At 44.3% G+C, this 71,934-nt stretch overlaps 2 protein-coding genes across 2 annotated transcripts; both read right to left on the reverse strand.

Annotated features, from left to right (window-relative positions):
* Positions 1-19,710: 19,710 nt before the first annotated feature.
* On the reverse strand, positions 19,711-21,748 carry LOC309891418 (uncharacterized protein; the record flags this gene model as incomplete). The annotated part of the gene is made up of 2 exons (XM_082785789.1): positions 19,711-20,335; positions 21,735-21,748. The coding sequence occupies 2 exons, from the start codon at positions 21,746-21,748 to the stop codon at positions 19,711-19,713; spliced, it is 639 nt and encodes a 212-aa protein (XP_082641915.1).
* Positions 21,749-21,778: 30 nt separating this feature from the next.
* LOC309891419 (ubiquitin carboxyl-terminal hydrolase 42-like) lies at positions 21,779-28,860 on the reverse strand (the record flags this gene model as incomplete). The annotated part of the gene is made up of 12 exons (XM_082785790.1): positions 21,779-22,495; positions 23,176-23,317; positions 23,781-23,881; positions 24,076-24,216; positions 24,583-24,694; positions 25,613-25,695; positions 26,227-26,297; positions 26,454-26,521; positions 26,726-26,828; positions 26,988-27,098; positions 27,687-27,887; positions 28,632-28,860. 12 exons carry the CDS (start codon positions 28,858-28,860, stop codon positions 21,779-21,781), a joined length of 2,079 nt encoding a protein of 692 aa, XP_082641916.1.
* Positions 28,861-71,934: the final 43,074 nt, after the last annotated feature.

Genomic DNA, 71,934 nt, shown 5'->3' on the forward strand with positions numbered 1-71,934 from the left:
GGTGTCTGAAGTAGCTAGTACCTCTACGTCTTCCTCCATTTTCAAGTTCTAGTAATAAAAGGTAGGTGAGGAATTTCACTACTTATTTTAGAAGGAATTTACAGCCTGTACAAAAACTTCTGTGGGAACTCAAGCACTTTCAAAGCAGTTGATAATAAACACGTCTAGCTAAGACCCGTTCTCTTCCCCCAATGACTGAGACCAAATCATCAGAATGAGAACAGCGTGGTCCTGTTTTGGGCACCTTCCCTTAATGTAAACTCTCAGAAGTCAATGAAGTTCTGCACCTACTTTTACTACAGTTTATTTAGGAATACAACTAGAATTTGATTCCAAAGTTACTTTAGCAGAAATTGGAACTCAGCTTTCCAGCTTGGAAAGCTTTGGCCTATATGAAGAAAGAAACTGATTTACTTATTTATTTTTTAATCAAAGTGTTTCAATTCTCTACTAAATTGCATTATTAGCAGTTTACCCAACATAGTATGGAATGGCAGACTGTCAGAAGAAATCTCTTCAGTAAAAACATCCTCTTGTCATTTCAAGCACTGCATATTCTTGACTGAACCACTTTGTAGCCACCAGAATTATTGTATTAATTTATTATTTGCATGTGTGAGAAGGGGGTGAAAGTCACTTGCTTGACTCAGAAAAAAACTTAAGCAGATGCTTTCACAGTATTTTTTTCTCTAAGCAAATTTTAAGTGATTTGTTAGGGTGCCTGAGTAATAACAGCATGCATTTAAGAAAGCACAGCATTTTGATGCTGAAAGCATTCATAAATTACAAGACACTGAAGAAATAGTAAGGAAGGTATTGACAAATACCTCTTCTGGGAGATCTGAGTGACGTACATCAGACGGAGCAAGCAGCAAAACTGGCGAAAATGCTGGAATGTTACGTAGTAGAGTTAGAAAAGTAAGTTTCAAGGCAGGTCCAGCGTTGTCCCACCATAAATGGATATCTGGGACATAAATTGTGCTTGGTGCTGTCTTCTGAGCATTTCGGATCAGCTAGTGAAAAGGAAAGCTTGCGTAAGAAAACTAAAACACGTACAAGAACCTCTTAATACATAGCTACATAGCCATCTGACTGCCCCATGAAATGAAACTACGTGAACAGAGTGGCAAGCATCCTTTCACATAAGGAATTTCTCTGTGCACCCTTTCAGATTATCAGTATTCGGAGAACTCTAGTCAGAAGATGGGAAGGATATATTCAGGCAGTGGCTAGACACCATAGCTATATGGCCACAGCCACAATCATCGCATAACAAAGAAAGGAAATGTCCCTCTTAAGGGACACATCAGTATTCAGTCGTGTAACATGTCTGTCCTTACTTGTATGGCTCTCAAACGTTTCCACTAAAGGTAAAAATATTTTAAGGTAGTGATGCCAAACAAGACAATGGATTTCCTGCCTAAAAGTAAAAACACCAAATCTGTTCATTTTTTCTAGTTAAAACCACATCACCGTGCAAATGAAGTGTTTTCTGAATGTTAATGCTTTTATTGCACATACTGCAACAGCACAAGTTGTGTATGTCCGTGCGAAAACAAAATAAACAGAAGCCCCAAACCTTGGTTGCCTTACTAATATAATTTAGAAGAAGGCTACAAAAAGTAGCCGACATGCAGTCTGATACAGAGCCATCTACTGGGAGCACACGGTCTTAGGAGGCAATGAGAACTACTTTCTGGATCCCAGTGACATGAACAGCATTTCTTTCCACAAAGAGATGTTCATTAGCAACACCGCCCAGCTTCCTGAGCTGCTAGCAACAGCCTCACTGTAAAATTGGGTATGGAAAATGTGGACATGTACAACATCCAGATTGTTTGTGGTGCTGTCTAAAAGAAAAGGGGATTTTCAGACAGAAGCAAACATCCCAGCACATTAAAACAAGGCCACCTCCATTACCAATGAATTTTGCTCACCTTACTTGCAACTCCATTGATCCTTTACATACAGTCAGTGAATCCGATGAGAAGAAAAAGAAAAAAAGGTACCTGTCCGCAGATTTCTTCTGGCGATGCAACGTTTGTAAGCAGAACAGAAAGGTCCAGGGTGTGAACGGGAAACTTCTCCAAAGCGTGCAACACCACGGGTGCCACATAAGAAACCTGGCCGTACCCTTCTTTTCCTACTATTAGCAGACGGGGCTGGCATGATGTTGGTTCGCAGAAAGCACTCCTAGAACAAGAGTTAAGAAAACAAGCTTATAAATGAGGTGCTGAATAGACACACAGATGTTCCAAGTAATTTTCCTATAGACTTTCTTTTCCCTCCCCAAATAATCCAAATGGCAGCGGTACATTAAATACATGTAAGATTTCCAGTTAAGTTATTCACTCATTCCAATTGTTTCACCTTCTTCCCTTGTGTTTCCTATTCTTTACTAAACCAAGACTGCAAATTAATATCCCTGCAATCTTGCTTTACTTTATTATAAATTTATTATTTATTATATATTTATTATTTACTTTATTATAAATTTATTTTTATTTAAAAATAAATTGGTGAGGACCATTTGTTTCCCCACTACAATCAGGCTGTACCTCTGCTGGCTTAAATCAAAGATGCTAGAGACTTAGCCTTGCTCTAGAGGACAGAAAATCTTCTGGACAGCACAGCAATAGAAACTGAGAAAAATAACTGATCCAGCTGTGACAACATGATCTAACTTTCCAACTGTGGGCTTGCATGACTTCCATACTAAAATATCACAAGATTAACACAACTTGGTGGCTTAACAAATAAAGACACCATTCAATTTTTTCTCAAGGTGTTTTAACAAGCCCTTTCTCAGTTTTCTTTCTGCTACATAATTCACTACTGGTTTAACAATCCTGGAAAACAGAAGGGCAAAAGGTGGCAACACAAACCCATAAAGCTGGGGTATTTTTAGCTAAAAGGACAGACAGCACATTTATGTGGTCTTGAGTCTTTCAAAGAATGCCATGGATTAAGTCAACGTGTTCTGGTAGTCTATGGATCACTTTGGCTTACGAAGAGAAGCCTGGGCTTTTCAATTTGGTCATTCAGAGGAACTTCATTACAACTTTAGTCCCTCCACCCTTTCTTCTTGTGAATACCAAGCACCCCTTCAACACACAAACTTGATGTTGCCCCTTCGTCTACCACCCCTCGCACTTTTAACAGCTGGAACTGTTTACAAAGACTCAGCAGTCCACAATAAAACCTATGTGTTGTATTCCAGACTTGCCCAAAAAAAAGACATGCACATGCAAATAATAAAATTCTACCACCATTATGTCTGAAAGGTATAAGTTGATTGCACAAACCACAAGTTTTTTCTTTAGCAGAATTATAAAGAAGTGGATGCTGTGGTTATACCTTGCTGTCGGTCCTCCTTTAGTGCAAGCTGTGCATGCGGGAAGATCTTCTGCACAACTTGTAAAATATTCTCTACTGATCTTTTAAAAAGTGGCTTGAAAATGGGTGATAGTGCTTGTACGGGTGAAGCCTTGATCCCGTTTGAAGCTGGAACAACCTTCTTCATAGCCATGAAAAAGTCCTTTGCTTTTATTTTAATAGAATTAACGTCTAGTAGCAACTTCTCCCTACTTGCATAAATCTGAGGATAGCATCGGCGTAGAGAGCACAGCGCAGCTTCAGTACAGAGGGATTTGATATCTGCACCACAGTCTCCTAACAAACAAAAATCAAACGTTACATCAGTCAAGGCCCAGGTTTACAACATGCAACATTTAAAGAATTTGTAATGCCAAAACCAAACAGCTTAACAGGGAATTCAAAGTGCTACCGCTCTGCAAGGATGTTTCATGTTGCTCACTGCCTGATATCCTGCACTTATGCAGCTGAAGCAGACTCCTCATCAAAAACTATACTCTTGAGGAAGATGCCCCAGAACCATTTAATGTTCTCAGACAACAAGAGGAACAACAACAAAGAGTAAATAGATGAAAGGATCTCACACAGATTGCTATGAAGGCGTGCCAGCTGCCTCGTTGACTAGTTGTGCAATAAGGCACAAGAGCATGGGTACTGCCTGGTACAAGCTAAGGTTCTTTACAACTTGGTCACAAGCAAGAATCCGTTTCTGTTTCAGTCTTACCAATGCATTTCTCAGCTAGTTCATCAAGCAACATGTCCGGTGGCTGAGGGGTCCAGTCACGAGTATGAATCTTGACAATTTCTTTTCTAGCCTGGAAGCAAAATCATTGCATTTTAGCTTGTCCCAAGTTTTCCTTAAAAATACCAACAAGAAACAAACAAACCAAAAGGCAAACAAACAAACAACAAAAAACAAAACAGTCCTCCCTCAAAACCCCTCATCTACTAATACACTTTTCTTACTTGCTCAACTTTCAAGTATTTTACAGTTATTTAATATACACTCTGCATTGTCAACCAGGAAATTGAATATTTCTTATTTGTTATACTGAACTTTTTCTAGGAACCTACAGTGAAAGAAAAGGCATTTATAGCTTCAATAACAAGTTTCCAAACTACGAGACCTAAGGATCCAGAGGAAAATACTGTAATGAAAGATTTATCCAGAAACATTTCTTTGCTGTCCAAAAAACTTCTCTAAAACTTAGCAAGCTTTCATTGGGACAGTCTCATTACTTCATCACATTTGCTTTCCAGTCAGTAAATTCACAGAAAGCACTTCTGGCACAATGCTTCCAATTGCTACAATTACTATAAAGAAGAAAAGAATTATGACTCAAGCTACTACCACTGATCCGGGGCACAATCAAATGCAAACACGTCCCCTATTCATTCATAAGCGAAGGATTGAGACCAAAAACACAACTTCATGATGAAAACACCCAAGTGGACTAAATAATTAAGCAAACAGGTACAACTTTGGGAATGAAAGGTTTGATTATAGAACTAACTACTTGGTGGTATCATCCTGACCATATATATCCAGTACCAGATTTGCCCTCCATGGAACAACGCAGTGTCTCCACGTATCACTCTTTTGTTCAAGTTGTCATTTTTTTTTTTTTCCTATAAAGTTGGACGTTGCCATGGTAGCACTAACGTTGAATTTAAGTTCTCACCTCTTAATTTGGCAAGTTGAAGAGGAAGTGTCTGCCAAAGCGTCCTGGTCTTCGTAAAGCAGGATCTATAGAATCCAGTCTGTTAGTAGCTCCGATTACCACGATCTCCCCTCTGTTATCTATGCTGTCCAGAAGGGTCAGAAGAGTTGAAACAATGGAACTAATAGAAAAATATAAGTTTTACTTACTGGTTCAGTAAATTTTGATACATTCCACATGACTTTCTTGATGCCGGAATAACCTTCTTCCTAGTGGTCATTCAAAACTGGGAAAAAAATAGTCTACCAAGTCGGGGTTTTTTTGATTTGATAATAAATCTGCAGACTGTTAAGTCATCAAGCACTTCAAGACTGTTTGAAATAATCTCTACGTTAATATAAAAGGAGTACCGCACACTTCTGCTCAGGAAGAAAATCACGGAAAATGTCAACTTTGATTTTAGATGTTGAATTTGTTGCAGTGAGATCTTCCTCATCGCACGATTCTATTTGGATTTAAACCATATTATCTATGGAGAGACCAAGATTAGGACAAGAACAGCACAGAGTTCAGCATGAAGCCAATCAGGAGCTCAAGTTTGTATTCTTTGTATTCAACTTTATCCTTCTCTTGCTGGAAGGACCTGCTTTTTGACTCTCCTTCTCTTCACTAGGAGCATGTTCCCTCTTGCATTCGTAATGCTCTTTCTCAGTGGTTTTAGTCTTGTCCTTTGTATCTTGGCATCTCTCTGTAACAACTGAGGAGGAAAGGTTTTTAGAGCTACATTCAGTGTCAGACTCGAGACAGGAAGTATGCCGCAATTTCTCACCAGGCTCACAAGACTCTTTGCCAGACAAAACGCTTTCTTTTGAAATGAGGTCACGTTCTTTTGATCTTCTTGCTTTCTCCTTGTCTCCACCGTGATCACATTGGTACTGGGCGAGGTATTCATCGTTCCCAGGAGATTTCGGAGGGTCCACGACACTGCACAAAATAAAATCACATTTCTCACTTCTGCTGAAGGACGTGAATATTAAGAGTAAAACCTTCCAACGTCAAACAAACAAACAAAAACCTCCGGACTACAGGAACCCTCGCAAAGATATGCCATTTAGAAACCTCTCCGGTGATTAGGACACCTTCTTCAGCTCCCAGAGAAAGTGCTTTTTCCCCTCTTGCTTCTGAAGCCATTGCACTAAAAAAGCAAACGCATCTGTCTCCCTCCACATGCTGCTCTGAATAAGAGCCAGAATATTCAAAGCCACTCTATTTGTTCTCCCCACATAGCCGAAAAAACACCAGTTGAAAGAGTTTTCTACCTCTCTCCACGAATTTACACTCACATATCCTATGACTGCAAAAATAGAAGGCGGGGCTCAGGAGGAACAGCCAGTGCTGGAAATGAAAAAAAGCAGCCTGTTTCTTCAGAGTCTTAAGCCTATGCTACTAGGAACAAAACAAAACAAAACAAAACAAGAGGAGAGGAGAACAACAGCGGGAAATTTACCTATTCTCCAGGTGTTCAATTGCAAAGTCTCCTGTGGAGGATCAACAGTTGTGAATTCAGTGTGCTTAGGAGAAATCAGATCTACATCTGAACCACAACTATTTCAGTAGTATCACGAACTTCTGTTACTCTGAAGAAGCAGTCAGCACCGTTTCTATGTTAGGAAAGAGCTGAACAGAGTCTGTTACTCACATCAAGTAGTCAGGCAGGTTTCTTTAGGAAGGCTGGGTTTCACTAGAACATTACTAGCCTGTAAGCCTCATGGCATCACCTTCCATCTTGACTGCTGAACCTCCTTGCTCCCTACTATCTTCTTTGCCAAGATACAGCTGTCCACATTTACTTTTCCTACTTGGCTGGACTGAACTTAAGAAGATCTTGCATCTAAGAAAGGGAACGAAAGCTGCTGCCCAGCAGCGTCTGGCTCAGGGAGGAGTGAGAAAGCTCTGTGCAGCCCCCAAGGTCCGTGCAGCAGGAGGCAGGAGGTGCTCCAGGCTCACAGCAGCAGTTCCCCTGCGGCCTGTGCAGGGAGAGGCCCCTGGTGGAGCAGGCTGTCCCCCTGCAGCCCATGGGTCCCCCGTGGAGCAGATCTCCACGCTGCAGCCCCCCTGCGGGTGGAGGAGCCCCCGGTGGAGCAGGTGGCTGTGGCCTGGAGGAGGCCGCGGCCTATGGAGAGCCCCCGCAGGAGCAGGCCCCGGGCTGGACTGGAACAGGCTGTGCTGAGCCTGCTTTGCCCGTGACGCTCCTTGTGGAGTGATCTCCCTGTCCTTCTGGCAGCCCTTGAGCCCTTGCCAGCCTCTTTTCTCCCCTTGGCGTTGGAGGAGGGGCAGGGAGAGAGCGCTTGTGCTGGAGCTCAGCTGCCCAGCTGAGGAAAACCACCACGGCTCTGTCTTGCCGCTGCTGCAGCACACTGGTAGCAGCCAGCACCGTCTGTTCTTCGAGCCTCAGCAAGCCCACAGCATCTTCCCAGAAGGGATCCCTTTCCTTCACGCCTGACAGGCGCCGCCTCCAGAGGCTGAGGGCTTGTGCCCTGTTTGCAAGCTCTTTCTCAGTGCCCCCTTCCCCAGAGAAGGATCCCAGCTGCTTGGCTTCCCTGCCCTCTGCTGCCAGGCTCCCGCAGCTGCTATCCCAGCAGCGCAGCAGCCAGCTGACAATGTGCTCGCCTGGAGGACAGCTGCAATCTTGTCCCATGGCTCGCAGCTCACCCAGGGATGGGGATCACCTGCTTCCTGCTGCTTTTCTATCTAATCTCCTTTCCAACAGCCTCCTGTGCCCTGGGATGGCCCTACCTTGGGGTAGGCTGCCTCGCCTTCCTCTTGCTCCTTCCCCTTCTTGGGAGGACTTTCTGCCCTTCCGAAACGAGATGACTTCTGCATGCATTCCTTCCCCTTGTGTGTATTGGTGCCTGAGACAGCAACGGGGTCGTCCCCGGAGCCAGCTGTAGGGCCTGTGCCAGGCTTGGAGGGGCTGCAGGGAACATGCCAGGGGCTGGAGTGGCTGGATGTGAAGTACTATCAGTAAAGAATTTCTTCCTAACATATATTAGAAATCTAACTTTTCAGTGTAAAGCTATTAGTCCATGTCCTGTCACTCCAGGCCCTGAGAAAGACCCCCTCCCCAGCTTTCCTATAGGTTGCCTTTAAGTACAGGAATGCTCTCAGCCTGGCACACAGTAAAAGTGATGGCAGATCCTTCACAATATTATTTGAATTTCACGTAAATAGAACAGACTATCAACTTACTTAGGAGAAGTAATACAATTTCAGAACTATTCAAAACCAAAGGCATTCCAAACTAAGTTTAAGTTCAGAGGAAATCCAAAGAAAAAACTAATTTTGAAACTAATAATCAGAGACCATAATCTTCTTCAAATGATAGATTTTCCTCCTGTACTGGGTAATATTGGTCTGTCTTTAATGCTCATCCAAACATGGCTTTGACACCGAGTATCTTGCTTTGCCTCTGCATTAAGTCTTCTTCTCATGTGAGGTAAATGTCCTGCTCTTATGGGATGGGCCTAGGAGACATACGCGCTGTGTCTCATGATGCTTGGATATCATCTTAATTCTGGGTGAAGATGAAAGGTCTCACTGCTTCCTGAACAGGGAAGTGGATGTCTGCAGTTAAGAACCCTCTGTCTAATCTAGAAACATGAAGGAAGGAGTTTGCTGGATTGCAAGTGACAGTGAAGAAAGCCACAGATGACATATCAAACTGATTAAAATGTTATTTAGCTCAGGGCATGGCTAATGAAGTGGAGCTGGAATAGTTTGACGACTGTAATTACACTCACTATCACTGTGACTTGTTTATAGGATGGTAATGCCTAAAGGTCCCACTGGAGCCTGAAACAAGGTTGTGCTGGGTGCTGCACGTGCATATCTCAGTAGCGCTTTGATAGCTAGTGATACAAACAGACAAAACAGAGATTGAAAGGAGAAACGGGGGGACAGAGATAAGAAGATCTTCCTGCAGGTCATTTAGGGTATGAGCCAGGAGTTCAGTGCATCCAGCTCTCTAGTGCTCTGCTGGCCCAGTGAGATGAATGGAAAACATTGCAGCCTTGGAAAAATAGTGCTTCTTCTAATTCTTTGGCCAGTTTTGATGATTTAGGACTGCTCTATTTATTTATTTATTTATTTTACTTTCCCCATTTGTGCTGGAGAAGGTGAACTTTTTAAATACCTATTCTGAATTCAAATATCATTTTCATTGTTATGTTTCTGTTTTGTTGGCACTATTCATAATGACTTCTACCCTTCAGTGGAAGCAAAAGCTTATCATACCATAAAAGTGGAAAGGTCACAGAAAACTTCAGAGCTTTTGAAGAAAGCTGAGGAAAATCCATTCCCTGTTCTAGGCAGAGAGAGTGGCTGATTTCCAGACAGGTAAATGGGCAGGATAAGGCCACTTCATGTCCGCTGATGGCCAGTTGTATGGACCGCGAAGATAATGGACTAGCAGCACAAGAGACAGTGCCAATAATCTAATGCAATACAATCTATTTCAAGTGGTAGAGACCTGATACTCTACGACAATGTGAGGAAGACCAAACTGTCAGGCAAACTTTGAGATGATCATGTTCAGGATCTAAAACTCTTAAGACAAGTGTCAACACAGGAAGGGTGAAATAAAGGCATGAATGCCATACAAGTACTGATAAATCTCAGGAAGTCTGGAAACCAGGGCAGATGGATGGAATAAGATGGTGCTTTGTGTTAGCAAGAAGCAGAGGTTAGGGAAATGTTATGGGTCAGCAATAGAGTGGTTTTGTGCAAATCGCTGCTAAAGAAAGACAGCCTTGCTAGCCTGCTCTTTGCTCTTAGCTCCAGTCTACAGTTATCAGACACATAAACAATAATGGGAATTACGGGAGACTTCAACTTCCCAGCAAAAAACTGAAAGATGATTACCACTTATTCTCATACAGATATACTATGTGATGGATTTCTTCACAAAAGTGAAAAAATATAAGACCATTTTAGACTTGGCTCCTGTACGGGTTTAAATGTAGTAAGATTTGAATAAAGTCTGATCATGAGCTGACTTTTCTCATTTTACATTTCAAGACAGACAACACCAGGCTTAGAACGAAGGTTTTGAGACTTAGAAATGCAAACTTTGAAATCTAAAGAAATGAATAATTGAGTCTGACTAAGCATCTCTGGGACTGGAGTGCAGAGAAGGCAGAGTTAAAATTCAAAATTCAGATGGGAAAAAAGCAATGAGAAAAGGTACATTTCAGAGGTTAAAAACTGCAAAAATAAAGTACAAATGACCCAAAACCTCCTTCACATAGGAAATTAAACAATAATAGTAAATGATACTTAAGCCACAGAAACCAGGGGGAACAAAGAGAACAAATTAGGACAGTTGCATACTCGAGGCAAAAATAGATCAAAAGTTAATGATGTCTCAAATGCTGCAAATCTTATTTCCTGCATCTAACAGCAACAACAATGTGATATTAAGGGCAGTGACAGGATTCCCATTGCAAATGAGGGTAGGGCACTAGGCACAACATCATCTGAGGTGAAATGAAAATCTACAGTGATTCAAGTGAAAAATGACAAGCTGATATCTACCTAGCCTATTAACAGCATTGGCACACAGAACAGCAAGTCAAGTAGGAAAAATACATCACAACTGTGCAAATCAGGGCTAGTCCCCAGAATGGGAGAGTAACAAATATACTTCTGTCCAGGAGAATGTAAAGAGTGATCCAGACAAGTGCAGGCCTGTTAGTTTGACATCAACGCTGGGCAAAGTTTTGTAGCAAGAAGAGATAAGACTAGGGAAGTAGCGGGTAATGTGGAATTTACAAGATCATTTATTAAAGCTAATTTGTTTCCAGAGAATTTAGTAGCTTGCCTTTGTAGGACCAGTGCTCCCCTACACAGGGGATGAACTACATCTATTTCACTTTCTGTGAGCTTCTGATACATTATCTATGGATATGGGCTTTGGGGCTGCAAGTGAATCAAGGGAGTTTGCAATTGTTCACACTGTTCGAAGAGGGAATTACCGGCAAAGGAGAGGTTACCTGTAGTGATTCTCAGAGACAGTTCTGAAACTGCAGCTGCTAAGGAGGCAAAGACTCATGGAGAAATGTAGGCTGGAAGGGACCTCTGAAAACCCAACCTCCTATTCAGAGCAGAGATGACTTCAAATTTAGGTATGTTCAGTATGGACGTGGTGGCCAAAGACTAAAAATTACATATGAGCTTTGAGATTTCCAGGTGACATAAAGTTGGGAAGTACTACCGAGCCTGACAGAAGGATATCCCTTGTGATTGAAATGGTTCAGGTGAAGTGACATTTGATAATACAAAGTAGAGCCATGCTTAGAGATTCTCAACAAAGGGTGTTTTTTTTTGTTTTTCTTTTTTTTTTTTTTTTTTTTTTTGTCATGTTTGCTATATGGCAGTCAGGAGTTTAAAACAAACAATAAAACAACAAAACCCCATGTTCATGCACTGTTAACAGAAGAACTGAAAAAGTTAAGTGGTTATATGGTGTGTATGGCTATTCTTTTTTTTTTTTTTCTCCAGTATAAATACACCTGACAGGGCAGCCCTGCCACACATTTAAGACATGAGGCAAAATTCTGCCGCTTGTATTCACATTGAACTTAGGAGGAAGTGTTCAGAAGACAGAAGGAACAAGTTGCCTATTGTGTGGAAGGGAATTAAAGGACATCATTCTGCTCAGCCAAATGCCAGCTGAGAGAAAAATATGATGTCTCTGTGAAAATGCATTTCTTGAGTAAATATCAAGGAGAATTAGGAAATGTGTAAGTTGGGAGATACATCTGAAATGATGATTGCAGTTGGCTTATGAGGAACTTTGGACAGGAAATTGGTAGAAACTTCCCATTTTAAGAATAAAGTGCACCATAGATATGAAGTCAGCATTCACCTAAAGAGTAGAGGCCAACTCAAAGCCCCCACAACAAAGCAGTGGACAAACCAGAACATTAACATGTTGTGGTCTAGAGTCACACAGATATACATAAGTTTACTATACCTAAACATCTGAGGGGTTCCTTTGAGAGGCGGAGGGCTTGTGCCCCATTTCCATTTCCACTCTCAGTGTCCCCTGCCTCAGAGAAGGATCCCAGCTGCTTGGCTTCCCTGGCCTCTGATGCCAGGCTACCAGAGCAGGTATCCCAGCATCGCAGCAAACAGGTGACAATTTGAGTGCCACAGCAGTCCTCATTGCGAGCTGGACGCTCAGGGCACTTGCGGCCACCCACCTTTGTGAGCTCCAAGGCTTACAGTGACTCTCTGCTGAGCTGCCACGGCTCTCGGGTGTCCCGGTGACAGAGCTTTCGGCGCTAAGCTGACTGCCAGGAGAAAAGGCTGCCGTGAAATGGCTGCTCCACAATGCCAGGAGCAAGGTCTGCTGGGCTGGGGGTTCGCAGGGGAGCTCGGCCTTGGGCCTGGCAACTGCGCCTGGAAGCCAGGGACGGCCTTGGTGTGCAGCTGGACACCTGGGCCTGAGAAAGCAAGGTCTCTTTCCAGACACTTGGCACCATCGTCACCCAGTGGCTGTCTCAGGGGGACGAGAGAAATGCACAGCATCTCTTGCTGCCCTGCAGTGCTGCTGTCCTACGCCCTTGGGGGTCTCCGGGATAGAAAAAGGGACGGATTTTGACCCAAAACCCAGCTCCTTTCTATCAAAAGCATCACGTCCTCCCGTCTTTCTTGTATTTGGCTATGACTTTAGGAATCCCTGCAATCCCTGCAGCTGTGTCCCCTGCCAGCTTCTTGTGTGCCCCAAGCATCCTCGCTTGCAGGGCAGTAGAAGATGCAGAAAAGGCCTTGCCTTAGTGGAAGCACTGCCCTGCAGGAGCTCCAACATCCCTCTCAGCAGCACGCTGTAGCCCCCAAATGCCCCCGAAAGGGCACATTTCAGCTACTGGGAAGGAAATGAGCTCGCTCAAGGTGAGCTACCCGCTCAAGGCCCAGGTGTCTGTGAGGCAGTGTTGGCAAGGAGTCCTGTTGTGTGAGTCCGTTCTTTGTGGGTGCTCCGTCCCCACAAGGCTTGCTTTTCAAGGCCCAGGAGAGTCTTGTGGGCACTGGCATGGGGTCCCAGGCTGAGCCAGCTGCTGGCTGGCAATCAGGGAGGCTCGCTCGGTGTCTTGGCTTGGGTTTGCGTGGCCAGGCTGTGGGAGCGGGGGGCTGCAGGGGTGTCCTCTGTGAGGAGAATGCAGCAGCTGTCCCATGGGAGCTCAGGGCCGCTGCCAGGAGGCTCCTTCCAGGAGGGACCCACCCGCTGCTGCCCAGAACACAGAGCAAAAGGATGATGTTTGCGCCTGGGGGAGAGCCCATCTAAGAAAGGGAACGAAAGCTGCTGCCCAGCAGCGTCTGGCTCAGGGAGGAGTGAGAAAGCTCTGTGCAGCCCCCAGGGTCTGTGCAGCAGGAGGCAGGAGGTGCTCCAGGCTCACAGCAGCAGTTCCCCTGCGGCCTGTGCAGGGAGAGGCCCCGGGTGGAGCAGGCTGTGCCCCTGGTGGAGCAGGCTCCCCCTGCAGCCCATGGGTCCCCCGTGGAGCAGATCTCCACGCTGCAGCCCCCCTGCGGGTGGAGGAGCCCCCGGTGGAGCAGGTGGCTGTGGCCTGGAGGAGGCCGCGGCCTGTGGAGAGCCCCCGCAGGAGCAGGCCCCGGGCTGGACTGGAACAGGCTGTGCTGAGCCTGCTTTGCCTGTGATGCTCCTTGTGGAGTGATCTCCCTGTCCTTCTGGCAGCCCTTGAGCCCTTGCCAGCCTCTTTTCTCCCCTTGGCGTTGGAGGAGGGGCAGGGAGAGAGCGCTTGTGCTGGAGCTCAGCTGCCCAGCTGAGGAAAACCACCACGGCTCTGTCTTGCCGCTGCTGCAGCACACTGGTAGCAGCCAGCACCGTCTGTTCTTCGAGCCTCAGCAAGCCCACAGCATCTTCCCAGAAGGGATCCCTTTCCTTCACGCCTGACAGGCGCCGCCTCCAGAGGCTGAGGGCTTGTGCCCTGTTTGCAAGCTCTTTCTCAGTGCCCCCTTCCCCAGAGAAGGATCCCAGCTGCTTGGCTTCCCTGCCCTCTGCTGCCAGGCTCCCGCAGCTGCTATCCCAGCAGCGCAGCAGCCAGCTGACAATGTGCTCGCCTGGAGGACAGCTGCAATCTTGTCCCATGGCTCGCAGCTCACCCAGGGATGGGGATTACCTGCTTCCTGCTGCTTTTCTCTCTGCTCTCCTTTCCAACAGCCTCCTGTGCCCTGGGATGGCCTTACCTTGGGGTAGGCTGCCTCGCCTTCCTCTTGCTCCTTCCTCTTCTTGGGAGGACTTTCTGCCCTTCCGAAACGAGATGACTTCTGCATGCATTCCTTCCCCTTGTGTGTATTGGTGCCTGAGACAGCAACGGGGTCGTCCCCGGAGCCAGCTGTAGGGCCTGTGCCAGGCTTGGAGGGGCTGCAGGGAACATGCCAGGGGCTGGAGGGGCTGCAGGGAACATGCCAGGGGCTCGAGGGGCTGCAGGGTGTGTGACAAGGCTTTGAGGGGCCTCAGGTCCTGCCGCAGTGGTTGAAGTCGATGCAGGGAACATCAGAGTTGTTGGAGGGGCTGCAGGTAAAATGCCAGGGCTTGCAGCAGCTGCAGGCTGCGTCACAGCTTTGCATCAGGTCAAGACGCATTTTCCTAGAACCATACATTTCCTCCTGAAGGGGCTGAAGAGCATGGAATGGTCTTCAAAATGCACAGAGCAGACCCCAGCAAATGTAGAGCTGCTGCTAGCAAGTAGGTAACTTTATTGTTCCTGTTGTTAATTTTGTTTCACAACAACAGATGCAAAGATGTATCTTGAATGAGGGCAAAGGTGACCTTGGATCTGAAGCACACAGGCGTTCGCTAGTGTCCCCCCATCCGGAGTGAATCCAGAATGACTCGGAAGGAAAAATAAAGTCCAAACCAGTGCGTTGTGATAAAGAGAGTTTAATAGGGTAGAAAAAGAATAAAAACCAACAAAATAATAAATAATGATACTTACAGTTTATAAGATATTAATATATAAAAATATTTAATACTATTAAATACTTATAATTTTATAATAATAAAACAATGCCATACTGTACAACACAGTCAATAAAGTGGATTTAATTAAATAAATAAGAAAACCAATAAATTAAATGAAAATTAAAAAATTTAAATTTAATACAAATAAAACCCATTTGTCCCATTCCAATGAATTGCTATCCCCATCATCACTTCCCATCCCACTGATCATTTGCTATCCCAAAGACCTCCCAGTTCTTATCCCCTCGGCATGCCAGTGCAAGAAGAAGTGCTCTGCAGGCAGAGGCCTTGCTGAGTGACCACCTAAGGAGAGGAATTTAATCCAGAAGGCAGGAAAGAAGAGCAATGCCCCGAAAGAAGAAGCAAGTCTTGTCTCTCAGCCCTTTGGTGTCCCAAGCAGCAGTTGCCATGGCCAAGCTTTCCCAGCCCAGCTGCTGCCAGCATCTCCCCAGCTTGCCATTGCCACCTTCCTGGGTGAGGCGCGCGCGCATTTGCCATTGGCGCTGTTGCCATCCCTGAGAGTGGCAAGCCCATCCCCTAGCTCCAGCACGAGAGAGGGGAGAGTGCAAGCGAGAGGGGCAAGGGCTGAGGAGTGTGGCTGAAGCTGGAGCAGGTGCCTGCAGAGGTCTCTGTGCCTGCCTGGGTGCTGGGGGGGCCGTCGAGGAGAAGCCCGAGGTCGGTCACGGGTAGCTGGAGCCTGGCACTGTCGGCGGGGTGCTGGGCATGCTGCTGGGGCTGCTGGAGGTGGGCTGCGGCTGCACACAGGCCAGCTGGCACGCTGGCCCCAGCGCCTTGGCCCTGGCCCCCAGCGGCTGCAAAGTCTCGCTGGGGGTCTTTGTCCCCGGCTGCTGGCGCTGCAGTGTCCTGGCCCTGCTGGCCTGGGGACAGAGCCTGTCCTGGGGCCGCACGGCACGGGGCTCCCCACTCGGAGTCTCCGGCAGCAGCCGCGCTCTGCGGGGAGGTGGCGCCGCTGCTCCTTGCCCCCCTGCAGCCCCCGGGCTTCGCGCTCTCTTGCTGGGTGCCGTGGTGCTGTTGATCGCCAGCTGCTGCCCACTGCTGCCTGCTTCCCTGCTGCTGCCAGCCACCGTGCTGCTGCCAGCCGTCTTCCCCTGGCACGGTCTCTTGCGGCCTTGGCCAGCCTGGCCCAGCAGCGTCTTCCTCTCCTTGCCGGGGGGGTTCTCTGTCGTCGGCCTCCTGTGCTGGCAGCTCTGCGCTGCCCCGGGGGTGCTGCTGGGCGCAGGGCGCTTGGCCCCCCGCTTGGTGCCGGTGGACGCAGGGGCAGGCGGGGGGCTCTTGAGGGGACCCAGGGGGCGTTTGGGCAGGGGTCTCCTATGGTCAGTGCGGCCCTTGGGGTTGGGGCGTTTCTTGGGGGAACTCGGGGGGGATTTGGGCTGGGGTCTACGAAGGGCACTGCGGCCCTTGGGGTTGGGGCGTTTCTTGGGGGAACTCGGGGGGGATTTGGGCTGGGGTCTACTAAGGGCACTGGGGACCTTGGGGTTGGGGCGGGTCTTGAGGGAACGCTGGGGGGGTTGGGGCAGGGGTCTACTAAGGGCACTGAGGAGCTGGGTGTCAGGGAGGCTCCTGGGGGGACTCAGGGGTGGACTGGGTAGGGGGCTCCTAAGTGCACTGGGCAGGGGACTGGCTGCAGGGCTGAGCGGGGGGCTCACTGCTGGCACGACGGGGGACTGCAGCGACAGCCCACCCTCAAGCTTCTTGGGGCGCAGCCCAGGGGTTGAGGGGACCTCACCGAGGGCTCCTGTGGCTTCCAGTCCCTGCGTGCTCGGCTCCTCGATGTCCTCGCAGAGGTCGGGCAGCTGCGAGAGGAAGCGGCTGAGGGCAGGACTGCTGGGCAAATCGGGGAAGGCGTCCTGGGGCTCCACGGCATCGAGCCAGCTGAGCAGCTCCTCCATGCCGGGGATGGGGATGTCCAGGTCGGCCAGGAGCTCATCCTGCATGTGCTGCAGCTGCTGGCTGTCCCCTGCCAGCTCTGGAAAGGCCTCGGCAAAGGCATCAGGGCCCAGCTCGGGCAGCTGTGGGGGCTCCTCAGGCACCTGCGGGGCTGTCGCCGCTGAGGACGAAGCAAGAAAATCCCCCAAGACGGGCGATGTCAGCTTCCCCATGGCCCCTGGGTGTGGGGCGCCCAGCGGCCGGCTGTGCCAGCCCCAAACTCACCGTCAGGCGTCGCCGTCTGGCTGCTGGCGGTCCTTGGAGCCTGGGCAGGCTTGGGGGCAGTGGGGCCGGGCAGCGGGGGCCCCTGGTCCTCGCTGAGCCCCACGGCGTGCAAGCAGGGCTCCGGCAGCTGCCCCCGGCTGCTGCTCAGGGTGCGGGGCGTGGGGAGCGCCTGCCCCCGCAGCGGAGGCCCCGGGACGAGGGGTGGCGGGGGGTTGCGCTGGGCGGGGGCCTGCAACAGGCAGGTGCCTGCGGGGTGCAGGAGCTCCCCATGGAGCACGGCCCTGGGCCCCAGAGCATGGTGGGGTACCAGTGTCCCCATCACCATGGGCTGTCCCCACTGATGGACGGGGGCACAGGGAGGAGCGGTGTGGGGGAGCTGCCCCCCGGCGGGGAGCTGCACCAGCTGCAGCTGGTGCCCCATGGTTGGGAGCTGCACCAGCTGCAGGTTTTGCTCCACAGCGGGGAGCTGCACCAGCTGCAGGTTTTGCCCCACAGCGGGGAGCTGCACCAGCTGCAGCTGGTGCCCCACGGCGGGGAGCTGCCCCACAGCAGGGAGCTGCCCCCCGGCGGGGAGCTGCCCAAGCTGCAGGTGGTGCCCCTGGGCTGGGAGGTGCCCCCCAGGTGGCAGCTGCACCCCGGCGGGGAGCTGCAGCACCTGCCCCTGGACCCCCGGCACCACGTGCCAGACGGTGGCCTGGGGCAGCGCGGAGGGGAGGGTGGGTACCTGCGGGGGCTGCAAGGGCAGCGCCGTCGCTCCGGGGAGGGAGGGCAGCAGCCAGGCAGCCACCGTTGGCGGCACGGCTGGGACGACGAAGGGGGAGTTTTGCGTCTGCGCAAGCCGCGGAAGCCGTCTGGGGAAACCCTCTGTGGGAAAAAGGGCGCTGGGCTGAGCTCTGGGGCGCTGGGCTCGCCAGCAGGGCCGCAGCCCCGGGAGGAGCGGGAGCCGGCTGCTGGACCTGCCATGGTGGCTGGAGAGTGGGGCGGTTGCTTGGGGAACCCGGGCAACGGGGGTTCCGTCCCAACGGCTCACCAGCCCCTCGCCGACATCTTGGGGAGGACTGCAGGCTTTGGACCCAAGCAGGCTGCCCAGCGCAAGACTTGGCCATGTTCATTAGAACATTACTAGCCTCTAAGCCTCATGGCATCACCTTCCATCTTGACTGCTAAACCTCCTTGCTCCCTACTATCTTCTTTGCCAAGATACAGCTGTCCACATTTACTTTTCCTACTTGGCTGGACTGAATTTAAGAAGGGAGCTTGCAACTCTTCCTCTTGTTTGCCACTTCATCATCAAACCAAATGAAAATAGAGCTTAGGGAAATGGTTTAGTGGGGACTATTAGCGTTAGGTCAGAGGTTGGACTCGATGACCTTGAGGTCTCTTCCAATCTAGAAAATTCTGTGATTCTGTGATTCTGTGAAAACCATTTGCCTTTAACCTCTTTATTTCAGGCCTTCTTTCCTAGTGGCCATTCAAAACTGGGAAAAAAATAGTCTACCAAGTGGGGTTTTTTTTTGATTTGATAATAAATCTGCAGACTGTTAAGTCATCAAGCACTTCAAGACTGTTTGAAATAATCTCGAGATTAATATAAAAGGAATTCCTCACACACGCTGCGGCCGCTTACCTTTAGTATAGTCGTTGGATGCGATGGAGCAGTATTTCTTGCTTTCGCCTGCACTGGAAGTCTTCCCTTCCTTGTAAGGTTGTTTACTGCTCTCACTTCTGCATTACTCACATGAAGAGCCATCTGGAGGATGGGATTCTTCCTTCTTCTCCCGCGTTATCTTCTGGAAACGAGGATCCAAGTGTTCCAAGGAGCCTTTTGCTTTCCTGGTGTTTCTCCTTTTTCTTCTTTTTCTTCTCCTTTTTCTTCTTTTTCTTATGCTTGCGATTGGCATTGTCAAAGTGGAGCGCACAGAAACACAAATCATGAAGTCTGAAAGAAACATGCAAGTTAAAAAGGGAAAAAAAGATGTGGCACTTGTTGCCTATATGAAACTTGATTTATTTTACCACAGGTGATGATTTGCAGCATGTCAGCTATTTTGTGGTGCTTTGTGCACACGCAACTTACTTTAGATGCAGCAAACTTAAGCCGTCAGATTGAAGGACCATAGGTCCTGGTTTGTACACAGATCATTAACAACGGCTAGCTCTGGAATATGTGCAAGCAGAAAAAATCTTTTAACCTAATCTGGAATGGTGTACGGATGTGATTCGAACTATGTGGTCCAAAGCTAGTGCTCTGACACAATTCAGCAAGAGCTTTCCTGTCTTCACTGATCAACCTAACAACATGATCCCCAGCCAGCTGGTGCTATCTAAAGAACTTAGAAACTACCAGAAAAAAAAAAAAAAAAGGAAGACATGAGAAGCACCCAGAAAAGAATTAGGATAAAAAATGCGGAGTATGCTGGAATCCTTGCTTACTTGGAATCCTTCTCTCCATCTTTATCCTTAGACTTCTGTTTCTTCCAGAACTTGTGATATTTTTGCATTTTTTTCACCACCTACAAGCTCCTTTTCTATCTTTCTGTCTTTCCTTTCTATTTCACTTTCACTACCTTCTGCACGGGTATATTTTCTTTTTCTGTTTCCTTCTGGTTCATTTTTCTGGTGACAGTTCTCCAAATGAGCTGACACAGGTGGAAGCGCATGTCTTTCACGAGAATGTCTTCTGGAATGTTGCTGAGGTACCGAGCAACGATGCAAGTCTGCTCGGGGTGTGCTAAAGCGACGTACATCTTCCTCTCTCAAGAGGGAACCGTGAGGCCATCCGCTTTTGTAATGATAATGCTTATGTGACCTGCTGTAGTAAGTTGCAGTCGATCTGTCAAAGGCTGAATCGCCGTGAGAGAACTTTCTCTCTCTACTGTCTCCTGTCGCATGAGGTGAATAGTAATCCTTGTAATAGCCACATCTTTCCCATCTCCGTGCTTCGTCTCGATAGTATCTTTCTCTGCTCCAACTTCTTTCCCCTTTGGATCGGTAGTATCTATTGCTACCTTGTTCTGATCTTCCTCCGCTGCCAGATCTGTACTTTGAATATTTGACTGCTCTTCTGCCATTCTCAGGGCTGTTTCTTTCACGAGGGAAAGATCTGTACCTGCTTCCCTCCCAGTACTCCTTCTTGTGACTCTTTTGCTCAACAAATTCCACGCTCTGAGAACACCTCCTCTTGCTGGAAGGACCTGCTTTTTGACTCTCCTTCTCTTCACTAGGAGCATGTTCCCTCTTGCTTTGGTAATGCTCTTTCTCAGTGGTTTTAGTCTTGTCCTTTGTATCTTGGCGTCTATCTGCAATAGCTAAGGAAGAAAGATTGTTAGAGCTACATTCAGTGTCAGACTTGAGAGAGGAAGTTTGCCGCAATTTCTCACCAGGCTCACAAGACTCTTTGCCGGACAAAACATTTTCTTTTGAAATGAGGTCACGTTCTTTTGATCTTCTTGCTTTCTCCTTGTCTCCACGGTCATCACATTGGTACTGGGCGAGGTATTCATCGTTCCCAGGAGATTTCGGAGGTTCCGCAACACTGCATAAAATAAAAACCCATTTCTCACTTCTGCTGAAGGACGTGAATATTAAGAGTAAAACCTTCCAACGTCAAACAAACAAACAAAAACCTCCGGACTACAGGAACCCTCGCAAAGATATGCCATTTAGAAACCTCTCCTGTGATTAGGACACCTTCTTCAGCTCCCAGAGAAAGTGCTTTTTCCCCTCTTGCTTCTGAAGCCATTGCACTAAAAAAGCAAACGCATCTGTCTCCTTCCACCTGCTGCTCTGAGAAAAAAGGCATAGGGGCGAGCGGGGAACAGCCAGTGTTTCTCCAGACAGTGGAGAAAAATGGAAAAACATTCTATAAAGGAACACAAGTTCTCCTTGAGGCACCAACCTGCATCAGAGTGATATGCTCAGTGCTGTTCATTAGTTCTGTTCGTGACACTGGACACACAGTATGGAATTGTACTAATTTAAATCCTTCCATTAAATACTATTAGTAGACAGATAAAACTGTAACGAACTTCCATAAAGTCTTGTCTTAATCAGACTGTGCTCATTTTACCTCATTTCCTCTGACAAGCTGTTCAGCTGGCTGGCTGTGAAGGACTCCATGATGACTTCTCGATTGACTGAAGGCATAGCTCCAGGCATCTGCAATTAAAACGCACAAGTCAGCAGACAAAAAAATACTATTTGTAGTAGTACTGAGGACTAGTCTTGTCAGAATGTCTCCATTAAATGGTAAGCAAGACCGCTGTGAGTTGTATGCATTATCTACACTTCAAAGATAACCCCAACTCACCCCCCAAAATCTACTTTATGAAACTTAGGAATTTTTATCTCAGCTGAGCTTAAGTTGACAAGTTCTAATGTAAGCTCAGGTCTGCAAATTCTAAGGGGATAATACCACAAAGTCTTACGATCACATGTGTGCTGTGTTTTCTCAGTATTTCACCTGAATTAGGAACACAATAAACACTCCCGAATACATCGTAGGTGAGAAATTCTCGATGGAGCAAATCTATGTTTCAAGCGATCCATTTGTTTTAGAAAAGAACATCTCAGAAGGTTTAACAGGTTCAACTCGGCAAGTGGAATCATCAAGTTTCAGTCCGTTTTCTTTAGATTCATTAACTAACCTAATAGCACCATTTAGTGAATCTGTTTTTGGCAGCTCATGCTGGGATCTTCCTTTGTCAGCATTCTGACAGGAAGAATTGGAATGCTGCAATGTACGGACTACCTTTCCAACCAAAATTCCATTAGAGGACATTGCATTGCATTTCAAATTCCTTTGAAATAAGCCCTTTGACTCCTCCTCAGATTTTCCTGAAGATTCTGCACCATAAGGGACTGTGTTATCAGAGCTGAGTTTAGGATTTTCATTCACTGTTGGCTCCACAAAAATTTCATCAGAAACTTTTTTGTTTGTTTGCATTTGCTTCATTTGCATTACCAAATTTGTAATTGTGGATGAAGAAACAGCCTGGTAGAGATCTTCATCCTCCACAGCACTGCTAAGACAGTCAGGCTGTGACACAGTCTGACGAGCAGGCAATTTATTGTGAATACTGATGGTGATCTTCTGTTTTCTTGACGTATCAGTCATTGAAGGCCTGGTAATTGCCTGGTTTTGAACACAGGCCATTGGTGGTGCTGAAGATGGCCTTTTTAGGGTGACACCAGTGGTCTTTGCGTCCTCTTTTATGGATCCATTTCCATTTAAACGGCTTGAATTCTGTATTTAAAAAGAAGAAATTGCAAGATGGATTAACGCAAACACTGCATGTAACATTTTGAAACACAAAACTCTCCTACTGAGTGTTTCTACAAATGGTCTTAACACCTAAAAAGAAAAACACACTGCCCTTTAAGGATAAATGCAAGTCCAATAAGCGTATTCAATTCCTGCTTTTGGTTTACTGCAGATTGGTATCAAATTAACATCATCTTTGAAAACCAGCCAAGCAACTTAACATTACCTGCTGCTATTCCCAAATATATTTATTTTCCCCTTTAAACATACCCTGAAAAGCCTGAAGTAATTGTTCTGGTGCTCAGGAATAAGACATTTAGTTTTCCCTGTCTTAGCTAAAGTGACGAGGATAGGAAAAACAAGTCCTCTTTTAAATGATTTGAGGATTAGTACACTCTGCTTAAATTGTCAAAGAGCGTAGCTCTCTGTGCTTTAGAAAGCTGTCTTGGAGGTATAAAGTAATGGAGTCGCATGGCTGCACAATTTAGCAGTAACCACTGTTTGAATGACTCTGGCTGTAGCATGAGGGCTGTGAAGAAAGCTGCAGCGTGGGAAGGAAAACAAAACTAAGATGCCGAAAACCAAACAAAAAACCCCACACCAAACCCCAAACCCACTAGCAGTTTGGTGCCGTTATCTGCCCTCCCACTTCCCTGAATTACCTTAATCATATGAGGAAGAAGTCGTGGTCCCAGAAATCCAGCCTGCTTACTATTAGCCCCCTGCTGACCAGGAGGGAATGAACAGGGATAAGATGGTGCTGGCAAGTAAAACGCACGTTCTCCAAGTGTCAAATCATAGCGCCTTCAGAAAAGAGCAGTGATCGTAGTTTAGTTTTTCTTTCAGCCTACTCTTGGATTAAATCCCATCCTATCATTTTAGAGGAACAGCTCATACGATATGGAAGCCTTCTCTACAGAAGGCTTCGCCAAGACTACAGACTGAAAAGTAGAGAACAGTCTTCCTACTAAGACTATCACTTGCAGAGCAATAATTCATTCTTACACCACAGATGACCTTCATTTCTCTCCTTCTCTAAAGTAGCCAGCTACAGATAACACATAGATAGCAATTTACACAAGTGCTGCAGTTTAAGGCCAAGCAACAAAAGATAATAAACGACACAGAGAATTTCAGGTTAGACAGAACTGAATTAGACAAATAATAATCTTCTCCTGGGATAGCAAGAAAAACACTTGCAAAACAGAAAAATATCAATAACAGGAAAGTAAATCTCTTCTGAACACATTTTAAGATTTGTTATTACCTGATATAAAAAAGTATGTAAGCTTGCTGACCAAGAACTCTTTTAATGTCAGTACGCACTACTTTAGCATCATTCATCTGATACCAAAGTCCATTACCAGCCTGCAAATAAAGACAACGATTTCTTTAGGTGAATTGCACGTTTTCCAATTGAAATCACGGATAGGAACAAAATACACACATGTCAAATAAAAATATAATGAAATCTTTTTCCCTAGAAACAGTAGCTGCTAGTCATGCTTTAATTGGTTTGCCAGCACAACCTTTACCCTGTTAGAAATGCTGTTGACTTCTACCTTTACATAGCATATATAGTGTCCTGAGTGACAGCTGACACCGTGATGTACCAGCACCGCGTATAAGGCATAGAGCAGTGGTTCTCCCATTGACTGCGACATATAGGCTCTCAGGTCCAAATACTCCGGATATTTCACCTCCTAAAGAGACACCAAGAAGATAGAAAAATTATCCCAGAGTACTTCGTGGACTAGCCAGAGAAAAACACTTCCAAAAAACACAGACTAGAATTTATATTTCTAGAATATATTTCTTGATTCACTACAAATAAGTCTTCCCATAAACAACGTTTAAGACTAAAAGTTGCAGAGAACTGTTTCCTGATGAATCAGCCTTCTCAGAGGAAAGCATATGCTTCTTGTCAAGCGGGAACTTTATTGATATTAAGAGAAAGAATAAGCCATAGTCGTTAGTCTACAATTATTGTCTGAAAATATTAACAACTTTCAGCTTTGGGGGATGTCCCATTACACAATGATATAGTTGCATTACAGTGGTAAATATACCTTGTTGATCTTTCCACCTGTGAAATCTGCAAATCTTTTCAATGATATTGTGAGAACCTTGGAAGAACGGTGTATGGTAAATCTCTTGGATGCAGGAACCATCTTTTTACACCTTAAAAACAAGCAGAGAGAAGTGTTTGAAGGCATCTTCTTTTTTCGCCCCCAAAACAAACTCCTTTTAATGTCTCACGCATGCCTATGCTATTTGAATGATATTTACTTGCATAACAGGTTGGTCTTTTTTCTTTTCATAAACCCATGCACTGCGTGTCAGGTTTGTTAATACAGAGAAGAAGGTAAATTTTCCCAACAACTCAGAGCATAGCAGGAACAGGAACCTCTCACAAAAGGGTATGACCAGGTTGGATGGCAAGGTACCATTTCTTGGTCTACAAAAGTGGCTATTTGAACTCCAATCCTGGATACATTCTTTCAGCTTTTAAGGGAAATACAAATACTGAAAGCGGAACGAGAGAGCCTTGGTCCCCAGGGCTAGAAATTGCAAATAATCTCCAACATAGGTCCACTATCAACATCAAAAATACAACAGAAGCACATGGTCATTCTACAGGAGGGAGACATTTAGCAGTAGGAAGTCTTCATGTACTGAGCTTGTCTGGAAAGACACTGAAACCATCTGCCATCCTTTGAAACAAAATAGTTCAGTTTGACACATTGCCCGCTCCAAGGTAGGACCTACGGTGTAAGCAGTGAAAATTAGCCACTAGCCCAGAGAACAACGGAAACTGGGCAGTTTACATCAAGAAAAGTACTGTCGAGAGCTAATAAATAGAAAGAACAAAAGTAGCTCTTTTTGAATTCTGATGGCAAAATACAAGCCAGAGAATTGCAAACCCATAGGGAATGCCTATGAACAAGACTTCCCCCCTCCAAAGAAACAAAAATCCAAGTCTTTTATAAACTTCCACAAAACTTGTAAGTAGATCCAAAGTTTAGAGGTAGTCCAACAGAGTCACGCAACATAGAAAACTGACATCTAGGATTAAGACCTAATTCGTCAAAATCTTACTCGCTACATTTATAGCAATTCTCTCCATCCAGCTCTTCAGGTTTCACAAAGAGTTCCAGAGCTCTGCTAACAGACGAAACCGCCTAGAGCAGCGAGAAAGAAGAGCGCAAAGTCACCGTAATTCAAAATTCCAGAGACATACTAGTAGTTTATAAGAGAATCTTACTAACATACTCAAGCGATCTACTAGGAGCACTGTGAAGAAGGAGGCAGAAAGAGCATGCTCAGCATTGACCTCACCTGGAAGGCATTTGACTTTGGAACAAATACTTTTCCAGTTGCCTAGACAGCATCTACAGTGTGCTTTGTCATCAATACTGGGGACAAATTCATCAGTCTAACAATTAGATGTATATTGAGGTAGAACAACAAAGAAGTAGGACAGCATTATAATTTTTGCAGAAAGAGAATTCTTTCCCCTTAATCCCAATGCAAATGTGGAGACTATTTACATGGGTTCCACGGAAGGACAAAGTCCAATCCACTTCCTTAGCATCACAAAGCTCTTACGTTTTAACATTATATGTGGTTTGGTTTTTTAAGTTAAACAAGTTTAATTTAGAAAGTTATGCATGTACTTAAACATCATGAATTATATTTAGAAAACACCTTACCTTTATATCCAAAGTGATATCAAGAAATGCCTCATACGTATCCGAAACTGCTTTGCAATTCAAGCACTTCACTGGAAACAAAATATAAATGCTTAACATTATGTGAAGGAGACTAACTGTCCAAATTCAAGTTGTTGACAGATACTACTTTAGACAAACTACAGACTGCTTTACTACCGACAAAAGACACAGATCAGTTCTAAGGACAGGAGTATTTTTTCAAGTACCTCTCGATCTTAGAAATCCTCCAAATATTTGATGAATGATGGTGGTAGCTTGAGAAGATCCGTCCAATCTGGAAATAAATTATAATCAGACCTCAGAAGATTTAAGGCACAGAGTTAACTCTTCAAAGAGTTTGATGAAAACCAAGGATGATGTAGACTTTTGTTGCTGATAGTAAATAAGGCACTAAAAGGTGCTAGAGATCATTTCTGAGAGTAAATAAAGGACTAGAAGGTGCTAGAGAATGTATGAAAGTGAACTTGTTTATGCTTACTCGGTGCTTCCGTTCAAGCACGCTTCCTGCATAGCATCAACAGTATAGCGCAAGAACTCGTGTGCGTCTTCTTGACTGCCAAAACGGAAATGTTGTCCTATTCCTAAATAAGAAGATGATAGTATTGACCTCATTTAAAAATGAAATCATTCTTGTATTTCTAAAATCTCTCTTCATTGGAGTGTTAAAACCACTTAGACACATCAAATAATTATTTGAAGATTACAAGCTATCGAAAAGAAACACATCTGAAGCCACTTACGACTGAGATTACTGATAACATGCGTAGGCTCGATGGCATCAACAGTGCAACGCAGGGCCTGGTTAATGTGAGTCTCCATCGTGCACATCATGCAAAAATCTTGTTCACGACCTGAAGAGTGAAAGAACAAAGCATCCCAGTCCAGCGAAATATCCATACCTACAAACATCTAAGTACAATTTAAACTATAGATACAATATCCACTCTCCTTGCTACATTCTATTCTCCCAAGATGCCAATGTCCCAACAGTCTTGTAACATTTCATTTCACACAACTTTACAGAATAAAAATATCCACTAAGCCCGTATTCAAATGCATTTTGTGAAGAGAAATCTAAAAGACTACTGCAAAGTCGCAGTTGTAAAGGCTGACAGGAATGTGAACTCCACAGGCTGCAAAATGTATTACTCTCTAAAATTACTACCAAATGCATTACTGTCCAATGCACTTCATTATTCCCATGAAGCAATAAATGATCCTTTAATAAACAAACAAACAAACAAACAAATAACTAAATAAATAAAACATGGTGCATTAATTGCACTCCATATGCTATTCGGAGCCCACTGCTAATACAGTGCTCAAAGCCAGCTGCTACAGGTAAAATCAGGCAAATAAGCTTATCTCACAGAATCACTGCTGTTCTTTCACCTTCAGAGCTATCCAACAGATTCAAAATACTGGTAGAAAGTACTCACATGACTGGCTGTGCTCAAGAGAAAGCATGTAATTGGCAAGTGGGGGTGTGTAGGTCAAACACTGCAGAGTAGCATTAAGAAAACATGTGTTGCCAAGATTGTACAGGCCAACTCCAACACTTTGTGTTTCTCGCCAATCCATACAAATCTTCTCAGGTGGAAAAAGAATGCTCTGTGGCGGAGCAATTCCATCATTAACGACTGCAAGAAAGTTAAATTTAAAAAGAGATCTTGTTTGTTTGTTTCGAAGAAAGGTATTTAAAAAAATACTATTCTGCAGGAGCACCTAGAGGAGCTACCTACAATCCAAACCAGAAAAACTTATTGCAGACAGCTTTAATACCACCAAATTCAAATTGGCTGGTCAACACAATGTTTTGGGGAAAAAAAAAAAAAAACAAACAACTTTAGTCAACCATTTTAATTCTTCTAAGGCAAGGCTAACTGCCATTCTGTTTGTAGCACCTAACGCCAAGTTCCTCTCCATCTATAATCTTTAACCTGATTAACTCAACTACTGTTTTTTTCCTTATTATAACTTAAACCACAAACTTAGACTTGAAATTATACGGTAAAAACGTAAAAACTAGGAACTAGGAATGACGGTACCCCTACAGATACCAGATCTTTTCCTGAGCAATGTTATCCTTCAAAAAACCTGTGAAAAATGGAAGCTGTGAATAGCAACAATCAAACACTTTTCTTTGCAAAACAGAAAAGACATGGAGGAATCTGTGCATTACAAAAAGCTCCCCATATTTCTCTGTTGACTGTAAATATATCAAAATTAATTTCTGTAACATCAGTCACTTCAGTTGCCTTAGGGGATTCGCTTTTGAAGTCTTTGTTCACAGTAGTCCCCTTCTCTATCAGTGCAACAAGTAAGAACTGCATTTTCTACTTTTGCTTTGAAGACAATGGAGGCAGGATAGAACGCACACTTACTTAGATCTCTTGGGGCAAAAGCCTTAGATTTTTCAGATGATCTACAGTAAATAGCACCTCCACGTCCTTGGGCCACAGAGACTTGGCTTGAATCTTCTGCAGGCACTATCCGGCCCCAGTTGGCAGTGCGTGACATCAGTATTTTAGTACTTGGTTTCTTGGATTTGCCAGACCGCCTTGAAGAGGGCTTTTTAGGCTTTGAAGATTTGGGCTTCTTAGCTACGGTCATTGTTCACATCTGCGACAGAGACAGAAGTTCTGGCTGACGTAAGAATATCAAGAAGCATTCCAAGAAGAAAAGAGTAACAGAAGTCCTGTCACTTAATCTCAAAGAAACAGCCTTAAGAACTAAATCGCTGGTATGAATGATTTAAAAAGAATCCCCAAACTAAACACACAAAGTGAAAATTTCCATCTAAACTCTATCAGTATTACTTTTCGCTTCTGCAGAACTAGTGGCTGATGCCATTTCTTTCCCTTCCGTAGGATTTTAATCCATTACAACTCTGGAGTCTTTTTAATATAAAAATGTAGAAGACATTCTCTGAGGGGAATCAGTTATTTATTGATTTCCGGAGTTGCGCAATTATCTGTTAATTAGTACCTATGATCTAATAGATAATTGTTGCAATTATCTATTGCTGGCATTAGTAACGGAACACTATTACTTCATTGCCTGCGTTTTTCTGTTTCGTCTGCACAAAGGTACCCAGAACTCACTGCTACTTTTCTTCTGTCTTTCCAGGGCTCGCCCTCTACCTCACTGTCTACTGCACCAGTCATGAGGGGTTTGTTGTGATTCTATAATGAGCCTAGCTTTTAAATACACCTTTCATGGGCGTCACTTGGTGATGGCAAGTTAATTTGTGAGGGCTCCTCAGTCTACATCATGCGGTCGCTTTTTCCAGGTGAAAAAGCGGAGCTGTAAGTGGCAGTACACTAAAGCCCTGGCATGCTGAGATCCAAGAGGAGAGATGTTTGGCCCTCCTTTTCACTCCTGGGAACCATATACCTCAAAACCCACAGAGGATGGGCTATATCTCAGAGAAATCTTGGGAAAGGAGAGCATGAAGAGCATGTTTGCAAATTCATTTCTCCCTGGGCTTCTTCTGCTTCTCCAAGAAAGACGAGTTTGAATATAACTTTGGCAGCAGTACTTCTGGTGTTTTACTCCTACCACATTTAAAACTCCTACGAAAAACTGAAAAGTTAGACTAAAAAGCAGCTCTTTCCGTTCTCCTTTCTAAAGTTGCACGCTTTCCTCATGCAAAACAACAGGGGAATGTAAGCTAGAAACGGAAATGCTGAATGTAAAACAAAACAAAACAAACCTCAGCCCTCCAGGACAAAAGCCAATAACTGCTACAAAGTCCTTTTTAAAATGCTGATTAGGTTTCAAGGTGATACCGCTTTAAATGAGCGTAGTTGTGTGTCCATAGGCAGAAGCTGAATAATGACAGGATGAACTTCTATACTTCATGTTTTGTTACTGTCTTACTGTAGCACACAGGGACTTGTTACCTTTAGGGAAACCACTAACCTCATGGAGGGTTTAAAACATAAGCTAGTTTGTTATACCAAAATGACGGAGAGAACAAAGCATAAAGTGCTTTCAGATTTCTAGCACGCCTTGATTGCTGTCCATTAAACTTCAGACACGTTAAACAAAACACAGTAAATAAGAAAACTCCTAGTCCCACAGCTGGCAAATTGTGTGCAGAGGTTGTAATTAGAACTTTTTTGCCTTGACATTTTACATTTAAAATTGATTTTAAATCCATTCTATACACACTTTCCATTCCTGAAAAAACAATACGCAAACCTGACAAATGCATTTACATGAGAAATGAAGTCGTCCTTGTCCGATTGGAAGACTAAGGTGACAGCTCCTGGGCTCAGGGATAAGCTCCGATCTTCACCAGTGACAGCTCCTTTTTTAGGATTGAAAGGGAAAATGTTTCAGCAACACATTGGAAACATACTTAAGGGACGAGAAACAAAATCAAGACTGCAGTGAGAAGGAGAACAGAAAAACAATACTGGGGGGAAAGGAAAGGAAAGGAAAGGAAAGGAAAGGAAAGGAAAGGAAAGGAAAGGAAAGGAAAGGAAAGGAAAGGAAAGGAAAGGAAAGGAAAGGAAAGGAAAGGAAAGGAAAGGAAAGGAAAGGAAAGGAAAGGAAAGGAAAAAAGAAAAAAAGGGAAGGGAAGGGAAGGGAAGGGAAGGGAAGGGAAGGGAAGGGAAGGGAAGGGAAGGGAAGGGAAGGGAAGGGAAGGGAAGGGAAGGGAAGGGAAGGGAAGGGAAGGGAAGGGAAGGGAAAAAGAAAAAAAGAAAAAAGAAAAAAAGAAAAAAAGAAAAAAGAAAAAAGAAAAAAAGAAGAAAAGAAAAAAAGAAAAGTAGAAAAACTGTAAATACCGATAGAGCTTCCTCTCCCGGTGTTCCATATACATACCGATGCTGTTCCTACACCTACGCTCTGAGCATAAATTTATGTTGACATGAGTGACAAGAGAGGGTGTTACTCCTCTCTTTGTTTGCCTTGAGAGACACACCTCTTGTCCATTGAAAAGTAAATTCAAGATTCCAGATCAGTTAAGACAGTTGCTATCCCCCCATTCAGAGTTCTGCAGCAGCACTCTTCAGATGTGTTTAGCAGTCTCTTTAGAAAATGTTATCACTTAGGACCTGCTTCTCAGTAGGTCCACGTTTGGCCTCCGCTTAGCAGAGAGTCAATCCCAGCTTAAGCTTTCGTACAAGAGCCCCTTCACGAAACGGAGTTGAACCCTGACATAACTGAGTTGAACCTTTAACCTTGAAGCTTCCTTAAAGAAGAAAGCAGCACCCAGGCCAGGAAATAGAAATTAATCGTCACTTTACCCTGAAACGCAGTGGGCTATTCTGTGCTGGCAGGATTGCTGCCGGGCTGGCTGACGAGGCGGCGGGCAGCTCCCTGGGGCCACAGGGCCTGGCACAGGGAGCCGCCGGGGGTCTCCAAGGTCCGGGAACAGCGGCAACAGCGGCAACAGCAGGGACAGAGGGGACAGCAGCGACAGCAGCAGCCACCTCAGCCGGGGCCGTCTCCACAACCGCCACAACGGCCTCGGAACGCCGCCGAACTCGGAACTCCAGCGTGACGCCTTTTGAACCTGGCCGCGCTGCTCATGGCTAAAACCAGAGCGTTTCCTCCGGCGTGTGTTTACTGTCGGTGCCGGATCGGCCCTCACCCCGAGCTCTCCCTGCCGGGAGGGCTTTGGGGTTGGGGTTTCCCTCCCGCCGCCGCCGCGAGCAGGCCCCGCGCGCAAGGGGTCCGCGCTGGGGAGCAGCATCTCACCCACGGCGAGAGACCGAGGGCACGACATGAAAAAGCCCCGACACGAAAAAGCCACGACATGCAGCCGAGGCGGCGGGGAGACGGCTCTGAGGGAGCTGCCACTTCGCCCCGCCGTCCTCCCCTCCCGGGCCGCCCCGCCGAGCCCCGTGCGCCTCAGGTGCTGCGCTGAGGGGGTGGCTGGCTACTGAGACAGCTGCCCAGGGCACTGCTCATGGCACCGAGCCTGACGGAGGTCAACAAGTGTTGAACAATGCTCTCAGACATCGGGTCTCACTTTGGGGTGGTCCTGTGTGGAGCCACGAGTTGGACTTGGTGATTATTGGGAGTCCTTTCCACCTTGGGATGTTCTCTGATTCTAGGTCAGCAATCCAGTAGCTGATGAGAAGTGTGGAGTCATTCAAAGGGAAGAGAGAGCACAACACTTCTCGTTTGCAGAAGCGGCTATTTGGTAACCAAACCGACGATTCCTTTGCTTCTAGAGCAACTAACAGCAGGGATCCGCTTTACAATAGAGGGAAAAGAGTCGTTGGCATGTCATGTGAAGTAAGCTTCAAATCCCAGAGGATGATTTTGTTGGAACTTTATTCAGCTGAAAACACAGAAGCCTTGCTTTTGCTTGTGTTAGTTACAGCTCCAGTTTACTTTGGTTGGGAGGGAAGGCATTCCAGGCTAATGTGCTGTACCTGTTCCTTCAGCTCATTGTCCATAAACAGAGGAGCAAACAAAATCAGTTTTATCTCATTAAATGCAGCAGACAAAGCGGAGTAGAGGGCGATCTAGCACTTAATTTTTCCTGTAAGCAGGAAACCCAGAACTCAACAACACTTTTCAAATCTTGTCCTGCAGTAAATGACCAGCTGAGTGAAGCTTGCATTTAGAGGATGTGCTCCTATAGTAGATGGAAATAGCTTTTCCTCTTCACAAGTGCAACTGAGTGGTGGACTGGCAGCTACGTGGTTAACTAGTTGTGCCAAAGGGGTTGTGTTGAATGCACAGAAAAATATGCAGGAATAAATAAACAGCAGAGGGTTGTCTGTAGGCATGACACTGAGTACAGATGTTGTCTGCAGGTTCGTGCAGAGTGCACCGCGCCAATAAGCACCCAGAGTCGGAATGCACACGAAGGTCTTTTAATTATATAATTACTTATAGAACTCTGCAGAGTCAGGTACTTGGCCATCTTTCGCAAAGCAAGCACACCTCTGACTCGAATCACCGTCATTTATACACAGGAAACTTGTGAAAACTCTCTCTTTGGCTCCTTTGGATTGGTTATTACAGCTCACCTAACTTATCTCCACTGAGCTTGTGCATTACAGAGGAATACCGGGGGGGAGGGGGAACAGGAGAGGGGGGACACACACCGAATCCCACATTAGCATAGATTAGCATTTTGACAGGTGTGATTTTTAATGTGCTAATGACCCTTAATGAGAAAAAGGTTACTATAGGTCAGTCTGGAGCTGGTGTTCTCCTTCCTGTTTTTTCCCTTTTAGCCCTTCTCTTCCTTGCTTCTGCTAGCTCAAGGCTACCTGTCTCTCTCCTTCTTTATTTTCTCAGCTAAAAGACTGCACAAGCTACAGGCCTCCCTATTTGCTTCAACATTTCCTTGGTTTTGTTTTTTTTTTTTTTTCCCAGCTCTGGGACGACACAGGTGTGGTTTGATATTTGCCAGTATAGCTAAAACTCACGCCAGTCTGCTCATGCACAAAAAGTAGTAAGATTTAAGGACTGGTTTCATCGGCTTCTTCCATACTAACATCCTTATGTTTAGATATGCTGTAGTTAAATCAACACTAAGTTACTACTTGTGGAGTAATCGCCTTAAGCGACTAGGCATCATAAGCACACCTCCATCCCAAAAGCTACCCGCCTCCAAGGTGCAACCACCCCTCACTGAGCACGCCCTCGGAATTTCTCAGAGCCTGTACCTTTAAACGCAAGTGAGATCATTTCTACCAAGCACAACCAAGATATGCATGACTAGAGTCACTCAAGCTCCACCTTAAAGATAGAAAATAATATCAATTGCTTTAAGAGAAAGGGGATGTTAGGGAAGATACTATCAGGAAGGATTCCTTCTGACATCACTCGACAGGCTGAGCCTCTCACTCCCCCACCCCCACTCCATTGGGACGCCGTGGGGTAAGATCTGAACGCTTGCTTATACCAGGCATCTCTGTGGAATCTTAGAAATCTCTAGAGTTTTGATGCTTTTTAATGTCTTAATACCTAGGCTGTGTACCTGTGCATTTCATGCATGCTAGCTTGCTTTTGCAGACAGTGAATTTATCACTGACAATCCAAAGAGCCTGTGTACCTGTCGCCGTAAGAAATTGCACTTAATTGCATTCTTCCTAGCTGTGAGAGTTCTCCTTGAATGCGACTAGAGCGAGGCCGTACTGCGTTGTTGGTGAATCCGTGACCGTGATAGTTCAGCACCCTGAATCCGACGGGACCCATGACGGTCAATCGGCTACACCCCTTAACGCGACACTACTAGACGAAGAAGATGACAGGGCTTGCATGCACTGCATTAGGCTTTGCATGTGAAAACACCCCCAAATAATTTCACGTGCATTTAACGTTTTTAAAGGGAAAAAAACAGGAAGGTGTAGTCTCTCTGTAAGCTACAGCCCTACATAGTTAAGGCATCAGCATTCATTCCTTTGCTTGATAGCAAAGTATGAACATACAGAAGAGTTAAATATTTTCTTTGCATTCTTAAAGGCGATTTTTCAGACTTGGGCTTCAGTTGTTGGAGTTGAAGAGATCAGTAGACATCCTTACTTTTACGTTAAGACCAAAATCTTTATCTATGATTGTGTTATCGAACGCAACTAAACTCCCACCCCCACATGTTTTTTTTTGTAACTTCGCAATGATCTTGCTGCAGTCCCACTCTGATGGTCTTTCAGTAACATGCAAACTGCCGTGGCAGATTCTGTTACAGTGCTTTTCTATTGACAGTGTGCATAACACTCAAGGTAAAGCCCCTCATTTCGCAGTGGGGACATAAAGTGTTTCTTTGGACCCTGCTGCTTCTGTTAGTACTCATTTTTTCACAAACTTGTTGAACCTGAGCCGTGCCTACTGAGCCAACGAATGCTTTGATGACACAGTATTTTGTCAAAGCAGTTTTGCTTCTTGGAGCTACAGAAGCAGCTCTGGCTACGTGATAGGGAATTGTGCTGCATTGGCAAAACCAGACTTAGCTACAGACTTACAACACTTGCTAACTCGATCTATTTCAAATCTCATTTTAACTTTAAAGGACAATCAGTTTTGTGGCTCCTGTCTTACTAATTTGCCTTGTTTTGCATGGAAGGGCAGCCTGTGAATGTTTTGCTTTATTGCATGCTTCAAAAAAAAGGCTGAGGAAGAGACTGGAGGAACCTTTTCTATTCTATGGACTTTCCCCCGAGAGTGTGGAATTGCAAGCTACTTGGATGAATGTTCCAATGTGAGTAAGGGAGCAGACCTCAGCCAAAGGAGGTGGAATCCTTGCTTAATAGTAAGTATCAGTGTGGGGACATCTTTGCTTAACGGGAGCCATTTAAACTCGTCATAGAAACAAAATAAGCTGGACATCTTATGCTTGGAAAGCAGTATGGTTACACAGCTGCTAACATAATGACTTGAGTCTTCTGCTCTGCAACTTCAGGTTTTGTTTTCAAGCAGTGCATACATCAGTTTAAGCTTTGGACAAGGAGATTTGCAATGCAAATAGTGATAAGCCAGAATCAGCAGCGCTGACGAGTGTAATGATGAAATGCAGCAAATTAAGTATTCCTGGAGAAATGTGAGATTACAAAACTAGCAAGCCATGAAGCACTTTTGTTGTTGTTGTTGTTGGTGGTTGTTTTTTAAATCAATTCTTATATGCTGAAATAGCACCTTCAAGAAAATCTGTTTATCTAGCCAGGTAACGGTGTCTCCCTGTAAACAGGAAGGAAATGCCAGGAGCAGCCATACCTCTTTGCTGTCAAAATAAAGAGCAAGTCGAGGCCAACATCATGCCATAGTGCAAAGGCTTGCTAAGAAAGATCATTCTAAGAGGTCTGCAAGAAAAGATGACTTACTTTGTCATAAGTTTGTCAAATAGAATGGACGAGTTAGTAGTCGAGTACCGACTGTGTCCGACTCTACAGCTGCGGCGCAGCTCCAAGTCCCTGTTTTCTCCGTGGACTCGTCTCACAGTTTTTGCACCAGCTCTACTCCTCAATGTTCTGGTGACTGAAACGCAGAAACAAAGTCTTTTGAAACAGTGAAGATGGGATTCTCCTTATTTCACCGTTGCTCTTGTAAAATGGAAACAGACAAACAAAAAAGGCACCCTGAAGTGGATTGAGTTTTCTTTACATTTCAGATCAGAAGTTGGTGTCACAACCACTGCATTCCACTTCTTTATCGCTCTGCACGTTTAAACTGTCTACTTAAAACTGGGACCTGTAGGGAAATTTTTAAAGAGACTGAAAGCTAGCCAGACAAAAACAAACGTGCAACTTTTGTTCCATGCAGGAGGGAAACTCCTCCATTACAGTTATTTCTGTCTTGGAAAAGTGAGAACAATCAACACCTTTCTCTAAGGTGTTTTCACTCCATTCATGTCAAACTGTATCTAACAGTGCTCAAAACAAACACTATGACATTGCAAGCCTCTTCCTAAGAGGTGTATGTTTGATTACTCTGTTTATGCATGCAGCACTTCCATTTCCTGCATTAGGTTCTAACAGCTCAAGGAGGGAAGAATCGTTTCAAGAGAAACACCCAAACACCACATAACTCAAACTCGTGCTTTTTAGAAAAAAGCCTGCCCATTGTTTGCCATACAGCACCCTTTGGCACAGGTTGGTTGCTTGCACTGTCATTAAAAGAGCCAAGAGGACAAGGGGAAGGGAAGAGCTACACCACTGTGCTGCTAGGATCACAGCTAAGGTTTACTTTTGTGCTTGCCAGCTATAAAACTAAGTTTGAACTTTTCAAGTATCGATTTACTTTGCACAATTAGAACAGTTTGCTTTGTGCCTACCAAGCTGCAATTCACACTGCTCCCTCCCCAAGGAATTCATAAATTCTCCTATTTGCACCTACCTCTCTTCACAGAAAAGTCACTGAGGAGTGAATTCAGCTGACTACAGAAGGCTTTGGGGCCAAATGAAAGCCATGGAGTGACCAAGTGCCATCCTCTTCAGTAACCAGCACAAATAGGTATCCCGGGGACTTACAGCCACTTACCTGTGTTATATTCTTTTTTTCGTTCCAATTTTGGCTTTCTCAACTGCCTACATTAAGAAAGAGGACAGGGCAGAGAAGGGAGAAAAGACTTGTTGTATTAGACCCATCAAGGATGGGAAATTTCACCACGTTTACAAGCCAGTGCTCCATGGTATACAAAGAGAAGCCTGTAGGCCTCACGCAGGATCCACATCCCAAGTCTGTTGCGTGCCATATACACGCGGTTCTGTATGTACCCACATTTCCTAGCTTGCTCATGTTGAATTCTCAAAATTATGAGCAATAGCACCCAAGTGGAAAAGATACATGTCCTGGTTTCAGTTAGGACAGAGTTAGTTCTCCTCCTAGTAGCGGGTAGGTTGCTATGTTTTGGCTTAGAATGTGTGAAAGGATGTTTAGAAGAGTGCTGATACAACCCCGATGTTTCAATTGCTGCAGAGCAGTACTTACAACAAGCCAAGGACCTTTCGGTGTCTCACTGTCCTACTAGCGATCAGAATCGGCGCACAGCAACAGCTGCGAGGGGACAGACTCAGGATGGCCGACCCCAACTGGCCAAAGAATTCTATGCCTTATGGCAACACGCTGCACCATGGATAGGGCGGGGCAGCCGGGCTGCTAGGGGTTACGCTGGGCACTGGTCAGCGGGTAGTGAGCAACTGCATTGTACATCACTTGTTTTGTACACATTACTAGTAGCAGTACTATCATCATCATCATCATCATCATCATTATTATTTTCCTGTCTTAATAAACTGTCTTTATCTCAACTCGTGGGCTTCACTTTCCCATTTCTCTCCCCCATTCCAGAGAGGGAGGTGGGAGGGTTGCAGAAGGGCTGTGTGGTGTTTAGCTGCCGGCCGGGCTAAACCACAACAACACCTCAAAGGGGTTGGGAAAAAAAAAAAAAAACAGTTTTTTTTAGAAAAGCGGGAGACTTTCACTGAGAAGAGGGACTCTAGTTTTAAGTTACTGGTACGCCATCAGCATGCTCATAGGCCTCTGCTGATTTTAGCCGGAGGTTTATCAGGCCACAACTCACTGCACATGCTTTCTCTCTTGCTTTTCAATCTACAAATCGAACAGAGATTGAACATATAGAAATACAGTACCTTGAAAAGCGTCTTCTCTTGACATTTCCCCTCAGTATCGCCATACTTTCTTCAAAGCTGGAGACTGAACACCGCAGGATACTTTTGCTCATTGATCTTAAACGGTGTCCGTTGAAACATTCAATACTGGGAGAAGAATAATCCTAGGGAAAGAAGGAAACAAGAATATATTTATGTGAACCACGTAGATTCAGATAAAGAAATTCTGCCTCACGCAAGTTTAATTGACCCTCCTGACTTGGTAGTGGGGCAACTAATGGCAGGCAGACACTGAAACGCTGCTGTGCTCAAGAAAAACCTGGAGAGAAAAAAAAAAAAAAAAAGCTTTCAAAACTAAAGCTTCCCTCTCCCCACCATTTTCTTGTGGATAACTTAAGCTTAATATCCTTGGCAAAAAGATATTGCAGCAAAACCTTTCACATAAACCTAGTGTTTCGTGAAAAACAACAAAAAAACCTTTAAATTCAGTTGGAAATTTTTTCAATAAATTCGATTGGAATTTAAATTCAAAACTTTAAATTCAATTGAATTTAAATTAAAAAAACTAAACTAATTAATTTAAATTAAAAAAAAATAAATTCAATTGACTGTTCAGAGGAACAGTCAAGCTTGACATTATACATCCTAGAATTAAAATCTAGTTTGAGTTTTTCTCCCATCTCCAGACCTTGCTAAAGATGCTTATTAGGAGCTCTGTCAAAAAAAGTGTAAGGCTTGTTATATCAAAGCTTCGAACCCTTCTTACTGCCCTTGACCTTCTTCACATTGCTGCTCCTACAAGGGTGAGTAGTATCATTTTTAGTACGGGAGGGAAGCTGTGATATCCTTGAGTGGGGGGTCGTTCTGTTTACAAAATGAAGTTCCAGTAAGAGTACATCAAATGAACCAACTTTATTTGAACTTTAATTCATCACTATATTGAATGAATGACCTCTGGATTTCTCTCTCCCATTTGGAAGTCAATTTGAAAACAAAATACCTCTGCCATAAAGAGCCAGGCATCAGAGACACCTGTTGCACCTCAAGAACAGAGAAGGTATGAACGACAAGAGCAGCTGAATAAAATGCAACTTGCCATTAGAAATGGGTGTACTGGCATCTACAGGTGCCGCTGGCACCTCCTCATTTTCATTATTCTCTTCATCTGGTTTCTCGTCTTCAGTAGCAGGGTTCTGCTGTGGTGACTTGGAGTTGTCGCATGGAGCACACGCTGCAGAGGTGCGACCTTGCAAGAAAGAATAGATACCAAAGATCTTCGTCGTGCATTTTCAGTTACAAATGCAGAGACAAGTCTTCAAATCCTTAGCGTTAAAGCACGTACCTCTTTTCTCACGAGATTCTTTAATTTGTTCACAAAGTCGTCCAAACTCTGTATCCGTTTCGTTCCTCACCATTGAATATGCAGTGCCTTCCAAAACATAGGCGCTGTGACGATCTGAAATTTTACAGACTTTAACTGAATGTTGTCTACCAACCAATGAAACTGTTTTGATCACAGAAAAAAATTGCTTTCTTCATAGGTTGGTTCCGAAAGCTTATCTCAGTGAATATTTTCAGCATAACAACATCGAAGTTAATTAAAACAAAAGCACAAGTTCCTTGGGAACACTTATATCACAATTCCATGCCCAAGTAGCAAAATGATAAAATATTTACAGTCTGGACGTCCAAAATCATCTAATCCATCCGAAGTCTATTGTCCGCACACAGCATTTCTCCATCTATACGTTTGACAGATTTTTTAAACTAGGGCTAAAAAGCACATCCTCACCTGTAGATCTTTGATCCGGGTAGTACTCTAAGGCATTGTTACAGATTAGATCGATGTCCTTCAGCTAGTCTCCTGCAGCAAGGTACTGGCACGAGTCAATATCAGTCAGAACTGTTGAAAGATCCATCGGCTCTTTAATCCTTGTGGCATAGTCAGGTACCTGCAGATCAAATACAAGCATTCAGAGGTTTTCATAACCTTGCACACTGTCTACCAAAATTATTCTGAAAACTTTAAATAAACGACTTCCTAAAAACCCTGAACATTTGCGATGCATCAGAAGACGCTGAAATTAACCAGTTTGCTTCTCAAAAATTGAAGGGCTCTTTCATTTTTCATTAGAGCGGCTAGGAGAGGACAACAAGAAGTAGGGAGGTCAGAAGCACGTGCATGGTAGAGAAGAAACACTGAGGGTGGGAGATTCATTTCACTTTGCTTCAGAAAATCACAACAGTGAAAGCTGAGCAAGCCATCCGGCATTCTCTTTGTTGTCGACATTGAGGAAAAGGTGCATGAATTGCACCTGTGAAGTACCTATTGCAGGCATCTACTTTAGAATGAGATAACTGGGCCCTGAGGTGCTCATTTCTTCCCTCAGACCAGAAGAGGAGACTAATGACCAGTTCAGATTAGGACATATGTATCTGTCTAGATTTTTCACAGCTCAAGAACCTAGGAGAAAAGGGGAAGAAAAGCCAGTGGATGCCCACATCAAGAGGACTTTGCTGATCCCCAGGTATATTCAAGTTACATCTGTCTTTGAAATATACGCCCCTAGTTTAGGCTTATCTCATAAATTAAGGAGAAAAAGGCATCTAAGCAGCCAATTGGAGGAAAAAGAAAATACACTGCACTTATGGTTGATTCCTATTGAGGAGTTCCAGATGAAACAGAGAACAGGATCTCAAAACTTATTTTTACAAACTGCTGCTCCTATTCCTGTTCCCACAGGAACTGACAGTCCAATAAAGGGCTTCAGACTTCATTAAAGTAGTCCTGTAAATACTGTTTGTAATTATAAGGAAAGATCTCTGTGCTTTTCAGTGCTGTGACACGCCTACATATCAAAGCCTTTTCACGAGCAAACTGTGTTGGCATTTGGACTGGCTTTTTAGAATGAAACCAGGGCTTTCAGCGAATAATCCCATAAGACACATTTGAGAGTCAGCAGAAGTAAAAGCACTGCCTCTGCTTCTTGCAAAATCCTAACAGTGCAGCCCTAAAAACAAAGTTGAACCTCACCCAAAACGCTGAGAAATACGAACACTGAGAAGTTACAGACACACACAGATCAGCACTACTTTACCTTCTGTGGGTCAACGGGCTTTGCAAATTCCCTGAAACGTCTGTCAGTGGCAAGTCTGCGAGTAACGTCCCTCAAGAAAATTCTAAGGTCACGCAAGGTATCCTCCTCTTCCTCCTCCAACATCCCTACTTTTGTGGGGATCACTCTTGTGGCTTCTGAGGCTCAGCTGGTGGTGCTACAGGCACGACTTCCAATGTCCAATCAACTTCAATTCATCAGGAAAAATTAGCCAATTTACAGTACTCAAATACAAGCATATGACAAATTACTGACAGAAAATGACCACCAAAGCAAAGCCCAAAGAGCTAGTAACTTTGATAGGAAAGTTTTAGATGTACTTCTCATATCCTCCTCACCTCTTTTCTTTACGGGAGGCTTAGCCACTTCATTTAGAATTAGGTCCTCAAAAAAAGATGCTCTCTCTGCCCTACCAGGCAACTCAATATTGCACACTTCTCCAAATTCCGTATTAAATAATTTTTGCATCTAAAGCAGAAGGACGAGAGACATTTCAGATTTAAGGCCACAAAAAACTCATCTTCTATTCCAAAAAGACGAGTACCTTTTCAAATTAAGAATAACCTGAAAAACACAAACTGAAAAAAGTTATCATCCTGGCCTTAAAACGCTACATTTTCACAGGCTGGCACGGCAAATTCAAATATCACCTTTAAGAATCACCTATAGAATTAATGCTCGCTTAAGGGATTGTACGCTACACTGGTAAAGTAATGGCTTTCACCACATCCAACAGCGCCTCCTTTGTATTTACTTGCCTTGCTGCAGCCTTTACTTAGAACCTTTATGGCTGTAGAGGGAAGAGAAAGGCTTCAGCAGACAAGTGAGGGCTTTTTGCTGAGTTTTTATTTCTCTACCAAAAGGTGTCTGAAGTAGCTAGTACCTCTACGTCTTCCTCCATTTTCAAGTTCTAGTATTAAAAGGTAGGTAAGGAATTTCACTACTTATTTTAGAAGGAATTTACAGCCTGTACAAAAACTTCTGTGGGAACTCAAGCACTTTCAAAGCAGTTGATAATAAACACGTCTAGGTAAAACCCGTTCTCTTCCCCCAATGACTGAGACCAAATCATCAGAATGAGAACAGCGTGGTCCTGTTTTGGGCACCTTCCCTTAACGTAAACTCTCAGAAGTCAATGAAGTTCTGCACCTACTTTTACTACAGTTTATTTAGGACTACAACTAGAATTCGATTCCAAAGTTACTTTAGCAGAAATTGGAACTCAGCTTTCCAGCTTGGAAAGCTTTGGCCTATATGAAGAAAGAAACTGATTTATTTATTTTTTTTTTTAATCAAAGTGTTTCAATTCTCTACTAAATTGCATCATTAGCAGTTTACCCAACATAGCATGGAATGGCAGACTGTCAGAAGAAATCTCTTCAGTAAGAACATCCTCTTGTAATTTCAAGCACTTCATATTCTTGACTGAACCACTTTGTAGCCACCAGAATTATTGTATTAATTTATTATTTGCATGTGTGAGAAGGGGGTGAAAGTCACTTGCTTGATTCAGAAAAAACCTGAAGCAGATGCTTTCACAGTATTCTTTTTCTCTAAGCAAATTTTAAGTGATTTGTTAGGGTGCCTGAGTAATAACAGCATGCATTTAAGAAAGCACAGCATTTTGATGCTGAAAGCATTCATAAATTACAAGACACTGAAGAAACAGTAAGGAAGGTATTGACAAATACCTCTTCTGGGAGATCTGAGTGACGTACATCAGACGGAGCAAGCAGCAAAACTGGCGAAAATGCTGGAATGTTACGTAGTAGAGTTAGAAAAGTAAGTTTCAAGGCAGGTCCAGCGTTGTCCCACCATAAATGGATATCTGGGACATAAATTGTGCTTGGTGCTGTCTTCTGAGCATTTCGGATCAGCTAGTGAAAAGGAAAGCTTGCGTAAGAAAACTAAAACACGTACAAGAACCTCTTAATACATAGCTACATAGCCATCTGACTGCCCCATGAAATGAAACTGCGTGAACAGAGTGGCAAGCATCCTTTCACATAAGGAATTTCTCTGTGCACCCTTTCAGATTATCAGTATTCGGAGAACTCTAGTCAGAAGATGGGAAGGATATATTCAGGCAGTGGCTAGACACCATAGCTATATGGCCACAGCCACAATCATCGCATAACAAAGAAAGGAAATGTCCCTCTTAAGGGACACATCAGTATTCAGTCGTGTAACATGTCTGTCCTTACTTGTATGGCTCTCAAACGTTTCCACTAAAGGTAAAAATATTTTAAGGTAGTGATGCCAAACAAGACAATGGATTTCCTGCCTAAAAGTAAAAACACCAAATCTGTTCATTTTTTCTAGTTAAAACCACATCACCGTGCAAATGAAGTGTTTTCTGAATGTTAATGCTTTTATTGCACATACTGCAACAGCACAAGTTGTGTATGTCCGTGCGAAAACAAAATAAACAGAAGCCCCAAACCTTGGTTGCCTTACTAATATAATTTAGAAGAAGGCTACAAAAAGTAGCCGACATGCAGTCTGATACAGAGCCATCTACTGGGAGCACACGGTCTTAGGAGGCAATGAGAACTACTTTCTGGATCCCAGTGACATGAACAGCATTTCTTTCCACAAAGAGATGTTCATTAGCAACACCGCCCAGCTTCCTGAGCTGCTAGCAACAGCCTCACTGTAAAATTGGGTATGGAAAATGTCGACATGTACAACATCCAGATTGTTTGTGGTGCTGTCTAAAAGAAAAGGGGATTTTCAGACAGAAGCAAACATCCCAGCACATTAAAACAAGGCCACCTCCATTACCAATGAATTTTGCTCACCTTACTTGCAACTCCATTGATCCTTTACATACAGTCAGTGAATCCGATGAGAAGAAAAAGAAAAAAAGGTACCTGTCCACAGATTTCTTCTGGCGATGCAACGTTTGTAAGCAGAACAGAAAGGTCCAGGGTGTGAACGGGAAACTTCTCCAAAGCGTGCAACACCGCGGGTGCCACATAAGAAACCTGGCCGTACCCTTCTTTTCCTACTATTAGCAGACGGGGCTGGCATGATGTTGGTTCGCAGAAAGCACTCCTAGAACAGGAGTTAAGAAAACAAGCTTATAAATGAGGTGCTGAATAGACACACAGATGTTCCAAGTAATTTTCCTATAGACTTTCTTTTCCCTCCCCAAATAATCCAAATGGCAGCGGTACATTAAATACATGTAAGATTTCCAGTTAAGTTATTCACTCATTCCAATTGTTTCACCTTCTTCCCTTGTGTTTCCTATTCTTTACTAAACCAAGACTGCAAATTAATATCCCTGCAATCTTGCTTTACTTTATTATAAATTTATTATTTATTATATATTTATTATTTACTTTATTATAAATTTATTTTTATTTAAAAATAAATTGGTGAGGACCATTTGTTTCCCCACTACAATCAGGCTGTACCTCTGCTGGCTTAAATCAAAGATGCTAGAGACTTAGCCTTGCTCTAGAGGACAGAAAATCTTCTGGACAGCACAGCAATAGAAACTGAGAAAAATAACTGATCCAGCTGTGACAACATGATCTAACTTTCCAACTGTGGGCTTGCATGACTTCCATACTAAAATATCACAAGATTAACACAACTTGGTGGCTTAACAAATAAAGACACCATTCAATTTTTTCTCAAGGTGTTTTAACAAGCCCTTTCTCAGTTTTCTTTCTGCTACATAATTCACTACTGGTTTAACAATCCTGGAAAACAGAAGGGCAAAAGGTGGCAACACAAACCCATAAAGCTGGGGTATTTTTAGCTAAAAGGACAGACAGCACATTTATGTGGTCTTGAGTCTTTCAAAGAATGCCATGGATTAAGTCAACGTGTTCTGGTAGTCTATGGATCACTTTGGCTTACGAAGAGAAGCCTGGGCTTTTCAATTTGGTCATTCAGAGGAACTTCATTACAACTTTAGTCCCTCCACCCTTTCTTCTTGTGAATACCAAGCACCCCTTCAACACACAAACTTGATGTTGCCCCTTCGTCTACCACCCCTCGCACTTTTAACAGCTGGAACTGTTTACAAAGACTCAGCAGACCTGAGAATTTAAACGTAACAGGGATCTATCTTTCTTTACCTGCTGAAACAGAGGCATTTTTTCTCTGGTCCGTTAGGCATTCCATCTTTTAATTCATCTCCAGAAACCAAGGATGCATCGTCATCACTGTCAAACATATCATCTTGTAAAATAGGATTGAAATGCTCTGAAAGACAAAAGAGGTTTGTTAACTTTCCTGAATAGCCTTTGTCTCTTTCTCTTCCATTAATACAGCTCCTAAATCAGTGCCAAAAACCTTTCTTCATTTGAGAGCACACACTGAAAGCTATTTCCTAGAGTTCATCCCACCACAGATCTAAGGAGATGGCACAAGGCCCTACAAAGCTCTACTAAGTCCCACTGATGTGTACGTATAAGGTACACTACTCTTGGTGATTTTTTTCTCCCCCTTAGAATAAAGGAGATTACGAACAATTTCTGCAGTTGCTAAATAGCTAAAATAAAACAAAAACAAAAAAGACCATTTCTTTCTGGAGGAGGTTCCCACAATGAAAGCATGGGGATAAAGGATGTGATGGCCACAGAATTCCATTCATCTAGTAAATATCAATGCTAATTGATCTCACATGTATAGTACGATCCACAAACATTTAAATTAGGAGACTGGTTAAAAATGATGATAGCTAAAACAATATTTAGCTTAGACCAGTTATACTTGTATCCTGGTCCTGACATTCTTCAGAAAGGAATTAGAAACATTGACCTAGAAATGCTTCCCCTCCAAAGATCTGAGTTTTGATTTTTTAAAGAAAAATAGGTGCCTTATACTTCAAATCTCAAGTCAACCTCTACAAATGCTAATTATCTTAGCTGCCGTCAGAAGCAGGATGCTTCAGTAGAGAACGCATCGTCCTTTACTGTGTATTGAGTCATTCAGAGCTTCCATTTGGCATTTCAGTTTCGAATCCACAATAAAACCTATGCGTTGTATTCCAGACTTGCCCAAAAAAAAGACATGCACATGCAAATAATAAAATTCTACCACCATTATGTCTGAAAGGTTTAAGTTGATTGCACAAACCGCAAGTTTTTGCTTTAGCAGAATTATAAAGAAGTGGATGCTGTGGTTATACCTTGCTGTCGGTCCTTCTTTAGCGCAAGCTGTGCATGCGGGAAGATCTTCTGCACAACTTGTAAAGTATTCTCTACTGATCTTTTAAAAAGTGGCTTGAAAATGGGTGATAGTGCTTGTACGGGTGAAGCCTTGATCCTGTTTGAAGCTGGAACAACCTTCTTCATAGCCATGAAAAAGTCCTTTGCTTTTATTTTAATAGAATTAACGTCTAGTAGCAACTTCTCCCTACTTGCATTAATCTGAGGATAGCATCGGCGTAGAGAGCACAGCGCAGCTTCAGTACATAAAGATTTGATATCTGCACCACAGTATCCTAACAAACAAAAATCAAACGTTACATCGGTCAAGGCCCAGGTTTACAACATGCAACATTTAAAGAATTTGTAACGCCAAAACCAAACAGCTTAACAGGGAATTCAAAGTGCTACCGCTCTGCAGGGAAGTTTCATGTTGCTCACTGCCTGATATCCTGCGCTTATGCAGCTGAAGCAGACTCCTCATCAAAAACTATACTCTTGAGGAAGATGCCCCAGAACCATTTAATGTTCTCAGACAACAAGAGGAACGATAACAAAGAGTAAATAGATGAAAGCATCTCACTCAGATTGCTATGAAGGTGTGCCAGCTGCCTCGTTGACTAGTTGTGCAGCAAGGCACAAGAGCATGGGTACTGCCTGGTACAAGCTAAGGTTCTTTACAACTTGGTCACAAGCAAGAATCCGTTTCTGTTTCAGTCTTACCAATGCATTTCTCAGCTAGTTCATCAAGCAACATGTCCGGTGGCTGAGGGGTCCAGTCACGAGTATGAATCTTGACAATTTCTTTTCTAGCCTGGAAGCAAAATCATTGCATTTTAGCTTGTCCCAAGTTTTCCTTAAAAATACCAACAAGAAACAAACAAACCAAAAGGCAAACAAACAGACAAAAAAAACAGTCCTCCCTCAAAACCCCTCATCTATTAATACACTTTTCTTACTTGCTCAACTTTCAAGTATTTTACAGTTATTTAATATACACTCTGCATTGTCAACCAGGAAATTGAATATTTCTTAGTTGTTATACTGAACTTTTTCTAGGAACCTACAGTGAAAGAAAAGGCATTTATAGCTTCAATAACAAGTTTCCAAACTACGAGACCTAAGGATCCAGAGGAAAATACTGTAATGAAAAATTTATCCAGAAACATTTCTTTGCTGTCCAAAAAACTTCTCTAAAACTTAGCAAGCTTTCATTGGGACAGTCTCATTACTTCATCACATTTGCTTTCCAGTCAGTAAATTCACAGAAAGTACTTCTGGCACAATGCTTCCAATTGCTACAATTACTATAAAGAAGAAAAGAATTATGACTCAAACTACTACCACTGATCCGGGGCACAATCAAATGCAAACACGTCCCCTATTCACTCATAAGTGAAGGATTGAGACCAAAAACACAACTTCATGATGAAAGCGCCCAAGTGGACTAAATAATTAAGCAAACAGGTACAACTTTGGGAATGAAAGGTTTGATTATAGAACTAACTACTTGGTGGTATCATCCTGACCATATATATCCAGTACCAGATTTGCCCTCCATGGAACAACGCAGTGTCTCCACGTGTCACTCTTTTGTTCAAGTTGTCAATTATTTTTTTTTCCTATAAAGTTGGACTTTGCCATGGTAGCACTAACGTTGAATTTAAGATCTCACCTCTTAATTTGGCAAGTTGAAGAGGAAGTGTCTGCCAAAGCGTCCTGGTCTTCGTAAAGCAGGATCTATAGAATCCAGTCTGTTGGTAGCTCCGATTAACACGATCTCCCCTCTGTTATCTATGCCGTCCAGAAGGGTCAGAAGAGTTGAAACAATGGAACTAATAGAAAAATATAATTTTTACTTACTGGTTCAGTAAATTTTGATACATTCCACATGACTTTTTTGATGCCGGAATAACCTTCTTCCTAGTGGTCATTCAAAACTGGGAAAAAAATAGTCTACCAAGTCGGGGTTTTTTTGATTTGATAATAAATCTGCAGACTGTTAAGTCATCAAGCACTTCAAGACTGTTTGAAATAATCTCTACGTTAATATAAAAGGAGTACCGCACACTTCTGCTCAGGAAGAAAATCACGGAAAATGTCAACTTTGATTTTAGATGTTGAATTTGTTGCAGTGAGATCTTCCTCATCGCACGATTCTATTTGGATTTAAACCATATTATCTATGGAGAGACCAAGATTACAACAAGAACAGCACAGAGTTCAGCATGAAGCCAATCAGGAGCTCAAGTTTGTATTCTTTGTATTCAACTTTATCCTTCTCTTGCTGGAAGGACCTGCTTTTTGACTCTCCTTCTCTTCACTAGGAGCATGTTCCCTCTTGCATTCGTAATGCTCTTTCTCAGTGGTTTTAGTCTTGTCCTTTGTATCTTGGCATCTCTCTGTAACAGCTGAGGAGGAAAGGTTTTTAGAGCTACTTTCAGTGTCAGACTCGAGACAGGAAGTATGCCGCAATTTCTCACCAGGCTCACAAGACTCTTTGCCGGACAAAACGCTTTCTTTTGAAATGAGGTCACGTTCTTTTGATCTTCTTGCTTTCTCCTTGTCTCCACGGTCATCACATTGGTACTGGGCGAGGTATTCATCGTTCCCAGGAGATTTCGGAGGGTCCACGACACTGCACAAAATAAAATCACATTTCTCACTTCTGCTGAAGGACATGAATATTAAGAGTAAAACCTTCCAACGTCAAACAAACAAACAAAAACCTCCGGACTACAGGAACCCTCGCAAAGATATGCCATTTAGAAACCTCTCCGGTGATTAGGACACCTTCTTCAGCTCCCAGAGAAAGTGCTTTTTCCCCTCTTGCTTCTGAAGCCATTGCACTAAAAAAGCAAACGCATCTGTCTCCCTCCACATGCTGCTCTGAATAAGAGCCAGAATATTCAAAGCCACTCTATTTGTTCTCCCCACATAGCCGAAAAAACACCAGTTGAAACAGTTTTCTACCTCTCTCCACGAATTTACATCCACATATCCTATGACTGCAAAAATAGAAGGCGGGGCTCAGGAGAAACAGCCAGTGCTGGAAATGAAAAAAAGCAGCCTGTTTCTTCAGAGTCTTAAGCCTATGCTACTAGGAACAAAACAAAACAAAACAAAACAAGAGGAGAGGAGAACAACAGCGGGAAATTTACCTATTCTCCAGGTGTTCAATTGCAAAGCCTCCTCTGGAGGATCAACAGTTGTGAATTCAGTGTGCTTAGGAGAAATCAGATCTACATCTGAACCACAACTATTTCAGTAGTATCACGAACTTCTGTTACTCTGAAGAAGCAGTCAGCACCGTTTCTATGTTAGGAAAGAGCTGAACAGAGTCTGTTATTCACATCAAGTAGTGAGGCAGGTTTCTTTAGGAAGGCAGGGTTTCACTAGAACATTACTAGCCTGTAAGCCTCATGGCATCACCTTCCATCTTGACTGCTGAACCTCCTTGCTCCCTACTATCTTCTTTGCCAAGATACAGCTGTCCACATTTACTTTTCCTACTTGGCTGGACTGAATTTAAGAAGATCTTGCATCTAAGAAAGGGAACGAAAGCTGCTGCCCAGCAGCGTCTGGCTCAGGGAGGAGTGAGAAAGCTCTGTGCAGCCCCCAAGGTCCGTGCAGCAGGAGGCAGGAGGTGCTCCAGGCTCACAGCAGCAGTTCCCCTGCGGCCTGTGCAGGGAGAAGCCCCTGGTGGAGCAGGCTGTCCCACTGCAGCCCATGGGTCCCCCGTGGAGCAGATCTCCACGCTGCAGCCCCCCTGCGGGTGGAGGAGCCCCCGGTGGAGCAGGTGGCTGTGGCCTGGAGGAGGCTGCGGCCTGTGGAGAGCCCCCGCAGGAGCAGGCCCCGGGCTGGACTGGAACAGGCTGTGCTGAGCCTGCTTTGCCCGTGACGCTCCTTGTGGAGTGATCTCCCTGTCCTTCTGGCAGCCCTTGAGCCCTTGCCAGCCTCTTTTCTCCCCTTGGCGTTGGAGGAGGGGCAGGGAGAGAGCGCTTGTGCTGGAGCTCAGCTGCCCAGCTGAGGAAAACCACCACGGCTCTGTCTTGCCGCTGCTGCAGCACGCTGGTAGCAGCCAGCACCGTCTGTTCTTCGAGCCTCAGCAAGCCCACAGCATCTTCCCAGAAGGGATCCCTTTCCTTCACGCCTGACAGGCGCCGCCTCCAGAGGCTGAGGGCTTGTGCCCCGTTTGCAAGCGCTTTCTCAGTGCCCCCTTCCCCAGAGAAGGATCCCAGCTGCTTGGCTTCACTGCCCTCTGCTGCCAGGCTCCCGCAGCTGCTATCCCAGCAGCGCAGCGAACATGCGGATAGAAGGCTGCATCATCGTGAGTATCCGCACGTTCCCATGTTACATCTTTCATTTTCCCTCATTCACAATCGTGTTTTTTGGTCAAGAAAAGTTATCACAAGGAAAAAAAGAATTGTACTTCTCTAATAAGTAGTCTTTGTTGTCCGGCCAGTATCAGTAAAAATCCCTGCTCGCCGGTAACTAGAGCCCTTCATAGACCAGCGGGGGGCAGGGGAAAGGCCTCCTGCCCGGCCGGGCTCCCCTCTGCTGCCCTGAGGGGGAGCAGGCCGTGTCGCGGGCCCTGTGGGTCGGGGTGCCCTTAGGGGAGGGGGGGGGGGTGAAGGCCGCAGGGCCTGGAGGCAGGGCTGGGGGCTGGGGTGTTCCCTCCCCCTGTATCAGCCCCTTCTGGGCCCTGTGAGACGCGGAGCTGCTGCCCGGGGTTAGGCCCAAGGTCTCCTGTCAGGCCCGGGGCCACCCTTCCCCTCGCCCTGCCCTTCCCTCCTGCTCCTGAACCCTTCGTCAGGCCTTGCTGGGCCCTCTGTCCGGCTGTCTGTCTGTCCATGCATCTGACCCTCTGGCCATCTGTCCCACCACCCTGCCCCGTCCCTGCCCTCTCCCTAAGGAAGCAAAGAGTCCCCGGGCTGCCTTCATGGGGGGGGTTGGGGGGAGAGGGGAGGTTCTGCTGAGAAAAAAATGAAAGATTTCCCCCTTAACGGGCGCCTTGCAAGTTCTTTCGAGTTCCAACCTTCTGCCTTCCTTCCGTAGCAGTGCCTCTAAGGGGTGCGCTGTAAGGCAGCCCTCATCTGGCGCGTTGCTCCTCCGTTCCCCCAAGGAACTTCCTTCAGGATCTGACTAACTCTGGATGCACCCGGTTGTCGCCTTAATTTCTCCTTTAGCTTGCTGAAAACAAGCCGGTTGGGTGACCTTTTGCGTTTCTCGCTTAAAATTTGGATCGAGGAGGTCTGTGTTTCCTTACGCTGATGTCCACGCTGAAGGTGCAGAAGGGTTCCGTGCTGTTGCTTGTGTGGGAATAGAAATGTTGTTTTTGCAGAGTTACATTGTTTAGAAGGAGGGAATGTGGTACTGAGATATGCTTACAGTGATAAGAAAAGTTTAGCAGGCAACCTTGTAAAATGCAGACAATCAGACTCCTTAGGACAATTAGGTGAAAATCACGGTGTCAAGTCAAGTCAGATAAGTGAAGAAACATTACCACTTCAAGCAGTAAAAATGTCAAAAGAAATTTGAAATTTAACAGGCCGGCGACTGAAGGCCATGCATTGTTTGTGAAGCATCAGATAGATTGTGAATCTGGATTACCCACTCAGTGGGGAAACAGGGGAGGGTCCTGCCATCAAAAGGTATATAAACTGTGTTTTGGAACTAGTAGATGCGCTCTCTCCTGCTTGTGGGGCGCCCGCCATTGCAATCGCGAATAAATTACTACTTCACTGAGATCCTCGCCTGAGCCTAAGTTATTGGCTACGGAGTGTTTCTCACAATTTGGGGGCTCGTCCGGGATCCAGTCACCTACTGGGGAGCCCCACCGCCGCAGCAGCAGGAAGGCATGCCCCGCTGATTTCAGCGGTCCTGTGCATCGACGGTGGCGGTTCTGCGGAAAGCTGACAGAGGGCCCGAGACTGGTTAAAGAGGCAGGATCCGTGAAGTAGTGGGGAAAGGAAGAAGGTAGGCACTCCGGGTTTTTAAGAATCGATCCGCTAACTCTGTGCACAGACCAAGGTAAGAAATATTAAGTATTGCCTTGGGGGTCGGGTGATCTGGTGTATGGTAAGCCCTTGCACGGGGAAGTGCTGGCACTACACCAGGGGAATCTGGTGTACGGTAATCCTTGCACGCGGAAGTGCTTGGAAGTACACCAGGGAATCTGGTAAACTCAGGTGTGCGGTAACGCTGGCACGGGGAAGTGCTTGGCGGTACACCCCCATCTTTCAGTACGTTGGTGTGTGGTACACTGCAGAAGGGAAAATTCTGTAGCACATACCGGCGAGGGTTAGGAAAGATGGGAAGTACGAGTTCCAGGGAATCTGGTAAACTCATAGGTGTGCGGTAACGCTTGCACGGGGAAGTGCTTTGCGGTACACCCCCATTTTTCAGTACGTTGGTGTGTGGTACACTGCAGAAGGGAAAATTCTGTAGCACATACTGGCGAGGGTTAGGAAAAATGGGAAAATATGAGTTCCAGGGGACAGGGAGATATCCCTGGGGGAGTGCCTACTAATAGTTCTTCCTGAAGAATGATAAGAAATTGGAAACATAATCCCAAAATTAGAGGGATTGTAAAAGAAAAATAATTAAAAAAAAAAAAAAAAGGGTTAAATATTGTGTATCAGTCTGGACAAAAGAACCAATTAAGGAAACAGCAGTATTTTGGCCAAAATACGGGTCTGATGAAAATTCAGGCTTTAAATTTATGTGTAAACAATAAGATTCCTTTTTCAGAGAAGGAGCCAAGTTATGCTCCCTATAATCTTAATATTGAACTGGTGGCAGCAGCAGTCACTCCGGGAAGGGAGACAGGGACTGTAATTAACACTGTCCCTAAAGAAGGATTGTACTCTAGGCTCTGGCAAGAATTAGAACAAGGTAGAAGATATGTTGAGAATTTTGCCTTCCCTGATACTAACAGTACTAACACTAACTGTGTATCCTCTTAGGTGAACTACCCCCTCCTCCTTACCAGCAGAGAGGTTAGGACTTTTTAAGAAGGAGAGGAAGTCTTTATTCAAGGACCCCAACAGCCTTGCTGAACAATTAGACCAGTTCCTACGACCTGATTTATACTCTTGGGGGAGGGAATTATGTCTATAAGTATTTTGTTTACAGGGAAAGAAATGGGAATGATCAGGAGGAGAGCTGCTATACAAGAATGGGAAAGAGCTCATCCTCCAGGACCAGGGGTAATACCGGCAGGGCAGAAATACCCACTTGCCAATCCTGGCTGGAATAATAATAGTGTGCAACACAGAAATCATATGAGAGACTTCGGGTTAGAATGAGAAAGTACTTGGGGATGAGACCTGAGGACCCAGTATCCCAAGGGCTCTTGAAAGTTCATTGTGTGATTAAAGTCTTGCAAAATACGCAGAAAATGCTTCAGAAGGTGGGGGAATGTAGTGAACAGTCACTGGGGGACCCTCCTGCGGGAGGCCCTGGAGGTGTGTGTCTGGAGGGGAGATGAGAAGGAAAAAAAAAAAAAAAAAAAGAGATCGAAACTAATGGTATTGACAGTGCAGCGGGTAGTGAGGCAGAGGGTTGGAGAAAGATGAAGAAAATCTTCAGGGGGAGTCAGGGCCAGGATGGAAAGGAGAGGAAGAGAGATGAAGGAATGGCAGGCAAAGAGGGCTGCCTGTATTGTGGCCCGAGTCCTAGCAGAGACAGGCTTTGATAAGATGTTTTAAGTGTGGCCAGGCTGGCCACTTCGAATAGGAATATCTGGAGTGGAAGAAGGAGGAAAGAAGGAAAATGGGATGAAATATGCTATATTGATATGTTGTTTCAGTATCTTGGAGGGAAAAGGTATGGAATTAAGTTGGACTCTGACTGAGCCTTTGGTGCTGGTATTAGAAAAGTGCGGGCTGGAGAAAGATAAAGGAAGTGTTAAAAGTCTTGCCGAAGGTGTTAAAGGTGTGGCATGTAATATTTAACAGAGCTGTTTGAAATTGAATGAGCAGGGAAAGGTGATGTAGGCGTTATCTAAGTAACAGTCTAGAAGTTTTGGTATATTTGCATATTTGCTGTGGTGTTTGTTCAGTTTCCCAAGCATCGGGGAGGGGGGAACAGCCTGCTCCACCAGGGGCCTCTCCAGCGGCCGCAGGGGGGGCTTCGGCTCCAGCGCCTGGAGCGCCTCCTCCCCCTCCTTCTGCACTGACTTTGGTGTCTGCGGGGGGGTTTCTCGCTCTCCCAACTGCTGTTGAGCAGCAGGCTTTTGTTTGTTTCTTTGTTTGTTTGTTTTCGTGGATGTGTTCTCACAGAGGCACGGACTGTGTTGCTCATGGCTTGGCTCTGGGCAGCAGTGGGCCCCTTAGGGCCAGATGAAATTGTCCCTTATCTGCCACGGGGAGGCTTCCGGGTTTTTTTTCTCACGGGGGCTGCCACTGCAGTTTCCCACCCCCCTACTCACAGCCCCCGAACCTTGCCATCAAACCCAATACACTGGGGAACAGCTAGGTCATTACTGACTTGTAAAGTATCAGGGATTAAATTAACTAATGAAACCCTAAAAAGTGATGGGGGTAGAAGGGGCTGGGATAACAGTGCCACTTTTGGGGGATACCAAGCTGAGACCAGGGGATAAAATGATCACTGGGCAATTATTGTATGTATCCAAGGCAGAGACTAACTTGTTGGGAAGGGATTTGATGATTAAATTGGGCATTCAACTAGTAAATTATTAGACTGGAATAACAGTGTAATTAATGGAGTGCTCTCAGGCCCTGAGAGCAAACGTATATTCACCTCTAACTGGAAAGACCCTGAAATGGGGACGGAAGCAACAATATAGGTGGACAATTTTACCTTGGGGGGTTTACAGGGCCACCTATCTATATGAGTAAGTTTTAAAAAAGATTTTGGAGCAATTACAACCTCCCAAGGAGGTATTAATGTTACAAATATGTGGATCATTTTCTGTTGTCAGGACAGGAGAAAAGAGTTGTGAAGAAAGCTACTAACAAACAAGCTATTCAACTTTCTGGGAAAGCAGGGCTTGAGAGTATTAAAAAAAAAAAAAAAAAAAAAAAGTTACAATATGGAGAAAGAGAAGTCAGGTATTTAAGGCATCTAATGTCTGAGGGAAAATGAAGAATAAATCCAGAGAGGATTCAGGGAATTCTTGAAAATTAAGAAAGAACTAAAAAGTTTTAAAAGAATGATTTTTTTAAGGAATCAGGAGCCATGAAGTCTGAAGGAAAACGGATACTCCCTGATGGGAGAGAAATGCTGAATAAAGTGATAATGAGGCAAATATTAACTGTTTTACATCAAAAGAGTCATTGGGAGGTGCAAGCAATGTGTGATATTGTGCTAAGAAAGTATGTCTGTGTAGGAATATACACTTTAGGGAAGCACATATGTAGAGGATGTACCATATGTCAAAAGGTAAATAAAAAGGTGTTCTGTAACCCATTTAGAGGGGGACGGGAGCCAGGGGTTTGACCTTTCCAAAGTATACAGGTAAACTTTACTGAGTTACTTGTTTGTCCTAATTGACCACGTGACTAGATGGGTGTAAGCTTTACTGAAAGGGTTAAAGCAGGCCTTAGAGATTGAGTGGGATTTTCACAGCCCCTGGCACCCCTCCTCTTCTGGGAAGGTGGAGCGAATGAATCAGACATTAAAGAAGCAATTAACTAAACTAGTGTTAGAAACCCAATTTCCTTGGGTAAAATGCTTACTCCTACAGGTTTAAACAGCACCAAGAAAGGATATAGGAATTTCACCATATGAGATGCTGTTCAGATTGCCCTATCTGGGCAGAAGGGATGAGATACCACAATTCAAAATAAGAGAGTTTCCTTAAGAACTGTATTCTGGGGTTGTCTTCTTCTTTGTCATCTCTCAGGACCTGTGGGTTGTTGGCTCAAACCCCACCTTTGGAATTCCCCATTCACCACCATCACCCAGGAAACCGGGTCCTGATTCAGACCTGGAAAGAGTCAACTCCGGCCTGAATGGGAAGGACAATTACTAACCGCTGAAACAGCCGTAAGAACTGCAGAAAAAGGTTGGACTCACTATACTCGAGTGAAGGCATCTGTCGACGCTAGTACGTGGGAAGCTGTTCCACCCCGTGACTATAGTCACTCAAGCTTCACAACAGTTGGAATATGTCGGGGATATCACATACATTCTCGGATTGAGGTTTATCGAGTGTATGTACATTGTGTAGAGATGCTAAGCGTTTCATCATAAACCAGAGTTTAACATACAAACTAATTGTCAGTATAAAACATAATACAGTGAGTATTAGCAGAACAATAACAGGGTGAAGCATCTTGTTGAAGATTCCCTTGGCAGCTGGCGACCATCCAAACAAAGTGTCCCACCAACGGTGTCTCTCATCTCTCTGCACTCTTTCCATCACTCGATGTATTTCTTGTGCATCATGATGGACAGTAATCAGAGTCTTTTGTCCATTTTCTCGGACCTGTGTCATCAGCTGCTTCAGGTCCTCATGTACCAGCAATTTCTTCACCAAGGTAAGGTTCATTCCAATAGGAGTAGGCAGCAGTTCATGAAGCAGAATATAATTAGATGCAATAAGTTGATAAGAAGTGACAGGAGCTGAGTATTTAAAATCACATCCTAGAATTTTGGTAAAATTGCAAACACAAACATTAGAGTGATTACTGGTATCTACCACTGTATCATCTACGATTATAGAATCACAATGAGTTCTCATGCAAACACAACCTTTCCCAATATGTACAAGTACAGTTTCAAGGGTTTCATTAGGATGTATCTCAAAGTGGCAAATATTTTGCTCAGTGTCAAGACAAATGTCTTGAGATTCCAGCGTGTTACTTTCACAGATGAAACCTTTTTGTTCACGCACAATGCATGCTTTTACATCAATTGTTTGCCACTTTCCTCCCTTTTGATGGGCCCATACTTTATGCTCTTTAGGATAAAGTATGGTTCCATTATGATTGAGTCCTAATGCAATGATTGGATATACATTGTATACGGTGGCATTACTTACAGTAAGTATAAAGGCGACAATTTTATCATTTTCTGCATAATGGGTAAAGTTGACTAATTGCCACCATGCTTGAAAATCTTTTTCAAATTCTGAAGCATTATCCCAAATCAATTTTTGAATTTCAGTGGGCAAAGTTCCTCCTTCTCCCTCTCTAATTATAGCTGCTGCTACAGATTGTATCCATAACTGTGCTTGGATACAGCTCAAGGCAAGGGAGGTATTGCCTTGGGCTTTTCCAAGGGCATTTACAATTAATTGATGATCATTTTCCTCAATTTGTTCCCAATGGGGTAAAATATCTGATAGAAGCCATTGATTTGCTCCTAAAGCCAATAAGGATGATTTTATTGGTTGTTCCAGTTTCCTTAGGTCATCTGTAGTAGCAGATACTCTACTCATTAAGACCTCAGCATCAATGCTATTTAATATACCTAATCCTGTCCCTAATAACCCAGTTGCATCCCGTGGCCCTCTTTTAGGGACCAACTAGGGTCAAAGAGAATTTGTTGTTGAATTATGTAAGGGCCTGTATTGAAGATGGAAGGAGTTAGACCAATGGGAGGATGAGTCGGTTTGTTTTCAAATATCTGCGGAGGCAGAGGCTTCTTATATATTTCTGTGCCTCTGTAACCCCAAAGACAGTACACAATTATAGGTTTGGTGAAAGTAAAATTGTACCAGCAATCAAAATTTGGTTCCGTTATTTTGGTAACTGTCTTAATTTCAGTCAGCCAATTATAAGTGGATTGGTTAGTTATTCGGCAACCAATTTGTATTGTCTGTCCAGACATGGCTTGAAGTTCAGCCATTCTTAGAGAATCATTCCAACTCCATTCATCTTTTGAAAATATTTTGTTTCCATGTAGAACTAAAGTAGAGAGATTTAGGTCCTTTCTGTTTTGAGATGTTCTGTTTTGACTGTGCTATACTGTGACAATACATGGTTAGATGCCATGGTGAAACACCTCAGCTCCATGCACAGCCACAGTAGCTAAGCTTCCCTTAAGGTCTGTAATTGCATCAAGGTCAGGGTAAAGCATGGCATTATTAATCCAAACTGTTGATTCGTCATCTTCCAGCTGTCCATATACAGTTTGCTCAGGGTTCCTGTGAACACAAAAGAAAATAAAATATGCTCGGTTGTATTCAACCGGCAGGGTTAGAAAGAGGGTGAAATAGCAATCTTTGATTTCCCATGCATAGAAATATTTGGGAGTAGTTAGCACTATTACTACTGTTAGATACACAGAGGGCTTTCACTATCTCTGCCATGTTTGGAACTGCGGCAGTCAAAGGTATAGTGTTAGCATTCAGCTGTCTGTAATCCACTGTAAAATGCCATTGCCTGGTTGGTTCCTTTACTGGCCACACTGGTGAATTATAAGGTGAATGGGTTCTTTTAATAATGTCTATTTTTACCAATTCTGTTACCACCCCGTCAATCCCCATAAGTGCTGCTGCTGACAACAGATATTGCCGATCATTAATGATTTTAGCAGGGGATAAGGGTATGGATGTTTGTAACAGGCTCAGTCTCATGGTGCCTGAATCCCTTTGAAGTGTTGCAAAACTCCACACAGTTCCATCAGGGAGTTTCCACATGCAACCATGCAGTATGTCAAATCCTAAAATATTAGTATATGCAGCACCAACTAATACTTCTATTCTGGTTAATTTTTGTTCCTCTGGCAACCAGAGTGAAATTTTTGCAGTGGGGCATTGTTTTTCCACACCATTGATTCCCGTGAATTTAACCCTGCGTTGACCAGGTGTTATGCTCCGGGTTTGTGCTGTCTCGTGTAATTACTGACATTTGGGTCCTGGTATCAATAAGAAAATTTACCAATATTTTTTGGGGTTCAATAGGAATAGCAATGATAGGGTCAGAGTGTTCATTAGAGAGCCATTGAATTGCTAATACCCGCTGAGCAGGGTGGCTCACTGCCCTCCCCGGGGACAAGAGTTTTTTTGCCGACACCACAACTCACCTCGTTCCCTATTAGGTTTCAACCTCTCTTTGAATTTGGGGTATCTGGGATTTTTAGTGTGGATTTGGCGGACTCGCCGAGAGTGGTCTTGGGATTTAACACTGGATGAATTAATCCAGCCTATTTGGCATCCGTATTTATCTATGTCTTGTACCAATTCACTCCAGGTGGGAATAGGGGAGTTAGGATTTCGCCTACAACCACTATCATCATCCCTACAAGCAGCTAGTATGTGATCTTGGGTGTTTTCTACAAATATCTTAAGACAATCAGGGAGTCCACGGATGAGAGGGGTTAATTGAACCGGGTCAATAGGAGCTAACATCGGGGATTTCGTTAATTCATCTCTTTCATATATTGCCTGAATGCAGGCTGCTTTCTGTACTGCTACAGCCAAGTCAGCTCCTGGTGTGGTAGTTAAAAATACTCCAGGTCTCTAAAAGCCTCCTACTTCTTCCTTACACAACATCATTCGATCTCCTCCTTTAAGAGAAACTTGACACACATACTCAACTTCTGATTCCCCTGACCGCCTTGAGAACTTCTCCTGTATTTTAACCAACTCTGCTGGTGACAACGGAATCGTTTGCACAGTAGTACGGATTTCATCATTATCATCAACAGTAGTCTCAGTCTTAACCAAAGGTCTCAAGAAAATCGATTGAGGTTCAGAATCAGAAATCTCTTCAACACCATCATCACTGTCAGACCAGAAATCACTGTCCCAGCTTTCAGGTTCTACACTATGCAGCACTCCACGAATCTGCTTGACCGGAGCGCAAGGCTGTACTTTATTTAACAGATGACTAACCCTCTCCAGCAATTGTTTAAGGTGATTATTTTCACTCACAAGTTTATCATTTTCAGTCACAAGTTTGTCATTCTCAATGGAAAGTTTATTATTTTCATCCAAAAGTTTATCCACTCTGATTCCTAATGTTTTTCCCGTCTCCCTTTCAAAGGCCAATGATGACTTCAACACATCAATCTCTGATTTCAAAGCTGTATGTTCCGCATCAGAGATCAGTTTGGGAGCAGGAGTTTCCTTAGCTTTTTGCCAAGCACAAGACAAACAGGGTCCTAACACAGCACAAATCGCACCTTTACCCTTTCTTTGACCAATCTTTCGTGAAGCCTGACACTGCTCAATGCGCTCCACCACCTTTTCCTCATCTTTCCAAAACTTTTGGGAAAACTCCTTCCCTGCCTGGGAAGGGGCACATTTGTATTTTTGCAGACGTTTATTCATAGCAATCCTGCCGACTACGCCAATTTTACTGTCGCGTTAAGGGGTGTAGCTGATTAACCGTTACGGGCCCGGTCAGATTCAGGTTACTGAACCAGTCGGACATTCACCAAAAACACATTAACCGTCTGGGGGTCCAGTCAGACATTCACCAAAAACGCATTAACGGCCTGGGGGTCCGTTCAGACATTCACCAAAAACGCATTAACCGCCTGGGGGTCTGGTTAGATTCAGAACACTGAACTATCACGGATAACCACCCTCACCCTCGTTGCACTCAATGAGAGTTATCACAATGCAATCAAGTATGGTTTATTACAGCAACAGATAATCAGGTTCTTTTGGATTGCCGGCGATAGTGACTGTCTGCAAAGCAAGCTAGTATGCATAAAATACACAGGTGTTATAGGTGTTGTAGGTGTTACAGATGTTATAGATGTTATAGATGTTATAGATGTTATAGATGTTACAGGTGTTACAGATGTTATAGATGTTACAGGTGTTACAGATGTTATAGATGTTACAGGTGTTACAGGTGCGCAGCCTAGAAATAAACGCGTTAAAAAGAATCAGAGACTCTATAGAGATTTATAAGCAAGTATTTAGATCTCACCCAAAGGCGTCCCAATGGGGGGGGAAGAGAGGCTCAGCCCGTCGACTGATCCCAGGAGTCAGGAGGTCCTAAGGATGTTGTCCTCGGGATGGTATCTCCCCTGATGGTGGTATCTTCCCTAACATCCCCTTTCTCTTGGGCCAATTTATATTATTTTCTATCTTGTAGGTGGAGCTTGAGTGGCTCTAGTCAAGCATATCTTAGTTATGATTGGTGTAAAGTTTTCCCGTCTCCGTTTAAAGTAATAGGCTCCAAGGAATTCAGAGCGCATGCTCAGTGAGGGGTGGTCGCACCTTGGAGGCGGGTAGCTTTTGGGATGGAGGTGTGTTTTGGTATTATAATGATATTATAATGAGCAAAAAGTACACTAGGGTACAGCATTTGTCAAAACATGACAGGTCTTTGGCTTAGGGTGGCAAAAAGTGCAGCTGTGTGCACAAGAACAATCGAGGCCCCATCTGATTACAGAGCCTAGCCGTGGTGTCTCCACTCCACTCTACACTCCGTGCTGTTCCTTAGAGCTAGCACACCAAGTTTCCCCAGCGCGATAGCATCAAAGGTTGGGAGCCTAGGGAACGCTCAAATAATGCAGTTATGCCCTACCCTGAAAGCCTCTTCAATGCTGTACCTTTTCCTCAAAAATGTGAATGTTAGTTTTATTTTCCTAGTTACTTCAGGCATTTACACCACAGGTAAAATGCTTACTCCTACAGGTTTAAACAGCACCAAGAAAGGATATAGGAATTTCACCATATGAGATGCTGTTCAGATTGCCCTATCTGGGCAGAAGGGATGAGATACCACAATTCAAAATAAGAGAGTTTCCTTAAGAACTGTATTCTGGGGTTGTCTTCTTCTTTGTCATCTCTCAGGACCTGTGGGTTGTTGGCTCAAACCCCACCTTTGGAATTCCCCATTCACCACCATCACCCAGGAAACCGGGTCCTGATTCAGACCTGGAAAGAGTCAACTCCGGCCTGAATGGGAAGGACAATTACTAACCGCTGAAACAGCCGTAAGAACTGCAGAAAAAGGTTGGACTCACTATACTCGAGTGAAGGCATCTGTCGACGCTAGTACGTGGGAAGCTGTTCCTACAAAAGACTTGTTGGAAGTTGAAATTGAAGAGAAAAAATCTCATAGTGGACTCTGAGCAGGATAAGAGCTTACAATTGTAAACTAACCTTTTATTTTCACAGGTAACTAACGAGTGTGACTTGTGATTGAGAGAAAGGACAGACCTATAGCGAACTGCAGTGCTCCCAAGGGGGGGTTGTTATAGTAGTAGTGTACATCTTATTTTTGTATCGATAATTATTTGGAAACCTAAGGTTTAAAAATAATGACAGGGAAAAATTGATTACTAATTTTGTTTTTAGTGATTCTAGGCCTCAGAGAAGGCCTCGGTCAATTGGTAACTTGGAAAAGGCATGACCAGATAATAGCAAAAACGGGATACCCCATCAAAATATGGGTGACTGTGACAGAGGGTTATGTACCACAAGCCGTCACGTTTGATGCTTGTGAGGTGTTAGCTTGTGGAGATTTAAATGCCCAATGACAATTGAGCAGAAAGAACAAATAACTGGAAGAGACCCAACAGCCAGATTGAGAATAGCTGTATGGAAACAATCCTCTATTGCCATCAGAGAAAGGGAGAAACTCAAGGAGAAAACAGGAGAGTAAACAGGAGGCCCTCTGAAATGTGGCAGTTCAAACATTTGAGATTCAAACAGGGTATGGGGATGTGAATGCCTGGATAGAATGGGTCAAATATACTGTCCAGAGTCTCAACCGTAGCTACTGCTATGCTTGTGCCTCGGGATGACCGATTGCCCAGATAGTGCCCTTCCCATGGGGGTGGACCAAAGACTCCCAAGGGATGCGCTGTATGATTGCATTGTACCAAGAAAAGACTGCCTGGGGAAATGAGGCCTGTAAGTCTCTCTTTGCTGTTTCTTGCATGATAACAATATCACAGTTCCCCCTGCATTCTCTACAGCTATAGGTAACCATACAGCTTGCCTCTCACGGCAGGGTGTGAGTGCTACCTGGCATCTGGGAGAATTTGCCTTGTGCTACCAAGGACTTGATGGGAAACTGCTCAAGACTAGAGATCCCCAGGGCAGATCTCTGGTGGTACGGTGGAGGGAAGATCTTACGGTCCACCCTACCATCTAATTGGGAAGGCACTTGTGCACTTGTTCAATCAGCTATACCCTTCACCCTGGCATTTGAAAGAGAAACATCACAAATACCCAGAAGAAGTAAAGGAGGCTTAGGAATATCATTTGATGATAGAGTATACATAGATTCTGTTGGGGTACCTAGAGGAGTTCGGGATGAATATAAAGCCAGAAATTAAATTGCTGCAGGGTTTGAGTTACTGTTCTGGTGGGTAACAATCAATAAAAATGTGGATTGGATTAATTATTTCTATTATAATCAGCAGAGATTCATCAATTATACCAAGGATGCGATGAGAGGAATCGCTGAACAACTAGATGCCATCAGCAAAATGGCTTGGGAAAACAGGATAGCATTAGATATGATGCTTGTGGAGAAGGGTGGTGTATGCGTGATGCTGGGCAACCATTGTACTTTTATCCGTAACAATACTGCCCCGGATGGCACAGTAACAAGAGCATTGCAAGGGCTTACCACCCTTGCCAATGAATTAGCAGAAAATTCGGGAGCAGACACTTCCATCACAGGATGGTTGAAATCTTGGTTTGGTAAATGGAAAGGGATGGTAATGTCCATATTTACATCCTTGATTATAGTAGCAGGAGTTTTGACAGCTATTGGCTGTTGCGTTATCCCCTGTGTAAGGGGACTTGTCCAGCGGTTAATTGAAACCACATTATTGAAACAAATGACCATAGATCCACCACCCTACTCAGATAAAATGATACTAGAGGAAATGGAGAGCAAAGAAAGTGAAGAACAGGAAGATATTTACCAAATTACACTTAAAATAAATAAATAAATAAAAATAAAAAGAGTTTTTGCAAAAATCAACAGTTTATAAAAAAAAAGAAAAGGGGGGAATTGTGGGAATAGAAATGTTGTTTTTGCAGAGTTACATTGTTTAGAAGGAGGGAATGTGGTACTGAGATATGCTTACAGTGATAAGAAAAGTTTAGCAGGCAACCTTGTAAAATGCAGACAATCAGACTCCTTAGGACAATTAGGTGAAAATCACGGTGTCAAGTCAAGTCAGATAAGTGAAGAAACATTACCACTTCAAGCAGTAAAAATGTCAAAAGAAATTTGAAATTTAACAGGCCGGCGACTGAAGGCCATGCATTGTTTGTGAAGCATCAGATAGATTGTGAATCTGGATTACCCACTCAGTGGGGAAACAGGGGAGGGTCCTGCCATCAAAAGGTATATAAACTGTGTTTTGGAACTAGTAGATGCGCTCTCTCCTGCTTGTGGGGCGCCCGCCATTGCAATCGCGAATAAATTACTACTTCACTGAGATCCTCGCCTGAGCCTAAGTTATTGGCTACGGAGTGTTTCTCACACTTGGGTCAGCCTTGTTGCCAGGTTTGGAATGTTTAGCCTACCGGTGCTTCGGTGCTGTTGGGCTGCACTCAGAGTGTGAGCTCTGGGCGTTATTTCTCAAATACTGCGTTATTTGAGCGTACAGACCCGAGATATTCTGCGGAGAGGTGATTTAAGGCACGTCAGAACCACCGCTGCGGCGTGTGCCAGCGTCGGACGCCCGTTCGAGTGATCGGGCGGAGCAGGTGAGTTGAATTTGGTGCTGGGTGGCGAGGTGGTGTTGGGGGAAGAGCTAGGCTAAGGAGAGCTTCCTCTTGCTCTGCCCCTTCCCATCTCAAATGGCCGCTGCCTGGGGAGATGGGTTCGTTGGGAGGTTAACTACAACGTTACAGTGAGGATGAGGAATCATCTTTAGTCCCGTAGGTATTTGCTGCCAGGCCGCAGCGTTGATTTCAGAAATTGTATTTAAAAAAGGGAAAAGAAAGGAAAGATGTATTCTTTAACATACTCTCTTTTCTCGGAGAGTAGATGGAGGAGCTTCAGCAGTGCCCTTCCTCCGGAAACGATTCCCAGTGTCTGCTCAGACACTGAGGAGGAAAATGGAGGAGAGCCACCCGATAGAAATAAAGGAAAGAAGGGGTCATGGATTAAGGGAAAAGCACTACTTAAAAAATTGGTGCTCTCTAAAAACGGGTTAAGGGTTTGGGACCTGCAGGTGCTGCCTACACCTGTGTGTGTTGCAGTCGTGCCTGTTGCCACTGAGCAAAACGGGGAGAGCTGCTTTGTCGAACGCGGCGTGTTAAAGCACGTGCCACTGCCTGGAAGAAAAGCACGGACTTCCCTCGTGTGGGCCTTCTTCCCTAGCGATCTGTGGTTTACCTGATGGTTTCCCATAAGCTGAGAATGTTTAAAAGGAAAAAAAAAAAAAAAAAAACAAAAATCAAAAACCAACACCAACGTTGAGAGTGGTGAAGCGGATCCTCACGTGGGGACTCAGAATCAGCGGTGACATCACCATGCGAAGCATTGTGTGTGCTTCGGGTTGGGGCTGCTGCGAGCCTCGCAGCGGGGAGGGAGAGCGGATCCGGGGTGCCTCTGTGTCAGCCCTCTGCCCTGGTGGCTTCGTGAGCACTGAGAGTTTGACTCCTGTGTTCCCAGCTTTCGCTTCCGCACCTGCGGTGTGGCAGAGCCAGCGAGCTGCTTGCTCAGCTGGAGGAGGAAGAGGAGTGACCTCAACATTGCCGAGGTAAAGCACAGTTACTGAAAAGATTTGGCAAAGGTGTGGGTTGTACCAGCGCGGCTGCTGCAGATCCTGGAGCATTGGAGAAGATAGAGAGGGGTTTCTTCATGAAAAGAATGCTGTTAAAAGTGTTTTCATGCCAGAAATTAGGATAAACGCCTCTGTTGTTTGACATCCTCTATTGAGCTGGCACATTGGCATTACAGCGTACCTGGCACGCTGTTTGTATTAAAAAAAAAAAGGTATTTTATTCAGGGCAGGCCAGAAACCTGCCTTGGCACTTGCACATCGCAGCAATGCTTACAGACCCTGTATCCTGGCTGCCAGGCCAGGATCTAAATCCGATGGTGCTGTTGGTAAACTGAAGCTCAGGAAGCGCTTCTGGGTTTTTTTGTCCTTCCATGTGAATTTTTACCCTGTGAAGATGGTGTATTAAGCTATTTTCGTAACAACAAATAGGTTTAAAAGCCGTTTCAGTTTAACATCTACACGCTTGGGTGTTATTAACAGAGCTTTGTATACTGAGCTGGTGCTTGGTAGGAGAAAAACCATCAATCTTACCTGGGAAACCTGGACCCCCTCAGCTACATACTGCTATGAGGAAACTCAGATGTAAGAACACACTTAAATAACACCTCACCAGAGCTGTTGTGCTCCTGACCACCAAAGGCACCTTTTTCCAACACCGTCGTACTGGAAGTTGATGCAGCTGGTTCCATCCGTAACGTGTGACTGTACAGTGCTGTAAAAGAACTATTTTTTCACAGCTTTGGAGAAAGTGAAGCAGAGAAAACCACGCATAACCACTGATACCTGGACCCCAAACTGCCACAGACTGACGGTGATGCCCACTGGATATCTCCTGATACCCTGCTGCCTTCTGACTGCTCCAGCAGAAGTCCTGTTTTAATTAGCCAGCAGGTCCCTCTGAGGGAGGGACTTTGCTAAAACTCCTGCCGTAGGAAGTATCCTACGGGAGCCAAGTTGCTAAACTGATGTGTGGTTTTCCCTTAACCCCCTCACCCCTGACTTTCCAGTTCCTGACAGCACTGCCAACGTGTGCAGTGTCACCGTGTGCCAACTAGGTGCCAGCTGCCATGGTTTATATATTGTAAAATTAGTGATTTGGGACTCGTGAGCACTGAGGAGAGGCTAGCAATTGCTTAAGAGCTTTCCTTGTGTCGCTGTGGGGCAGGGAGATGGGTGAAACATCTTAGGCTTGAAAGTGATTCCCTGCAGAGTGACGTGCTCAGATCTGCACAACAGATCTGTCGTTTTGGTCACCTTATCAGATCCCTGCTTGAGAGGTTGCTTGCAAGAATCGATTCCTCTTCACCTTGATGTGTCAAGCTAAAGAGAAATCTGTGCCGAAGCACTGTTTGATCAGACGAGTGCCTCAGTTCAGGATTGTTCTTTGACAGCTACAGAAACAGCAGGACGATCAGCGCCTTCAGGAACAGATGAATTTGATCTTGAGGCTGTCGTAAAACAGGTCCCTGAAGTCTGAAGACTCTTCAAATAGTTTGGGCCAGCAAGGAGCAGCTGTACGTGGCGGCTGCGGTAACTCGGGGCTCCGAGTCTCAGAGAGCGTGGTGAAAGGTGACCCCCAGCTGGCTGCTGGAGGAAGCTGAGGCAGCGTTCAGCTCTAACCTTTGCCTTCTTGGCTGGCATCTTTGCACTCCTGCTGTCAGTGGGTGTTGAGTGTCCTTCCCGGCAGCCTCAGAACGTGCCCTCAGATGTAGGCAGCGTTTAGCAGCTAGAATTCCCTCAAATAGAAAGAGTACAAATGATGCGTTTTCTGCTTTTGCTTTGGAACTCTTAGCTTGAGGTTTTCCTGCAGGCCTTGAGGTTTCTTGCAGCAGCAGGGATGAGTTCTGTTAGCAAGGGGCTGTTCTGTGCTTCGACTGTGGGAAGATGAATGGTTACGTGTGCACCGTTAAATATAACTTGACACCTAGCACACCGCACTTGCAGCCTGTGGGGTGCTTTAACAAGCAGGTAAATCAGCAGAGGCTGTTTTGCAGCCGGGGTGATGCTGGGTGATTAAAAAGCAGGGGCAGAACAAGGAGTTTCTAGTGTTTGTTCTTGCTTGTCATCCGACTCTCCACTTCCACTGTTCTTTAAAAAAAAACAAAAACAAACAAACAAAAAAATACAAGCAAGGGGTAAGCATCTTAATATCTTTATTATAAATGGAAGGCACAAAAGAGGCCAGCAACAGAGACTGTCCAAGAGAAATGCTTTGTGCTTTATAAACAAACAAGGAAGTACCCTTAGGTGGGTGTGATAATCCTCCTCTAATGCGTTTTTGGGGTGCAAAAATAGATTTGTTCCTTTCTTGCTCTTCTCTGCAGGACAAAGGCAGAATAGGCACTGCAAAGTTAGACCAGGGAGGTCAGTTTGTTCCGTACTGAGAAAGACAAGCCTGTAAAACAAACTAGACAGATTTTCTTTGTACTATTCATCTTCCTTCAGCGAAGGCAAAGCTTATGACACTTGTTGGTGTGTATTTCCAGACCCCCAGCTACTGGCACTGTAGCGCATCTCTAATTCTTTGGTACAAAAGGTTCAAAATCTCTTAATGCAAAAATTTTACCAGCACCCTGGAGCAAAAAAATAGAAATCTAAAACCCTTACCAACTTCTATTACAGACCTGCTGAGTGCACCAGAGTTACTCATTTTTATTCAGGCTTTCAGGGGCAACTTCAGTTGGTTTAGCGCTTGGATTGCTATGTTGGCAGATGTCAGTTTAAAAAAAAAAAAAGCTTTTGAGGTCCTTTTTAAAATGAGACTGCTTTTTTGGAATTTGGAATACTGCAAGGTATCGTTGGTTTTGCTTTCTTCCCATTCCTTAGACCAGATCCATTCAGATTCTGAACAGCGTTCCCGGTGTGTTCAGGAAAATGGAAGGCAACAAGCAAAATGATGAGCTCCTTGGGCAGTCAAAAGAGCTAAATCTGGAGAGTGTTTTGAGTCAAACTTCATGCTAAGGAGCACCAGTAATTGTTAGAAGTAGCTGCAGAGGAACCTGCATGGCACTGGGTGTGTTTCTGAAGGTGCTAAAGGTCCGAAGTGACGATTCCTATCCATACTAAAGAAGAGAAGGAAACCTTGCACTTAACTACTGTTTTTATTCCCTTTGTCCAGCAGTCAAAAGCAGTAACTAATATGAGAACCCAACTTTTCCTCTCTTTATTTTAGATTTGGGAAAATTCCCTGCCAAAACAATATTTCCTGGAAAATTCACTGGTGTTTGTGTGAGTAAAAGCTTCCAACCTTTTATTATTAATTTGTAAGAACTATTTCATCCACTTTTGTCCAGAAGAGTCAGAAATAATTTGCACAGAAATGTGCAGCGTTTTAATGAAAGGATTCAGAATCACTCTAATTTGAACTGGTTGCAGGTTTTGTGACATTTAGTGTCTTTAAAAAAAAAAAAAATCAAAATTTCTGACTTCATATCAGAAAAAAAGAAAAAAAAATGCTTGTGGCGAAATAAAATCTGTTGCAGCTCTGCTCATCGAAAACTCATTGGCTGTTAAATTGGACCTAAGTCGTCTTCTCTAACCTTTCATGATCCTGCAGCAATGGATGATGATGGATATATGGATTAGGGAACAGCACGTGATGGCAAACCTGTGGTATTTGCTACTGCACTGGGTCTGGCTGGAATGTTTACTTTCCCTGCAGCAGCCCATACAGTGCCGTACTCTGTACTTGTAGCTGGAACAGCAGTGTTATCACACCAGTGTTGTGTCTACTGCTGAGCAGCAGTGGCACAGCATTGGGCCTTTCTCTAACCCTCCTAGGGGGTGGGCAAAAAGGTGAGGAGAGAAACATCACTAGGGCAGCTGACCTAAACCAATCAAAGGGATATTCCATACCATGTGATGTCCCACTCAGCAATAAAAGGTGGAAACAGGAAGAAGAGGGGAGGGGTGGGCTCTCGTTGGGTAAACGTCGGTCCTCCTCTCGAACACCGGCTGCGTGCGTTGAGGCCTTGCTTCAAGGACGTGGTCAATCATGGCTCATTTGTGGGAAGTAGAGAGTAATTTCTTTCCTCTGCACTTCCATATAGCCTTCATTTATTTTGTTTGTTTGTTTTCCTCCTTTCTTTTTATTTTTCCTTTTCCCCTCCCTTTTCCCCTTTCCCTTTTTATTTCCCCTTAGTTAAATTGTTTAGTTCATGGTAGTCTTTATTTAATTATTATAATTTTTTCCCTTTAATTAAATTATCCTTATCTCAACCCGTGAGTTGTTCTTTGCTTTACTTCTCCCCCTCCTCATCTAAAGGAGGGGGAGTGAGAGAGCGGTTGTGGGGTTTAGCTGCCCAGCACGGTAAAACCACCACAGCTACAGCGCAGAAAGAAAAACCAAATTGCTTCCAAAAAATCAAAGTAATTCAAAATCCTTGGTATCATGCAGCCGTGCCACTGGCAAAGTGAGCATTCCCCTGCCTCTCAAAGCTTGCTGTACCCTTGATCTGCTGTCTTGCTGCTGTTAATTGATTGCAACTCTACATGTCTGATCAGGGCTACGAGTTGTTCTCGATATGGAGATCATACAACATATACTGTGCACGCTTGTGTGTATAGATATGTTTATCCTGTATGCATGTACACCCGTATGCATGTTTGTGTGCTGGCCCCCAGATCCCTCATGTTACAAAGCATCGGCCTCGAAGGCATACTCATCAAAATCTTTTGTAGAGCCTCCATTTTTTTCTAGTTCCCTCAAAATGAGAGAATTTTTACGCGCTCTCTGTGTCGAAAAGGCAAAAATTCTGATTTTCACTGTCGCTCTCGCTAACTTTCTCTCACTCCCTCCTCGTGTGTGTATAAACACAGATGTGTGTATGCGTATGCACATCTGTGGATTTAGATGCACTGGTATGTTTTTTGCTGTACAGGTAATAAAGACGGGGAAAGGTTTTTGTGTTTTCTTAATAGGTGAAGAAATCTTGAAGACCAGAGATTGGAACATGCTGAATTTTAAATTAAAAAAAAAAAAAAAAAAAGTTAAATTGTCCGGCTGTGGAAGATGGAGCCTCATTTTTGCAGCCACTTTGAATCACGAGTTCATCTCTAAATGCGCTGTTTTTTTTTTTGTTTTTGTTTTTGTTTTGTTTTGGTTTTTGTTTTTTATTTTTTTGAAGAGCTAACTAACCGTGGCTGCATCCAGTCTGAGAGAGCATTCAAATGGACTTGCTTCCTCTCTTAGTTATAAGCTGTTTAAAAGCGCATCCTATGTTTGAATTGTGGATGAGAGGTTCCCTTGGCAAAGTGAGGAGGAAAATTCTTCCTACCCCTTTATTATTAATTCACGGATTCAGTCTTGGTTCGGCCTACAGGAGCAGTTAACTGGAAGCCTTTGAAGATCGATAACTTTGCTGAGGTTGTCCAGGTAGGTGAAATCGAAGACCCACAGGGCCTGGAACGTGCTGTTTAATGCGTCCTAACTGTGTTCTAGAGAAGTTATTTGTAGCCATAGTTGATTATTGACTTGCATGTATCATCAGGTGGTTTTTTAAGGAGTGACTCCGTTTTCAGGCTTCCAGATGTGCTCCAAGTCATATTATTGAGGATGTGGAAGAGAACGCTTGCTGACAAAGCTCCTGGCAGCTTTACAGAACTTTAATATTTAGTTAGTTCATGTAACAGCTGATTTCAAGGCTTTGCTCTTTTTGAGAGACTGATAACTTGATTTGATTAACTGAAGAAAGCTGGAAAAATGTTCGTTCCTCATTATTT

The sequence above is a fragment of the Aythya marila genome, assembly GCF_965140915.1.
Source record: "Aythya marila genome assembly, contig: HAP1_HAP1_SCAFFOLD_268, whole genome shotgun sequence".
Classification (NCBI taxonomy): Eukaryota; Metazoa; Chordata; class Aves; order Anseriformes; family Anatidae; genus Aythya; species Aythya marila.